The sequence below is a fragment of the Panicum virgatum genome, chromosome 1N, assembly GCF_016808335.1.
Source record: "Panicum virgatum strain AP13 chromosome 1N, P.virgatum_v5, whole genome shotgun sequence".
In the NCBI taxonomy this organism is placed as follows: Eukaryota; Viridiplantae; Streptophyta; class Magnoliopsida; order Poales; family Poaceae; genus Panicum; species Panicum virgatum.
This window is the reverse complement of record NC_053145.1, coordinates 34,110,709-34,182,797: the sequence shown is the minus strand read 5'-3', so window position 1 is coordinate 34,182,797 and position 72,089 is coordinate 34,110,709. Positions and strand designations below refer to the sequence as shown.

Sequence of the window (72,089 nt, the reverse complement as noted above, 5' to 3'; positions counted from 1 at the left end):
CTGAGCAGTGTGGTTATAGTAAGGGTGAGCTCATATCGTACTCAGCAAGTATATTGGAAAATAAATGACATGCAAGGCTAAATCAAGGATAAAGGCTGGCTGAATAAAGCGGTAAGCATTTTAATAACAATTGAACATTAAGAACCTATTTACTAGCATGTATGAAACCATCCCACATTTATGAAAAAGATATTGATAACAGAAATAAATAAGCCTTGGAACGATTAAGCATCTGAATTAAACAATGATTTCAATTAAGTAGACATGTGAGGGTCCGAGCCGCTCTTGACCGTAAGCACGGCTGATATACTAGTTTTCAAAAAGGCGAGCCAGGGTCATGTGTGGGCCAACGAAGGGGTGACCAGAAAGATTAAAAAAGCAAAGAGGAAGCCGACGGGAAAGAAACGAGAAGGGGAAAAAGAGAGAGAGAGAAAAGAAAAAATAGAAAAGAAAAGAAATTTAGAATCAAAATTTTCAGATAGAAACTCAAGGACACTTTGGGGGAATTAGAAGTTCAAATAAAATACATGAATCTCATGAAAAGATTTTAGAACTTTCCATTACATGGATTTAGCTCTAGAGAAAATGAGAACAATTACCAGAAAAATCTGGAAAATTCTCGGAATAGTCAGAAGATGGATAAATACATTCGAAAAGAAGTTCACATCCCAAAATTGAAATTTTGGGGTGTGACAGAACTACTCCCCTTAAACAAAATCTCGTCCCGAGATTCGCAAAGTCTAAGGGTAAGCAGAAAGAATAGAGCAAAGGTATCCTGATCCGAAGGAAACAGGACTATTGTAGAGTGCTTGCTTTTCCTTCCGAACGAGAAGATAGCATTGACGAAATAACAGGGATAAAAGAGGTCACTGCAATGCAGGCTCAAGTCCCGCAACATACCGATGATCAAAACAAGGAGTCAGATCAAACAAAAACACCAACAAACATCACTCTGCAGCACGGCTCTTGACCGTGAAAAAGATATTGATAACTGAAATAAATAAGCCCTGGAACGATTATGTATCTAAATTAAACAATGATTTCAATTAAGTAGACATGTGAGGGTTCGAGCCGCTCTTGACCGTGAGCACGGCTGATATACCAGTTTTCACTCTGCAAAGGTTGCACACTTTACCCACAAGTCGTGTTACCCGTCACGCAGTGCTGATCAGTCACATTCACCACACTTCCTTAGGTATGGCTGCATGGGTACACTACGAGGCCTTTACAAAGACTCCCTAGCAAGTAGTAGCCCGCTAAGGTTTCAGCCACTAGGCGAGTGTACCTCCCCCAAGGCTTGACAAAAACCAAACAAGTACGTACACCCTTGGCAGTCAGCATACCACTCTTGAACCTAGTCCCCCCTCTTGCGTCTTTCGGTAAGCTACTAACAAGTTAGAGAAATCTAATTAAGTAGCCAAGACCAGAGCCATATAGTCCTTGTGGTTGCGCTGTTTTTCCCGGATGGTCGCTCCATGGTTGATTTTAATCAAGTTCACCAATTCATCATATTGTTCCAAAAGGTATACATTAAAGCCTCATGTCTCAAGTGTCAATGTTGTAAACCACCCATAACCATTATTCAGCGGCTAAGCAAACTACCCAAAAGCTTTTATAAAGAAAAACCCGGTTATTCAAGGACATGGATAACAATAAGGATAATAGGTACCCATCAATTTAATGCATGCAAGCGAATAGTAAAGTTATTAGGAGCAAAGTATGATCAAGGAATATACTTCCTTTATACCAGAGAAAAACTGCTCAGAGTCTTCAACTCTTGTTCTTGTATCTCTAGATCTTCAAAGCTCTCATACTGCGTTCCTTCTACTCGTAACAAGCATCGGCACAAACATACAAGAAGCAAATAAGCACAACTAAGAACATAGCACTAAACAAAAGAAAAGCACAGAGAAGCGCACTAAAGGACAATGTTTGAAGCTACGATCGGGAGCGCAAGAAACACTGAAAACTGAGCTACGATTGAAAAGACACAACTATCGAATGATATATATTAAAACATAAAAGAAAACTATAAGCTGGATTTATTTTAATTAAGAAAACACATATAAGTGATATTTTAGAGTTAACTCAGTTCAATTTATATTTGTAAAGACGAGATCAACTTAGTCAAATTTTATTTATCGAGTTTCAGTATAAATTAAACCAGTTAACTATTTAACTAGCAAAATAAAAGACATACATGTGAAATCATCTAAGCGTGAAACTTTATGACCCGTGGTTTGAACTAAACAAATTATTTAAAAGATACATTTATATTGTATTAGTCAATTTAACAGCGATTATGAAAACCGATGTAGAGCTCTAATTAGCTTTTAGTTAGAAAAACTAGTTAAAATAGATATTAATCAAATTAATTCTAAATTTAATTGTAAAACCCGAACTAAAACGGAGCTAAAACCCTGCTAACTAAGAGAGCTTGGGATTTATACATGCTTGTGCCGGGATGCAACGTGGCGGCCGGAAGGCTGCGGCAGCGGTCTGTTCCGTTGTTCTTGCAAGACCCTGCTTGCTCAGGCACCAGGACACGTGGGGCCCTTCTCTTTTCTTTATGTAGCAGCAGGGGATCTTCGGAGAGGCTTGAAGCAGCGGACGGCAGATGTAGGCGGCGTTCTCCATCTTGCATTGACGGCAATCTTTTCTGTGTCCCAGCGACTTCCAGCAGCGGTGCAGCGAGCGCACGCGAGCCAGGCGTGCGGCACCCTGGGGAAGATCGTAGGGAGCCGCAGGTGCGCCGGCGACAGGGGCGAGCAGGGGCACGACCAACGGGCACGCGTCGCGGAACCTGAAGGCGCGGCAGCGATGGGCACTCCCCTGGTGCCTCGCAAGCGGGATTCAAGCAGGGGCCGCAGGGTGCAGCAGCGGCAAGGTCGAGACGCAGAGATTCCTGGCGACCGTGGAAGGAAGCGCTAGGTGGAGGGTGCTGGGGAAACGATGGCCTAGGGCCGGCGGTGCAGGGGTCGTGCTGCGTCTAGAAAAAAAAAATGGCGAGCCAGGGTCATGTGTGGGCCAACGAAGGGGTGACCAGAAAGATTAAAAAAACAAAGAGGAAGCCGACGGGAAAGAAACGAGAAGGGAAAAAAAAGAGAGAGAGAAAAGAAAAAAAAGGAAAGAAAAGAAATTTAGAATCAAAATTTTCAGATAGAAACTCAAGGACACTTTGGGGGAATTAGAAGTTCAAATAAAATACATGAATCTCATGAAAAGATTTTAGAACTTTCCATTACATGGATTTAGCTCTAGAGAAAATGAGAACAATTACCAGAAAAATCTGGAAAATTCTCGGAATAGTCAGAAGATGGATAAATACATTCGAAAAGAAGTTCACATCCCAAAATTGAAATTTTGGGTTGTGACACGTCCATACTTGGAGAATTGGAGGACGTTGGTGTCTTCTTACACCACACCTTCTTAGTCTTCTTTGGTGTTGTAGGTGGTGTGGGTGATGGATCCTCGGGTGTTAGGCTACGGATTTCCCGATCCTCCCATGCTGGTTCAGTCAGGGGATCATGGTCTGGCTCAGCCCATAACCACAGACCTTCGCTATCCTCATGAATCAGGTTCTTTCCCGTGATTGAGAGACTGATTCTCCCTATCCCAACATCAATCCTGGCCTCACCGTCTCTTGCCGCCCAAGTATGAGCGATATCCCTAGATCGCCCTCCATGTCAAGGACTATGAAGTCCGCGAGTATGAATGAATCCTTGACTCGTACCAGAAGGTTCTCGACTATTCCCTCAGGGTATCGTACACCGGACTCGGCTGGGTGCACGCACATCATGGTAGGGAAAAGTGCAGGGTGACTTAATCTCTCAAATGTTGCCTTAGGCATGATGTTGACACTTGCTCCAAGGTCGCATAGGACTTGTTCGAAGTGGCAGTCAAATATCAAATAGATGTGCAAAATGATGCTCTACTCATGAAGCATTTGCATAAGTTTTATAACCAAACAGATGTTCCTTGGGTTCAGCTAATATGGTACAAGTACTATCAGAAAAAAGTGCCACATGCATCAAGGGAAGTTGGGTCCTTCTGGTGGAAGGATATCCTACGCCTACATGGTCTCTATCGTGGCATAGCCAGCTGCATAGTTGGCAATGGCGCTACAGTCTGCTTCTAGGAGGATCACATGGCTAGAGATACTCTAGCTGCCACCTATCCCAGAATAGCATCCTTTTCAAAGTCAACAACTATTTCTGTGCAAGAAGTCATGCAAACTGAGGACTTAGATTCCATCTTCTTCCTGCCACTTTCACAACATGCTATGGAGGAGATTACAACTTGTGATCCAAGACATTCCATATGATGAAAATGAGAAGGACACTTGGCTCACAAGGTGGGGAGGAGATTACGCCTCAAGTAAATTCTATACACACGTCTTAGTGCAACCCAAGCCCACCCGGTCTTTGGTTTAATCTGGAAATCAAGTTGCACTGCAAGGATTAAATTCTTTGCCTGGCTCGTTGCTGTCGATTGCCTCAACACAAAAACAATGCTGACAAGAAGATACATATATGTGCATGATGATGAACTCCGTTTGTTCTGTGATATAGGAGCAGAAGAAACCATATACCACCTTTTCTTCACGTGCCCATTTGTAGTGTATTGCTGGAACATTCTTGGATTCATCTGGGATAATAATCTAAGCCTAGCAGACAGAATCCTCCAAGCAAGACAAGTTCACAACTTACCTTTCTTCATTGAAGCTTTTCTTATTGCTGCCTGGGACATATGGAAATTGAGAAATGACAGAGTTTTCGATAGAAGGGAGCCCAACCATGCTCGATGGCTTAGTAATTTCAGGAATCGGTGTTCTCTTCAATCAGTTAGGTTCAAGGCAGATCTGCAATCAGCATTTTTTTTGGCTAGATGCTTTTAGTTAATTCTTGTTGTAAGTACATGTACTGTACCCTTTTCCTTTCGTCTTTTTAATATAAATATTTTTTTTACCATGGGGATCTCCCCCACAGTCTTTTTCAAAAAAAATATCAAATAGCTGATCATCAGGGTTCCGGGATCTTCTTTTCTCGGTGCAGCTAATTCACCTCTTCTTGGTCGTGTGAGCTCTCTGCATAGCTAGTAAAAGCTGACCCCGTGATGGATTACCCCATTTGGTGGTCACTGCATTAGCACTCTTTAGGGTAGGCTCGGGTTGCCCCGGGATCTTCCCAAATTCAGCAGTAGGAACAACAGTGGCCAACTGAGCGAGTTGAGTTTCAAGCATCTTGTTGAAGCTTAGCTGGTTCTTGATAGAGGTGGAGATGCCATCCATCTTGGCATGAATGGTCTCCAAGGATTGTCGTTGGTGGCAAGCTTCCTTTGGATCGATTCATTGATCTTTACTTGGCCATGGACAATATCCTTCAAGGTAGGTTGGTTAGGATTAAATGAATTTGAATTACCCTTAACTCCTTGGTAGTATGGGCGTGGTTGATTCCACACCTAACTTCTTGTGGATGAAACCCATTATTGTTGTTCAGATATATGGCTTCTTCTTGGGTTTTGGGGCAATCATTCCCTGAATGTCCGGTCTCTCTACAGATCTCTCATGTCATGCGAGCATCCAAGGCTTGAAGTGTCTGTGTTGGAGCATTATCTTGGGAATAATCCTCAATTTTCTTGAGGAGATCAATCTTTGCAGTGAGCATGTCCATTTCCATTACGGTCTACATGCCCCGCTGACGTGGTTGGAGTCGTTCATTGCTCCACCCTTGGTTGGACACCATCTTCTCGATCAAAGCAGTAGCTCTTTCAGTGGTTATCGAGAATAAAACTCCAGCGCAGCAGCACCTACATGATCATAGGCTATCGGAGTCACCCCATTTGTAGAAGTTCTAAAGAATGAGTCAATTGTCCATCTTGTGATGCGAACACCGCTGGGATGTACTCCTAAAGCCGCTCCCATGCTTTAGGAATGATCTCATTGGATGCCTGTTGGAAGCTCAAAATCCTTCCATGAAGAGCATTTGCCTTGCCCATCGAGAAGAATTTGGCGAGGAATGCCTTGGTGCAGTTATCCGAGGTGTTCACTATACTCTTGTTAGCATAAAACCATTGCTTCGCTCTTCCCACAAGACAGAATGGAAACAATCAAAGCCATATCGTGTCCTGCGAGACTCCCTTGATAACAAAGGTACTGCAAAGCTCCAGGAATTGCTGGAGATGAGCGCTGACATCCTCATTGGCCTTGCCACAGAAAGGCTAGCCTGCACCATCGTAATGAGACATATCTGGATCTCGGAATTCTCTCCTCTAGTGCCGACATCGGGCCCAACATAAACATTGGCAGCAGATGGAGTAGAAAAATCACTGAGTGTCTTCTAGGTCATAGTGTTGGAAGTTGATGGTGTAATAGTGACTGGTTCGACTGTCGAGAGTAAAATCTGAGGAGGTATGACACAAGGCCGAACTCTTCTCAAAAGTGACTCCGGATTCTGAGTGAAATTTTGTGGCAGATCGAAACCGGCCATGCACTACCCTGTTTTCACATTGAAGATAAAACTGTGGCGGAACCACCCAAAAGACTAGGCCCGGATGCCCTGATCTTCGTTGCTAGGCAACTCTGATCCAAGTCGGCACGCACTAGTAGTTCCTCGAGTGAAGCCTCGATAAAAGCCACGCTATTCTAGGATCGCGCAGACAACACTCACACGAAGGTGAGCCCAGAGATTACAACACAGAACATCTCATACATCTCAGAGTTTTGTAGCGGAAGATAAATTTATTACAAACCAGGTTTAGAATAGTAAAGTACTACAGAGTTCAACTACTCAAATTATTCAAGTGTCATTGTCTCAGCAGAAGCAGTAAAAGATATCTAACGAAAAGAAGTGACGTATCGATAAAGCCCGTACGAAACACGTCACTCATTGCCTCAGCGGAAGCAGTAAAAGACATCTAACAAAATGAAGTGACGTATCTAACCAGCTAAAGGGCCATCCCACTCAACAGACCAGCCCGGAGGCAGAGTACACGGCCAAGTCAGACTCGCAATCATATCTTCGAAGTTAATACCTGAAAATAGTGCCACAAGCAAGGCTGAGTATACTAATACTTAGCAAGACTTACCCGTCACCGGATATACCATAGTCCGATAACTAGACATGCAAGACTTTTTGGTTTGTGGGGTTGGTTTTGTCAAAAATACCACTAAGAGTTGATCCTTATTTCAGATTTTAACTTAGCCATTTTCTAGTTGGATTAACCATTCTAAGTTTGCATCTATCTCTACTCGAACATGGTAGAGTAACCATTTAATCATACAGTAGTATTATCAACATCATGTTCTACTTGTTACTCTATGTGACTGAAAACATTAAGCAATCTCATGCCGTGAGAGGTGGACGATTCGGAATCGAATTTCAACCTGGCCAGGGAAACTAACACACACGCATGGGGATCGACTTCGCTTCCGCCCACGCTACTTTTCCCCTTTCTTCTCTAGTCCATGGACACGGGGTACCCTCCCCGACTACAGAGTCCGACCACTCTGCACCCGTATGTCCGGACAAAAATAAAACCTACTTCTACTAAGAGGGTTTACCAACATTCCACGGGCTGGTCCGATCAGGTACTTAAGCTTACCGATTACCATATTTCTCGGCATGTGGTTAGTACTTTCAAACGCTTAACGAAATGAGCCACACACCGCAACCTTAACCATTTTTGACTACACCAGCGGGGTATCACAACTACACAACCCCGCCCGTTGTCCTTATATTTGAGCTAAAGGTAAAGTCAGTCAATTCCTATATGCTCGCGAAAGGCAGGAAACCATTCGACTTCTACCGTTCCTAGTTAGCGGGGCATCTAGTCGATAAAAAGATTCGGATGTCAAGCATAGGTTCCTAGGGATTATTCATCTAAGGTTTTTCGATCAACGCCTAGAAAACATAAATGCGTAAATAAAATTATTACAACATATACGAATAGTTAGATGAATATAAACACGGAAAAATAATGAGTTATGCACCGGGGCTTGCCTTCTTGGGCACTGTCACACTGAGAGTCCTCTGGGGCTTGGCACATGTCTTGGTTCACATTAGCACAATTAAGATTAACCTCCGAGGTAACACGAGAGTCCGCGGGAACCAGCTCGTAATCTCCGTCGGCGAGATTAACCGCGTCTATATGCAATGCAAGATTTTCATGGTTACAATAGGATAAAAAATTTCTTTCCTTCACGATAAAGTTGTAGTCCAACAAAATTAACTTAAGGATGATCTTTGTGAGTTTATTTACTGGGTAGTCATTTAAGGAGTAGTAATTGCAACTAAGTATTTTCATGAATGAGTGTGTGGGTGTTTTCCATTTCTAGCATCAAAACATAGCATTTTTTCACAAATTCATAACAAAAAATCTACTAATCAACTAGTGATGAAAAGTTAAGGTAAAACAGCTCATACAATCTAGCATCTACTGTATAAATTTCAACATCCAACCATAAAGCATTTAATCATGAAAAATCATGCAAACAGATCACTATAAAGACTTCACAAATTTGCACAGAATGATAGGCATGGTTTCTGGTGCTACAAAATTTACAGAAGCATCTAGACATCATCTACTCAGTACTATAAATTTTCCAGATTTTATATAATTATGCGTCAGGAGTTCTAAAATTAACAAAATCATCAAGCTATCATCAAAGATAAATTCCACAGAGAGTTTTACAAGGATTGTAGACCTCAAAATTTTACCAGAACCTAGATATGGTCTAAACATGTTCCAGAAAACTTATCCAGTATTAGTGCTACCAGATAGATTAATTATACATTTAACTTCACATGAGCTTGCATATTAATTCAAGACTCAAGATGATCAGTACTGCAGGTGAAATTTCTACCATAGGAAGCATATACTCTAACTAAGAACATGTCCAAAACTCATGATCAGATATGGTTTAGTTTACCCAGAACAAAAATAACAAATCTAGCCATGATATACAAAGCATGATTTATAACTGAAACTATACTCAATAAATAGAGTCCAAACTTTGTAGTCATGATTCCAGAACTAAAACAAGGCTCCAGAAATAAATCTAGATTTTTCTAAGTACATTAACTATATATGGTGAATTAAGTTGATTAAACAAGCATTAAACATGGTATATAGCAAACTAGCTCTAACATCTCTTAAACTTATGGATCAGCAATATTTCAGTTACATATGGATCTAGGAAAAATTGCAGAGCTAAATCATGTCCATGTTTTCCAGCATTAAATCATGAAGTTCAGTAGCAGATTTGAGAATCTTGGTAGTTTAAGCAAGTTAATAGATTCAACCAGGTTTCATCTTTTTACCATAAGCCTAATATTCTACTAGAATTAACATATCCAAAAATCAAGGGTCATTCAGTGAGCAGAACTTCCAAAACAAACATTTGGTGTTTTTGCTATTCTTTTTCATAGATTAAAATGGGTATAGTTTCTGAAGATTTGGATGTAACAAAACTTGTAGATCTCAGTGTAATTATTCCAGAACATTTGAGTTTGCATTTTTATGATTTTTCTGTGATATGAAGTTCACTGCCAAACTCAGAGAAACTTGCATCCAAGCCCTTAAGTGAAAAAGAAAAATTACAACTGGGTCCTTTGCCGGCCTTCTCCGCAGTCGCGTCTTGCCGGTGGTGTTCTGCTAGGCAGGGCTTACCGGGGCTGCGACTGGGAGGCACGCTGGGTAGACGAGATCAAGAGCTACCTACAAATGCCGGTGTTCGGGGCTGGGGTGGCCGGAATCAAGGTTGTCGGCGTTAATGGCGGCGGTGGCGTTCGGGTCGCCGGCGGTGTGGAGGAATGAGAGCTCGGGGGTAGTCGAACGTCGAGCACACGAGCACCGCGAGAGCTTGAGGAAGCTTCTGAGGTAGGTCTCGTGCTCGATCTTCGCCGGAATCGACCGGTCCATGGTGAGCCTCAAGCTCGCTGGCGGAGGCGCGATTGGGCGGTGGCGATTGGGTGGGTTCTATTGGGATTTGGGGCGCGCGTGAGCTTCACTGGAGTTGGGCGAGGCTGCTGATGGGGTCGGATGAGGCAATGTGGGTCGGGGATGGCCTGTCCGCGCGAGCTCAAGCTCGCCGGCGATGGTGGGTGGCGGAGGAAGGGGAAAAAGAGAGGGGTCGCGCGACGGCGGAGCTCTGGTCCTATTTATAGGAGGGAGGGCATCGAGGCAAAGGCAAACGGTGCCTGGGGGAGGTCAGACTGGGCCAGGAGCGCTCGGCAGCGAGGTGGCGGTCGGGCGGCGTGTCGCCTTGCCAAGCGGCCTGGGGCGCGTAGCGTGCGGGGGAATGGCCAGCTAGAGTGCCAAGCGGCCAGTTTGGGGGCCCCTGGGGGTCCAGATGGACGTGGACGACGTCCACCGTACGCCGGCGGCGGACGGCGTCGCCGCGGCAGAGGACAGGGGAGGGGAGATGGAGATAGGGACCTATTTGCAATTTCTAAAATCTCAGGGACCTCTCGGTAAACTAAAATTTTGTCTCTTTTTCATGGCTCAAATGAAAAAGTGTTGAATACCAAACTTGTGTAACTTTACAAGATCTACAACTTTTGTTTTAGGTAAATTTTCATTTGAAGTCCACATTTTGAACTATTTTAAATTTTTAAACTTGCACAAAAGGACTTTGATTTTTATTTGATTTTTGGTTAGGATTTGGCTGAAACTTCAATTCAGCACATGTCATTTAAGGTACCATTTATTACCCAAACTTATTTTTGTGCATATTTTTTAATAGGATTTGAGTATGTTTTTAACCCTTTTACTCTCACATTCCATTTTCCAAAGGTATAGTTTGACTTTTATTTGACCTTTTATTTTTGAATTTAATTTCCAAAACCCCTTCTACAATTTTTTTGAGTTAAATGAACTGGATTTTAGTACACAGACACTAGAGGTGTCACAAAAACAAAGCCAAGTTAGCCTATTTAAACCATGAATACCAGTCAAGAATTTATTCACAACTTCATGTATTCAATTAACCTATGCATTCCCTGGCAACGGCATAAAAAAAAAGTTTGTTGACGTTTAGCAGCATCACTGCTAGGTTGGCTTCCTAGGCAGCAATGCCCGCAAATGCTAATGGGGGTATTTCATAAGTTACAAATGAATCTGCAAGCGCATGGAATACCACTGCAGCATTTTATCCGAGAGTAAACTAGAGTTGTCATTTATATTTCCGCAGGAAAAGGCTATGGTTAATAAATAGGTAAGTTGATGAATAATTTTTGCTTGGATATTCAATTGCATAAACAGGAGTAAGATAAATAATGGTTAAAAAGTAGTGTGACACACCAGTTTCATACTCAAACTCAAGATATTCCAAAGGCAGGGAGAAAGGAAGATGTTAGCAATCCGGACTTTATGTACTTCTAGTTAATTATACATCTCATATTATACATTACATCATACACATAATTATACACGACATGCAGGCTACCTCTACAAAACCGTGGGAAAGAGTGACATCTATCAACACTTGATTAACCCAGACACCATGTCTACATTAATAAGTGATACTCTAGTATCACGCGCGGAGCCCCCACACTCCAGATGGACAGACATCATACTAGATCAAACATTCGAGTACTGGAACATCATACTAGATCAAACATTCGAATACTGGAACGGGTACCAGTTTACTAAAGCTAATTGTTTAATCATACAAAGCATAAAGTGTGAATATAAACTAATAATAAAGTACATATTTGACAATGCAGGATATAAATCACGCAAATATAAATAACTATAAGATAACTCTATTACAGCTATCTGAGAATAACAGAGAAATGTAAGAGCGAGACTCATACCGAAAGTACTGAGAAACCTCGGGCCCGAAGTCTAGCTAATTAAGTCTAAAGTCCACTAGTCTATGGACTAAACAAGAGAAGAATGAAAGCTTGAGCACTTGTTGAAGCTTGAAGTGCGTCTCCAAATGAACCCCTGAGGGAGCCTTGGGTGCTCTCGCCCGATATCTACAACTCAATCACCAGGAACCGACCTTGGAAGCCAATGGGAGAGTGCCACGTCGAAGGAAGAATGTCAGTTGTGCCAACCTTAGCTCGGCCGAACGGGCCAGTCGGCCGACCAGGCCTGGGACTTAACCGCCACTAGCTTTGGCTAGGCTGGTAAATGGGCCCTGGTGACATGTTTGGGTGAACCGGCTTTGTCCTAAGTCGATTACACCTGCATGTGGTCCCTTTGATCCGTGTGAGCCAGATTCTCGCGCTCTAATTGGTCGACGTGCTTTCCCTTGGATCATGGAGTGCTTGTAACCTGCATTTATGCTCAATTTCCAACACTGCATATTTTTCCAAGGCATATTGGGTTTTGACATTATTTTGAATGTGTAACAAATGCAAACTCTCTTGATTTTCTAATCAAATTGACGTTTGAAAATGGTCTTTAGTAAGCATCAACAATCACTTGTTTTCCAAACTAGAAAATTTAAACCGGAGTAATAGGACAGCACGAATTTAAACTTTTATTCCTTGAATTGTATAAAATGGTACTTAGAGCTTTCACTCCAATAATTTTGCGCAAGCGTTTCTTACAACTTGGCCTCATGGGCTACGGGAGTAGTTGATTAGATAGAACCCGTGGCAAAGCTGTTATTTTGCTTGCATTCATTTGCTACTTTGGTGTGTCACTCCAAGTCGATGAGCGGCGCCCAGCCCATGAGCAGAGTAACTGGCAGAGTCACTGAAACACGCCGAGTTGATATTCAAAATCCCTTATCCGAAGGTAAGGTGTGTCAATAGCGCACGGCTTGCCCCGTTAACATTTCTACTGTTGGCAGCAATGACGAAAAAAATTGTGTGCAGGACTGTAAAGTTTCCTACGTGCAGCCCTGTCTCGATGTGTGCCACGTGGATGCAAGAAGCATCAGATGCGCTGCTCGCTGCCGCTCCACTCGGCTCCTCCGTCGTCTGGCAGTCACAGTTCGGCTCGTAAATGTACAGAACCAAGGCGCGGCTAGGAACGCTCGGCTCACAGGACGCTCGGCTCTTGCAAACTTGACATTGAAACCTGAGTGCATCCTACGAGCTGCCGCCGCTTAAGTCGCGGCCGTCACCGGCCGTCGCTACCACTTGCCGCTGCCGCCGGCCGCTATGAGTTGTCGCCGGCGGCCACCGCTACGACTTGCTGCTGACATCGGCTGCTGGCTGCTGCTACGAATTGCTGCCCGCAGTGGCGGATGTACACCCCGGGCCACCGTGCCATGGCCCGGGGTTCGGCCCAAAAAATTGCTGAAGAAGCCCAAAAAATTGCTGAAGAAGAATAAATATACTACTTCGCGATGACACTTGTTGTATGTTTTCTATCTTTCCATTATGTTCTCGGGTATCTTTTGAACTTCCATTATGTTCTCGTGTATCTTTTGAACTATGAGTTTGTCGACATCTGGTTTTTGTCACAACTATATTTAAAACTCGGCCCGGAGTTCAACTCAATCCTAGTTCCGCCACTGGCTGCCGCTGCTCCCGGCCGCCGGCCACCGTGGACGGTTGCAGTCCCGTTACCTGCTGGCCCCCCTGTTCCAGCTACAGAGTGGCAGCTCAACGGATCGGAGTTACCTCGTCGAGAGCGATGAGATCGGAGTTGCGCTGCCGGCTGCTCGCCCTAACAGATGCCTGCATGAGATGACGAGAGTATAGCATGCAAGGGGTCAGCTGGAGCCGCACGTCCCTATCTATATCATAGTTGTGTACGTACGAGCCGAGCTGTGATTACCAGACGGCCGGAGCCGAGCGGAGCATCGGAGCGATGCGCGAGCGAGCAGCGCATCCGATGCTTCTAGCATCCACGTGGCACACATCGAGGCAGGGCTGCACGGAGGAAACTTTACAGCCTCCTGCACACAATTTTTTTTCCGCAACGACGCCGTTCCCTTTTCACCGTTGGCCCTGTCCGCGCGGCCGAAGGGTTTTACCGTTGGAAGACCCCTGCACCATTTGGAAAGCAGCCGTCGATCTCAGCCCTTCTGCAGCACACTCCGTGGGATCTGTTACCATCCGTTCAAATTCCATCCATTATTATTTAAAATAATACATCCGTTAGGTCTCAGATCAATATAAAAAGATTGATTCAACCTCTTCCTTATCCACTTACTCATGCGTTCCTTCTTCTCCGCCGCCGTTGAGCCATCCCAGATCTCGTTTGCACCCTTCGAGCTCTCGCCTTCATCCTTTCCTCGTGCCCTCGACCTCCTTTCCAAGCTCTGTGGCCTTGCTAAGATTTCCCGAATGGCTAGCGGTTCCCCCTCGTCGCTGGCGCCGAGCAGATAGGCGATGGGAGTTGCCTCCTTCTTTGGGAGAAATAATATCTTCCATCCGATTAGGAAAAAGGCAAGAAAAGGATAAGAAAATGAGGAAGGAAAGGAATAGAAAAGGAAAACAAAATAAAAGAAAAAAAAGAAATGCTATGGAGGGAAGGTTCTATTGCGAAGCACTGCAGCCCTGCAGGCTTTTCGGTCATCACGGGATGGATGCTGCGTGGGAAGAAATTGAAATCACAGCGGACGTCCAATAGTAGATTTTCCATCGTACGTTCAGGTGCAACATTGAAAATCAATACTTGCAACACTTAAAATATCTATAAAAATAGCTATCGATCCAATTCGTTGATGAAAAATTTTCACTCAACATGACACCATGTTTCATGCAACATTCATAGATAAAATTCGCAAAATTCATATTTTTCTTGCAACTTTCAAAGTATGATAAAAAATAACAGCTCATTAACCGTATCTCTAAGAGATGAAAGAAAAATAAACTCCTACGATAATAAATAGATATTTCTATTTTTTCTTTCTTTTTTGAGCGAATTTTTTTTTCTTTAGCAGAGGGAAAGACGTGAAGGGAATATGTGGAATCAGTACAATAGGGGTGGGCTGCACTACTACAAAAACGTTGATTTGTCCCGGTTGGGAAACCGCTGTTGTCCCGGTTTCCCAACCGGGAACGCCTGTCCGGGACAAAAGGGGGTGCCCTTTTGTCCCGGGTGTGGCAACCGGGACAAAAGATCCTCTTTTGTCCCGGTTGGTAACACCAACCGGGACAAAAGGTGCAGCCAGCGCCCACGTGGCTGGCGCACCCTTTTGTCCCGGTTGGTGTTACCAACCGGGACAAAAGGTCTTTTTTTTTCATGTTTTTCTTTTCTCAATTCTTTTTCTATTTCAATTATACTTTTGCATTTCAATTAAACTTATGTATTGGAATTCAGTGTGTATGATCTCCACTAATATATACATATATATAGTTACTTATATAATATTTGTCCTAGATAGTTTTCATATATAAATTAATTCACTTATATATATATGTATACACATATCTATACATGTGAATTCCTTTACATATGAAAATGTCTAGGACCAATATTATATAAATATATATATATATACGCATATATATTATTGGAGTGCTTATATATATAATATATACATACTCCATCATATTTGCATAGGTATATTCGTTCTTAATTACATAGTAGAATTCGCCTTTTGGAAATTTAATACATACATACTCATAAATAGAAATTTAATACATAGACACACATATATATTTACATAGTTATATTCGTTCTTAATTACATATATACGCGTATATTGTCATATTTGCTGTGATTGTCAATATTAGATATTCCATCATAGTAGAATTCGCCTTTTGGATCGAGGACTTGCTCAACAATAAATCCGGAGAATTGTTCTTGAATCGCCATAATCTTTTCCTCTGGTATGAGTTTATCGCGCATCTCCCCGACCTATGGAAAAAGGGGATAATTAATTTCGACTAATTAAAATACGAGTTCAAATATTAACAAGTTTTTTTACTTACTTCCTCCTCCCAATCTGTCCAGCCCTTTGGAGGACCTACCAGACCATGGATGTTCTCGCATACATAGTATGCGCACAATACAGTGCCTGGTTTCTGCCTCATACACTTTAAGAGAGAAGAAATTATCAGGTATTTACATGAATATATAATAAAACTAATGAATCGTGCAACGAATCATCCAAGCGCGTACCGGAAAATCTGTCTTGATCTTCAATTCCTTGTCAAATTTGCCTGGATGATTTTTAGCGAATTCTTTCCAAACCCTGTGCATGATTAGAACAATTATAGTCAAGTAACAAAGTGATTCAAATTATCGGTCATGGACGGAGTAGTGGTAGAATTACTTTTTCATCATGTTAAGAAGATTTTCGTATTGTTCTGGAGGTCTCCTCAATGAGTCCATAACCACGAGTAGGCTCTTCTCGGGAATTATGACAATTAGGACAAAGTGTTCACTGCAAGATTATACGGAGGCAGTTCTTGGTAGTTAAGGTTTAAACAATTCGATTATAGAATAGAAAGAGTTAGACGGAAGGAATCACTCACGCAAAGTTGTAAGGAAACAATATCATTTGCTTGTTGTGTTGAACGCTTATGTACTTGAACAAGTTTTGGAATATGTCATCGGGATTGTCACGTAGAAGCCTCCAATTACAAGTAATTGGGTCGATGAAGCCGAGGTGAGAGTATCCCTTTCTTCTGCAAGTATGTATCTCCATTCTACATGATACCGAATAAATCAAGAGATCAGTATGTTGAGATCATACAAAACAATACGTAAGGAGAGTAAAATACTTACAGAACCCACAAGCCGACCATAGAGATGTCGAGGGCCTCCTGATGGAATAGTTGGTAAATTTCTTCCCAGTTTATCCATATAATGGCCTCCCCCCGTAAGAAATCGTCATCTTTAATCTTTGCGCCCTGCATGAAGATGCAATCGGCCATCGCACGCATGTAGTGCTGGTGCAGCTTATACATTTGCGTTGGAAGCACAGACACTACTTCGGGGGGTACAAGAGTTTTGCCGATCTCAAACGTCCATTTGACGACCACATCGGCCTTTGGAATATCTTCTCCCCCTGCAATCTGAGCGGCCGTCAGGTTTGATTCTTTCAGAAATGTAACAAAGTCTTGTTCTTGCGTCGTCTGTCCCACTACGAGAGGCTCTATTGATTGTTTCTTTTGGGCTCCGAGCTGTGGAACGTCGGACGACGACAACTTTGATTGTCTCTTCTTTTTCTCAGTAGTTTTGATAATTGTGCGTTCGTAGTCTGAAGGGGGTCTCTCGGAATGAATTTTCTCTTATTTGCTTCGCACATTCCCTTAAAAAATTTCAAATCTATCGGATTTATGACTTTCTCGGGCTCCGGCTTCGGCTTCGGCTTGAAGTGCTCTTTAACTCTTTCTTGAGTTATCCGATCGCATTCTTCAAGGCTCATGTCCCAGGGTTTAATAGGAGCCTCCTTGGTTTTCTTCTTATTTTCCTTCTTCTTTGGAGGCTCCCTAGCCGGTGCAGCTACCTTCTTTGCCGGCGGCCATTTCTGCTTCTTTGCCGGCGGCGGAGGGGGTGACCATGGAGGCGACGGTGACGCTTGAGTGTTCATCGGCGCATGAGATGATGGTGATGGAGAATGTGCCGGTGAACCTTGCCGAGACAGTGCTGCCCTTGGGGAGTTTTGCGGAGATGCTGGTCTTGGAGAGGCATGCTGAGATGCCGGTCTTGGTGTTTGATCATCCGACTTTAGGACAATGTAGCGCTTATCCCATAGGATGTAGCCATGAATGACTTCTGCTAGTGTCCTCTCCCCATCGCCTCCAGGAATATCAAGCTCGAGCGTCTCCCAACCCTGGCACACCTGCTCCACGCCAACTCTTGTGTATCTAGGCGGAATTTGCTGCCCGTGGTACACGTCGCCTGGTTCGGTTGGCATGGCGGTACCGTACGCAACAGTGAACATTAAGTTCTTAACGGCAGTCTGCAGGTCACAAGGTGTCTGGTGGGTGATCTCATCCACTGGAAATCGCTGCGGGGCCGACGCTTCAACTGCGGCCTGGATCCCCGTGGGCTCGACGGCGGCGACGTCTGTGGAAGCGCAGCTGCTTTTCCGCTGAGACAGGTGATCGGCTGCGACACTAGGCTCTGGAGGCAACGTTTGCGCTTGCTGTTGCTGGCTCATTGCTACAGCCACTTGGCGTTGAACCTCTTCCTCCAGTCTTTGATCGTGTGACATGAGCCGTTCCTCTAGCCTTCGCAAGTGCTCCTGCTCATCATTCTTTCTTCTTTGCCGGCTTCTATATGAATCAATGTAATCCCTGAACCCATACTTCCACGGAACCACGCCTTTGCCTCTTGTGCGGCCCGGATGCTCTGGATTCCCAAGGGCGTAAGTCAGCTCGTCCCTCTCTCTATCCGGCTGGAATGTTCCCTCGGCCGCTGCTTGTATGGCCTCCTGTAGTCTCTGGGCTGCTCGCTGGATGGTTGACCCATAGATGCAGTCACCAGTCAATGGGTCCAAGCTTCCCCCGTGACCATAAAACCAGGTCCTTGACCTTTCAGGCCAGTTCATGGTCGCAGGTTGGATGCCTCTGTCAAGCAGATCCTGCTCCATCTTCTCCTATTTGGGTACTGCAAGCTTGTAGCCTCCTTGGGCTAGAGTGTGATGGTACACTTTCTTCGAGGCGTTGTCTTTGGCCTTCTGCACCTTCTGAAGCCCAAGCTCTGAAGACTTGTATTCCACAAATGCATCCCAGTGACCCCTGAGCTTTTCGAGCTCGCCGGTAAATACGGGTGTGGTCCCGGTCTTGATATATTTCTTCGTCAAAATTTTCTTGAATGATCGCAGCTGTTCGGCCATCTTACTCAGGGTCCAGCGCTTGCATATCTCTTCGGATTCAGCTAGAACCGTGAAGTTTTTCTTAAGCTCCCGCCAGCACCATTCTTTTTCTCTTTCGGGTACCGCATCCCGTTCCTCGCTTGGATTGGAAGCTTTCCAGAGCCTGAAGCTGATCGGGATGTTGTCCCTGACAATACATCCGGATTGTCTTATGAATTTTTTGGCGGCAGCTTCTGGAGCGATCGGTTCGCCATCTGGACCAACTTCCGTTATAATGAACCGCCCTTCCAGTTTTTTTGTTGGGCCTCGCTTCGTCTTTTTCTGCTGCGACGATGATCCAGACGGCTATAAAAAACATTCATAGTATTCATATAGATTCAGATGAAAATATGATTGTCACTACAAATGATTATAGTTGTGATATGTACATTAGCACTTTGTTCAGCAACAGCGTCATCCTGAATAGATGGTGCCTCAATTCCATCACCGGACATATTCAAATATATGTCGGTATTGCTGCCATCATCAGCTTGTTCAGCGACATCTCCTTGACCTTCGCCAATCATATTCAACAAGAACTGTTCGTCTTCCGCGTCTGTGTGTCGCGGGTCCATCGTAACTAAAATATGAATACAAATAAAACCCTTAAAAAATTATCTAAATAATCCACATATTTGCGAGCATTTGACTAAGTACCGATCGATGGACGAGGTCGAGTAATATTCTCTAAGTAATTCAAGAAATGAACTTGAAATATTCTATCGATAATTTCACTAAGTACCGATCGATGGATGAGGTCGAGAAATATTTCACTAAGTAATTCAAGAAATATACATGAAATATTTAAAAGAAATTTAAACTCACTTTACACATACATACATACATTCATACATTTAAAAATTTGTAAATATACCTTAATTTACACAACAAATTATGATTTCACTCTTAACAACAAATTATGATTTCACTCTAAATAACATGAACTCTAAATTATGATTTCAAATTATGAGCATGTCCCAAAGTTACATGAGTGTAGCTTCCTAGCTACTGAAAATGAGCCATAATTGGTCGACGATGTCGATCTCAGTGCTGCAAACACTCGACACACTCTGAAAACTAAAAATTAAAGAACATTGGGGAACTATACAGAGGCAGGAGCTTCCCAACGTAGCGAGAGGTTCTGGGGTTCAATGGAATGGAGAAGGTGTTGAGGGGACTCTCGTAGTAGGACGATCTTTTAGGAGATGAAACCTCGGTGTATGATTCCATCTATTTTTAGGTACAGGCAGCTTTAGTAGTTTATGTACCAGGCTGCATTACTTTTACCTTTTAGGTAACAAATGTATTGTTGAATGATTGATCGCTCTTATACTAGTTTACCATGCTTCTTAGTACACAATTCTCGTAATTTTCTAGACCTTCATTGATCCTGTACAATGCTAAATTAACCATATAATTTGCTACTTTCTTTGAATTGTGCCGATTTCATCAGGTTCTTTTGTTGTGGTTGATTTTATGGACTTAGGTCTAAGTAGCACGAAACTAAAAGTTTTTTTATTAGTAAATGTTATAGAAAATTTATGGATCCATGTTACTTACTTGCCAAGAGTTTTCTTTCTAGTAAATCGAAGTCAGCAATTTACGTCAATTAAGTTGGACCCTGAATGTTATTATAGTAAATTCATAGATTCATGTCAATTACTTATCAATAATTTTTCTCTCATGCAGATCATAATTAGAAAGTTATGTTAGTCATTGTTGTGGTACTGTAAGTTTGATGACCAAGCATCAATGCACCTACATTTGAGAGCAGCAGACAAGCATGGTGATTCTGTTAGTGCTCTGTGTTGGAGGGGACGAGATCGAGCTCTACCTTTGGGTACGCGGCGTGAGGTCGGGGCTCTGGGCGGCGGCGACGTCGATGGCGGCGGTGCTCGGCTCGCGCGGTGGGGGGAGCACGACGGCGGCGGCGGTGGCTCTGGGCGGCAGCGTGAGGTCGGGGCTCTGGGCGGCGGCGACGTCGATGGCAGCGGTGCTCGGCTCGCGCGGTGGGGGGGAGCAGGACGGCGGCGGCGGTGGCTCTGGGCGGCGGCGTGAGGTCGGGGCTCTGGGCGGCGGCGACGTCGATGGCGGAGGTGCTCGGCTCGCGCGGTGGGGGGAGCAGGACGGCGGCGGCACCAGGCGCAGATGAGAAACCAAGTGTTAGGGGAAGGGCGAAGGAGGAAGGAAATATATGGGGGGGCCTTTTGTCCCGGGTGAAGCCATGACCCGGGACAAAAGGTCCTTTTGTCCCGGGTGGTGGCTTCACCCGGGACAAAAGGGGTTTTTGGGCGGGCCGGGAAAATTCCCAGCCCACGGCCCACCTTTAGTCCCGGGTGGATCTACCACCCGGGACAAAAGGGGCCCGTTTTCCCTCGTTCCCGCCTAATGTTATGTTTGTTTTTGTTTCTTTTTACTTCTCTTTTAAAATTGGCTTTCATTTGTTAATTCAGTTAATAAAATTATGATTCCAAAAATTATGGAACAAAATTTCTTATCTCTATATAAACTTGATACACGCAACAAAAATAATTAATTTTCATTCAAGTGATTGGGTCAATGAAATATCTAACTTTTTTGAAATCATATTTGTTATTTTGACCATGCAAAAATATATTAGGTGAATTTTTTTTTCAAACTGTTGCTTTTCGACAGAAAGTGGATTCTATCACGATATTAACGTTTAAAAAGTGAATTTTAGATAAAATTAAGCAATTTCATGATATTAATGAGTAGTGTGTGAGTTTGAGAGATAGTGTGTGTTAGTGAGATTGTGTGTGTTAGTGAGAGAGTATAGTGTGTTAATGTGAATGTAATTTCATGAAATAAATAAAATTAGTTGAGTAATCCATTATTGAATGAAAATTATAATTGAGTCTAGTAATTAAGTGAAAAATATATAAAATAATATATATAACACATAAAGTATAATTGTACAGTACATATATAATAAAAGTATTCGAATTGCGATTATGTTTTTATACAATAATATAAAATGATTCAAGTATATGAAGGATTAGCGGTAACAGACTTTCTCTTCACAAATGTCCCTTGATTATGATCACGGCGCAAGTATGGAGCATCATCATTGGCTAGCAGGATGCATGGATCAGCATTTACTTCGAAAGGTGGAATGACAACAAAATTATTATATTCTTCTGAAAAGTCTGTCTTGTCCTCCACTCCAACGATATTTCTCTTTCCTGATAGAACTATGTGTCGCTTAGGCTCATCCTTTTGCTTGTTTATCCCCTTCTTTGGCTTGCTGGACATGTCCTTAATGTAGAAAACCTGAGCGACATCCTGGGCTAGGACAAATGGCTCGTCTCTATACCCAAGATTGTTGAGATCAACTATTGTCATCCCATACTCATCTTTTGTTACCCCTCCTCCAGATAGCTTAACCCATTGGCAACGAAATAGAGGCACCTTGAAATTGGGACCGTAATCCAGCTCCCATATCTCTTCAATGTAGCCGTAATATGTGTCTTTTTTTTCATTATTGTCCGTGGCATCCATACGAACACCGCTGTTTTGGTTGGTACTCTTTTTATCTTGGGCTATCGTATAAAATGTGTTTCCATTTATCTCGTACCCTTGGTATGTTAAGATATTCCAAGATGGTCCCCTAGCCAATAAGAACAGTTGTTCACTTATATCCATGTTATGCATTAGATGCTTCCGCAACCAGCTGCAGAAAGTGTTCATGTGCTCACGTGTAATCCATGCCTCAGACTTTTCCGGGAAATTGGAGAGCAGAATTTTCTTGTGTTCCTCGATATATGGGTCAACCAAGGATAATTGTTGAAGAACCGTATAATGTGCTTTCTTGAATGAGAAATCATCTGTGCAGACATAAGATTTCTTTCCTAATGTACCCTTTCCAGTTAGTCTCCCCTCATATCGCGATTCAGGGACTCCAATCGGTTTAAGGTCATCAATAAAGTCAACACAAAAGTCAATGACCTCCTCTGTTCCGTAGGCACTGGCGATGCTTCCTTCTGGACGAGCTCTATTACGAACACATTTCTTGAGTACCCCCATGAACCTTTCGAATGGGAACATGTTGTGTAGAAATACTGGTCCGAGAATATCAATCTCTTTGACAAGGTGCACTAGAAGATGTGTCATGATGTTGAAGAAAGATGGTGGAAATATCAGCTCAAAGCCAACAAGACATTGCACCACATCGTTTTGCAGCTTTATCAAATTCTCCGGGTCAATTATCTTCTGAGAAACTGCGTTGAGGAAGGCACATATCTTCACGATGGTTAACCGGACGTTATCAGGCAGAATCCCCCACAGCACAACCGGAAGAAGTTCGGTCATAAGCACATGGCAGTCATGGGACTTGAGATTTGTAAATTTCTTCTCTGCTAAATTTAAGATTCCTTTTATATTGGATGAGTATCCAGATGGAACCTTTATACTGCTCAAGCAGTCAAACATGGTTTCTTTCTCTTCCTTGCTAAGAGTATAGCTGGCAGGACTTAAGTATTGTCGTCCATTATCTCGCTGTTGTGGATGTAAGGCATCTCGTTCTTCCATACGTTACAATTCTTGATGTGCTTCTACTGTATCTTTTGTCTTTCCGTACACTCCCAAGAATGCTATCAGGTTGACGCAAAAATTCTTCGTGAGGTGCATCACATCAATTGCATGACGAACATCTAAGACTTCCCAATATGGTAGCTCCCAAAATATAGATTTCTTCTTCCACATGTGCGCCATTCCGTTTTCGTTCGGAACAGGTTGGCTACCAGATCCCTTTCCAAAAACAACTTCTAGATCTTTTACCATGTTGAAGACGTCTTTACCACTACGGTGCATCGGTTTTGTTCGGTGGTCCGCTTGGCCTTTGAAATGCTTGCCCTTCTTTCGTACCGCATGCCTGATGGGAAGAAACCGACGATGACCCATGTATACAACCTTCTTACGGTGAGTCAACCATATATTATCGGTATCATCTAAACAGTGTGTGCATGTTTTGTATCCCTTGTTCGAATGTCCTGACAAGTTACTAAGAGCAGGCCAGTCATTGATCGTTACGAACAGCAATGCTCGTAGGTTGAAGTTTTCCTGTTTGTATTCATCCCACATCCGTACACCTTCATCGCCCCAGAGCAATAAGAGTTCTTCGACCAATGGTCTTAGGTACACATCAATGTCATTTTCGGGCTGCTTTGGACCCGGGATAAGCACTGGCATCATGATGAACTTTCGTTTCATGCAGAGCCATGGTGGAAGATTGTACAGACAAAGAGTCACAGGCCAAGTGCTATGACCACTGCTCATCTCACCAAAAGGATTCATGCCATCCGTACTCAAACCGAACCTTATGTTTCTCGCATCCAAATCAAATTTAGGGTACGTTCTATCTATTTTTCTCCACTGCGACCCATCAGCGGGGTGTCTCAACATCGAGTCTTTCTTGCGTTCCTCTTTGTGCCATCGCATCAACTTAGCATTATCTTTATTTCTAAACAGAAGCTTCAAACGTGGTATTATAGGCAAATACCACATGAACTTCGCAGGAACTCTCTTCCGGGGAGGCTCCCCCTCGACATCTCCAGGATCATCTTTTCTAATCTTGTAACGCAATGCACTGCATACGGGACATGCATCCAAATTCTCGTACTCGCCTCGGTAGAGGATGCAGTCGTTGGGGCATGCATGTATCTTTTGCACTTCCAGTCCCAAAGGGCAAACAAGTTGTTTGGCTTCATACGTTGTGGCAGGCAATTCATTGTCCTTAGGAAGTATTTTTTTAACAAGTTTGAGTAATTCACCAAATCCCTTGTCGGATACACCATTTGTCGCCTTCCATTGTAGCAACTCCAAGGTGGTGCCAAGTTTCTTAAATCCATTTTGACAATCTGGGTACAACAACTTATGGTGGTCCTCTAACAACTTCTGGAACTTCAACCTCTCCGTTTCACTCTCACAGTCTGCCTGCACATTGTGCAATGCCTACCCCAGATCGTCGCTGGGATCATTTTCTGCTACATCTACTTTGGGCTCTTCCATGGGAATATCGTCATCGAATGCACCGATTCCAGCATTCCCGGGAAAGTGGTCGTCAAAATCTTCTTCTTCATTGTCTTCCATGGTAACCCCCTGTTCTCCGTGCTTCGTCCAACAAACATACTTCTTCATGAAACCATTTGCGAAAATGTGGCTGTGTAGGATTCTTGAAGATGAGTAATCCTTGTTATTGTTGCAATGAACACACGGGCAGCACATAAAACCATTCTGCTTGTTTGCCTCAGCCACAGACAAAAAATAATGCAGGCCATCAATGAATTCTTTCGAACGTCGGTCAGCATTGTACATCCATTGCCGGTCCATCTGCATTTTAAATAAATCGATTTGAATTCTTTACACGTATCGAATAAATAAAATATATCAAACCCTCCAGCTGCTGAAGCCATATTTTACTGAAAAATACCTTTATTTTCAACAAAATTATAAATTCTTACCATTACAATGCAAAAATTATTTACTATTACAATAACAATGATCAAATTAATAACTCTTGCAAATAACAATGAAATCATATAAAAAAGACGAAATGTATCATTAATCCTCAGGAAATCTCTAATTAATTGAAAGAAATCTCTATAACTTCTAATTACTTTGACACCCTTCAGTTCCAGGAGTACACTCTTTTCAATATCCAGAAACCCTCTAGAAGAAAAATAAACCTTTATTTCTGAAAATGTATATGTCAGTAACCTCAACCCTGCGGTGATGACACTGCCTTTCGGGGGGACACGGTGCGGTACAAAGATGTCACCAATCGGCTAGTCGCAGCACCAACATTTACGATTAATAGGCACAGCACTTGGCACAGGCAGCATGCTCGTTGATATGCTCTCAGTACAACAACGAGCATGCTGACTGCGTCAAATGCTGTCTTCTTATCAATCGGAAGTGCTGGTGATGCGACCAACCGATTTGCGACGTCCTTATAGCGCATCGTGTATCCCTGAAAGGTAGTGCCATCACCGTTGGATGGAGATTAACGACGTATACTTGTTTCGAAATAAAGATTTTTTTAGCTTCTAGATGGTTTCAATGTGAGCCTGATTAAATACATCACTAGAGTGTCAAAATAATCCATTCATAATACAAAAAATTCTATAATATACTCATTTCATTAATTCATTCATGAATAAAAAAATCAACTATCCACAATATGGTCATATATACAAGTGCATCACATGAAGTATCTACACTCATTCTAAAAATTTCTACTAGCCATATACTCATCTAAATCTAAAAGAAAATTACACCTACATATGCAATCTAGCTAGCTAAATGTCCAAGAAATGAGCTAGCTACACATTTTCTCTATTTCTAAAGTATGAAATGAGCTATACAAGCCAAGGAAGAAGAGAAAAACAAGACCCAAACCTTTAGAGCAGATGGATGGACGGGGAATCAAAGATCTTCACAAATGTGGGGAAGAAATGAGCAAGAACTCCTCTATCCCGAGCCAAAAACAGCAAGAAAACAAGTGAGCTGAATGGCTTGGGCGGAGAGAGAGGGAAGGGGATAAGGGGCCCAAGACTTTTTGTCCCGGTTGGAGGCACCAACCGGGACAAAAGGCTCCCATTTTGTCCCGGTTGGTGTCTCCAACCGGGACAAAAGGCCCCCGTCCCCCCGCTGGCCCGGCTAGCCGTTGGACCCGGGACAAAAGCCACCTATTGTTCCGGGCCCAAAAGCTACCGGGACAAATGGCCAGGAACAAAGACCTGTTTTGTAGTAGTGCTGGTGGAGCGTCCGAGGGTACGGACGGCCGGGGGCCGGGGCCAAGCATTTCCGAATTGAAATCGAATAATATCTATTGCTGTGGGCTGAGATGGCATGTTGGCCCACCTGAAATCCTTCGAGTGATCGATCGAAACCTGAGAGATAGTCTTCCGCAAGTTCGATGCCTGTAGCAGGAATAACGCCAATTCTATATATCTTCCAAAAATTTTCTCTCTCTCCAATGTTTCAGTATTTGAGATTCGTGCAACCAATCACAACTGTTGAGTTCACACCCAAACCTAACTTCCTCTTCCTCTCTCCTCACCCTTCCCTTCACTCTCCGTCCCGACACCGCCGCCCGCCGCTTGCGTGCCACCGCGGCGCTTGTGCCCGCCTCCGCCGGCGCGCCGCCGCCCGTGCATGTGCCGCGATGGCATGCGCCCGCCTCTGCCGGCGCGCCGCCGCCCGCGCATGCACCGCCACGGCATGCGCCAGCGCGCCCGTGTCTGCGCGCCATGAGCTCGCGCCATAGATGCCCACCGCCGACGACCCGTGCCGCCGAGCGCCATAGATGCCCACCGCTGTCACGCCGCTGTCGGCCACCGCATCGACACCCAGGCCGCCGAGCGCCACCCGCCCCTGGACGTCAGGCTTCCGTCGGCCACCTACACTGCCCCTAGCCTCTGCCGTCCGGTGGAAGCCCGTTCAACATTTGCAATGTGCTTCTTCAACATTTTCAATGGATTGAGTCAACACTGTGGTTACACTATTTCAACATTCTGTATCAAAAATGTTGAATGCATTTTTTTTTTGAAATGTTGAATCAATTTGTATGAAATGCTGAATTTAATTGGGCCATAATGGGCTTTAAAGATGCTATGCTTAACTGCCTTCCGGTAGCTATATAGGAAGCCCCGATGAATAATGGCTCTTCAGGTGATCGATAGAAAAATATCACCTGAGCAACATATAGCCTTCCGGAAGCTCGATGCCTCTAGGATGAATAATGGCTCGATGTTTTGCGTAGCACTTATCTATTGCAACCATCAAACTCGTAGAAAATGTACATACCATTGGGCTCTAACAAGTTGAAGTATGAGGCAACCCTTTCATGGCGATCAGATGACGACTCCTGGCAGGACACACGGCATTCATGGTAATATGTGACATGATAGATACTAGAATATATCAGCAACATGACATGGATACTATCTGTCAATCTGATTTTCCTAATGTCCACCTGTAACATGGTTTTCCTAGGTAACATTACATACTACTTCTAACTCTCTTCTCCCAACTCTTCTATTATTAATCGCGCCTCACCAAGCAACTCCTGCAACTCCATCGTCTGTTGCATGAGCAAATGGTCCTCAACTATATTTATGAGCAGCCTCAGGCACCTCATGTAGTCCTCCTTGATGACTTTTGTCACTAACCTCCGTGTACCAGGCTGCAAGAACAAATGTTGTAAAATCAAATCATTTCATTATGAAACTCGTGCTGGTAGACCGCTCAAATAAGCATGAATGGTCTAATTAATACCTTTCTGTAAAGTGAAATACACTTATTCACAGCGTCCTCAATTGATCTATTATCTTGATCCTGAAATAGAATAAACTTTGGTCAAGTAAGTCCTGAAGAATTTTGTTACGTTCCATGGAACATGACAGTACCTTTCGGACATGACTATTTTGTCTCATTAATGACATTTATTCTTTCAACCATAGTTAAATCAAACAAACATATGTATCTAGTCAAACATATGTACTGTGCCAGACATATCCAAACTTATTTTCAAAATAGATTCATAGTGCGGTACATCTGTTAGAAGATTGTATATGCCCTCTACAGGCTGCTGTGCTGGACTGGCCCCTACGGGCCCAAGGGTGACTGGCCGCACCAGCCTTGTTGGCTGTGCGCCGCCCAAGGAGATTAGGTCTCATTGCTAGATTAGGCAAGGCATCCCTTGATTGGCTCTGTTTCTATAAGTTCTAGGATCCTTGCCTATATATGTGCACCTCCATTAATCAATCTACAATTCTTGGCCATATCCTCTTTCAATATCAAACACATGAGATTTTTTGCTGGGCTCGAACTGAGCGATAGCTCGGTGGTTGGGCAGGGGTTGGACCTGCCAGCCGATCAGGGCTTGAATCTTGGTTTTCGCATAAAAAAAACACCCTCGCCTGCCCATGTCCAAAGCACAGTAGGGCCCAACCCTAGTCGCTGGTCCCCCATGTGCGTGAATCGCCCATTCTCCCGAGTTACGGGCACTGTGTATGGATTGGGCGGGGTTCGTGGTTTTTCTCGACTTGTGTGAGAATGATCTTCTTTCTTTTGTGAAAATACCGTGGAGGCGGTCTTTCGCCCCACAGGTCGAGCTTTTTTTTTAGATTTTTGCTAGGCAATATAAATGATCAAGATGTGTCTCATAAGTTTGGCATCAATTTTGAAGGATCCATGCTCCAAATGTTTCCAGTGGAAACCATATGTCAAGGGCATCGGCGTCTAGGGTAGCAGGGCCACGACTACGGAGTTCGTAGCCGGAGCCGATAGAGGTGCCGGGAGTTTGCCCCGGCCGCCCAATGTTGAAGGAGGCGAGATTAGGAGAAAGAGGGAGATTAGGAGATTGATAATTCTTTTCTTAACCCATAAGGATCTGAATACAAGAGTTTATATAGGTACTTGACCTCCTAAACTTATGGAAATAAACAACCAAATATTCTCCTTCCTAACTTCTAGCAACTTGACTCGGAATTCTCGGCGACGTCGCGCATGTGTGGGCCACGACATTGGTGCTGCCCGCCTTGTACTCCACCGTGAAGTTGAAGCAGAGGAGCTTGCCGACCCAATAGTGATGAGAGATGGTCGCCAAGCGTTGATCCAGTAGGAACTTGAGGCTGTAGTGGTCTGTCTTGGCGACGAAGCGACGTCCCAACAGGTATGGTCTCCAATGGCGGATGGCAAGAACTAGGCCGACTAGTTCCTGCACGTACGTTGCCAGGGAGCAGTGTCGAGGCGCCATCGGCCTGCTGAAGAAGACGATCAGGTGTTGGTCCAACAAGAGGACAGTGCCGAAGCCGTAGGTGGACGCGGCGCACTCCACGACAAAAGGCTTGGCGAAGTCCAGTAGGGCGACGATGGGCAACGTCGTGATGGCGGCCTTGAGCGCGATGAAGGCACCTTAAGCCTCCTCTCTCCATGTGAACCCTTCCTTGCGAAGGAAGGCGTTGAGGGGCGCAGCAATTGTCCCGTACTCCTTGACGAACTTGCGGTAATACCCTGTGAGGCCGAGAAACCCGCATACCGCGCGTACAAATCTCGTTTGCGGCCAATCTGCCACGGCCTGCACCTTGGCTGGGTCCATCGTCACGCCCCGTGCAGAGATCGTATGGCCCAGGTAGGCAACGGAGGAGACGTCGAACTCACATTTGAACTGTTGACGAAGAGGCGGTGTTGCCGAAGAACGTCGAGGATGGGTCGCACATGCCGGAGGTGGGAGGCCCAAGAGTCGCCGAAGATCAGGATGTTATCGAAGAAGACGAGGACGCAGTGATGCAGGAACGGCCGGAGGATGTCGTTCATGATTGCCTGGAACGTGGTCAGGGCGTTGCATAGCCCGAACGGCATGACCAGGAACTCGTAGAGCCCATCATGCGTCTGAAACGCCGTCTTGGCAATGTTAGTGGCGAACATCCGGACCTAGTGGTACCCCGAGCAGAGGTACATCTTGGTGAAGAAGCGGGCAGCGAACAACTCGTCCAGGAGCTCATCCACCACTGGGATGGGGTAGGCGTCCATAATGGTGATGGCGTTCAAGGCGCGGTAGTTGACACAGAAACGTCACAAACCATCGGGCTTCTTGAGGAGGATGACCGCCGATGTGCTTTGCCAAATGATGCCTTGGGCTAGCATGGTGGCGCATTAGCGTTCGAGCTCGTCTTTGTGGGAGGCCGGGTAGCAGTACGGTCGGACAGCCACACGCGCCGATCCCGGGATAAGGTTCATGCGGTGATCCCGAGACCGTCGAGAAGGCATGCCGGTCGACTCGGCGAAGATGTCGTCGAACACCTGGAGAAGGGCTCGGAGCCTCTCGGCCAACTGAGCGCAGGCGTAGTGCGCGAACCTTGGGCCCTGCAAGTCCTTGCCATCAGACCTTGTGGTTCTTGCGTCAGAAAGACATGGTTAGGGCATCGAAATCCCAAAGGATCGGGCCAAGAGAGGCCAGCCAATGTGTGCCCAAGATGACGTCGTAGCCAGCCAGTGGTAGCGCGTAGCTATCAGCCGTGAACTCCTCCTCACCAATGGTGAACGCCGCTGCGTGATAGATGCCCGAGCATGGAACGCGTTCGCCATTGGCCACGGTGACCTTCAGCGTGCCTCATGGCTGTAGTTGGAGCGATGTGCGGCCCGCTACCTTGTCGGTGATGAAGTTGTGCGTTGACCCGGAGTCGAGGAGCACGAGTGTGGCGTCACCGAGACGGAGGTCAAGCTGCATGGTCTCGCTTGTGCGGATGCTGGCGATGGCGTGCAGCGAGATCTGCTATGCCTCGTCAGCAGGCTTCTCGGGTTCGGCGGCGTCATCTTCGTCCTCCGCTAGGTTGACAAGGAAGAGCCGTTAGCACACGCGGTTGTGACCCCGCGCAATCCGCTCGTTCCAGTTGAAGCAGAGACCCAGGCGGCGCTGTTCCTCCATCTCGATCTAGGATAGGCGCTTCACTAGGCGGCCTTTGACGGTCACCTACACCGGCGTACACGTGGTCGGCGGTTGGCACCGGGAGCGCCAGACTCTGGGGCGCTGGCAGGATGCCCCGCTGACTAGGGCACGTCAAGGTAGGTGCGGCCGCAGCCAGAGTCGCACACTGATCGTGCAACTCCAACTTGCGAGCCAGGTTCATGGCGACGGCGAGAGATTGTGGATTGTGGATCTCGATGTCAAGGCTGAGAAGCGATTGCAGTCACGCCATGAAGATCTACACTTTCTGGATCTCAGTAAGCGTTCCCGCACAGGACAGGAGAGACTCGAACTGGTCCTGATACTCGATGACGGACCTCGTTCGCTTGCACGCCATGAGCTCGCCGAGGGGATTGGAGTGCAAAGGAGGACTGAAACGCAGGTGCAGAAGTTCGAGGAAGCAGCACCATGGCGGGGTGCCCTCGTCACGCTAGACTTGGATGTACCACAGTTGGGCCGCCGCTTCAAGGTTGTAGGAAGCCACCGAAACCTTCTCCTCCTAGACGATGCGCTGTTGATGGAAATAAGATTTGCAGCGGTTAATGAACGCTAACAGATCTGATTTACCATCGTATTTGGGTAAGTCCATCCTCTAGAAACGCGGCGGCCGGTCGTTGTGGTGCTCGCCGCCGAAACTGGCCTCGGGCGGCAGAAGATGAAGAGTCGGTGCAATGCTCTTCCTGGAGCGAGTCGACCTTGGCCTAAAGGTTCTCCACAGTCGCCGTCAACTCGTGATGAGGGCCGCGAGATCGGCCGTCGTCGGTTCGGTCATCGGGGAGGATATGGATGGGCTTGGAGATGGCGGCGCAGTGGTCGTGGGAGCGGGGGCGTGGCTGGCTGGAGGTGGAAGAGGAGCGCCTGGAAGCTGATACTAGGTTGTCAAGGGCACCGGCGTCTAGGGTAGCAGGGCCGCGACTACGGAGTTCGTAGCCGAAGCCGATAGGGGCGCCGGGAGTTTGCCCTGGCCGCCCAATGTTGATGGAGGCGAGATTAAGAGAAAGAGGGAGATTAAGAGATTGATAATTCTTTTCTTATCCCATAAGGATCGAGTACAAGAGTTTGTATAGGTAGTTGACCTCCTAAACTTATGGAAATAAACAACCAATATTCTTCTTCCTAACTTCTAGCCACTTGACACGGAATTCTCGGCGAAGTTGCGTGCGCGGCGCTGGTACTGCCGCCCCCACATGACACCTTAGCAAGAGTGCCGACGACTACTAAAGAGACCATGGTATATTAGCAAGAAATTAACTTGCATATAACAAATATAACTTGTTAGAGTATATTAGGCAACTCCGGATATGGTTGGTTTAGGATTGATTGTACTCCCGAGATATCCTTCCTTATCTCTAGGAGAGGTTAATTGCCCTCCAAGCCATATACTCCTATATATTCGACCAAGAGGCTCAATGCAATACATCGACCACATTATACGCATCCTACTGTCCAACATGGTATCAGTGGGTCACGATCTTGGGACCTAACTAGCCTTCCGCCGCCGCCGCCGCGACGCCCCCGGGGAGATCGATCTACGCCGGGGGCAGCGCCCTCGTAGGATGCGCGGCGATCCGCCGCGCCTGTCGTGGTCCAGCAGCGCAGACGGACCTTCCTCTCGTGGTGAGGCGGCGTGGCTGCCTCGGCGTCACCTCCCCTCATCGTCTACCCCAGGTGCATCTAGCACCGCCCTGCCCCTCCCTCCTCCTACGCCGCTAATATCGTTGCGTGTGACTGCATGGCTGCGGAGGAAGCCTGAGGGGGCACTAGGTTGCTGCACCACAGGAGACGTTGGGATCACATCAGGCTGCCGCGCCATCAGTCCATGCCGACAACCTTCTTCGGGATCCGCCGCCGGAACATGCTGCAGCGGGGCCTCCTTGCTCTGCCCCGGCCTCCACGCTCCACCGCATCGTGGCCCGCCCAGCGTCGCTGGCGGGTCGCGCCGCCGTTGGCCGAGATTGTATCCATGGTCAGTCTGCTGCGGCTGTGTTCCTTTTTTCCCGATCAGAGATCGGGTGCGTCGCCCTGCCATTCTTCGATGTTTCATCGTCAACACTCCCGAGGATGAGGTTGTCGCTGCGCCTTCCCAGTCTGCAGTGCCGACGCTCGTGGTCAAGCCATCATCACCGGTGTCGCCGCCACTTCAGGCGATGGCGCCATCCGCTGCCGGTCCTCGTCAAACTAGCACTCGATCCCAGTCCGCACCTACTGCCGTTTTCGCGCGGACACCGCCACCGATCTTGCTGAAGAAAGACGCCCGTGCGTTTTTCAGCTGTCTCGTCTACCATCGCCATCCGCCGCTCACCGTCCTGTTGCTGTCATCGGCAAGAAGCTGCTGATTTTGTGTACTCACATGCCTTCGTTGACGCTTCGGATCCGTGCCCTCCTCCATGACTTCGACTATGTCCACCTCGACCTCGGCTACTTCGGCACTAAGAGTTATCATCTTCATGAGCTACTCCGTCGAAGCATTCGCACCAACGTTCCGACTGCGGGGGGATATTTCCATTGTTCTCCAGTCTATCCGTTCATGTTGCTACCGCTAAGACTGTGTGGGGGATGTTAGAGTATATTAGGCAACTCCGGATATGGTTGGTTTAGAATTGATTGTAATCCCGAGATAACCTTCCTTATCTCTAGGAGAGGCTACTTGCCCTCCAAGCCATGTACTCCTATATATTCGCCCTAGAGGCTTAATGCAATACATCGACCACATTATATGCATCCATAACTCAGTATTTGCCAATGCACAAATGAATTCTAGAAATAGAAAATTACCCCTTGCCCTAGCACATGTTTTGCTGCAATATCAACAAGTCCAACAACTTGGAGTGCTTGCAACTGCATGCATAACACAGTATTATCAATTAAAAATCAATATGTACAAACAGAGAAAGGTGAAAACATTTAGCACAAACAAAGCAAAATAATACTTATTTGAACTCCCATTTTTCTTTTCTCTATTTTTCAGGGGTAACATATTAGTGCATGGTACATAAATATTGAGGCTCCCCTGATTTCACGTCCCCACACAATTAGTTTGCAACAGAAAGGCATCCACAAGTCAACTTCTCCCAATTTCTCCTCACCCTGCCCCTGCCTAATTTGAGATGCCATGTGCAAACCATTAACTCTGCAGCTCTGATACTGGATCCAGTTAAGGAAACTCTGGTCCTAGGAGTCCACTATGTTCAGCGTTATTTATTTATATCTGCTTTAAATCGAGGTATAATCAAATTATCCATAATATAATTCTAATAAGTTCTTACCCACTTTGTTAACATGTAATCTCCTCAACTTTTTTCAATCTAGTGTATCATATGCCACTGGAAACAATGGGATTCAAGCCTTGGATAACTTTTATGGAACATAGGATGGACTACCACTACTAACAAACTCTTGACAATTTTAACCAGGTAATCCAACTTCTTTGTACCAAATGTCGAAAACCTGCATTGGGCATGGAAAGAGGCTATCTATTTTTTTTTTTTTTGATGGCAAGAGGCTATCTATTTGGTTGTACCCAAAACGGCTGCCCAAGCTGACTAAGTACAATTAAAGAAGGAGCAGGAATATGGGAATGGTTTTTTTTTAAAAAAAAGGTGTTGAAGATGCATAATAATAAAACAGAATAAAGAAAAATAGACCCCATACTCGTTAGCATGAGTAGAAACATACGAGAATAGCTGTTGCTGCAATCTTATCTCTATCTGTAGCCGAACTGCTGTCAAATTTGTTCTGGTCTTTTCTTGAAGAATTTAGAATTCCTTCTGTAATCCTACAATACAAAGTATTCAAGGCCCGTCAGTTATCAGAAATCCAACTTGAGCATTTAAAGCATGCCAATTTGGTTTTATAGATACATGATAAGAAAAGGCCGCAGTCTACAACATATAAAAGCTAAGTAGCTAACCGTCAGTGAAATAGATCATGGTTGAAGATGTAAAATGGAATATGAAACGGAAAAATATTAAGAAACTTGAATTAAAAATTCACTGGAAACAGTTTAGATTGTCAGCCTTCATCATGTGTGTACAAATAATATAAATTACGATCATATTTTAACTATATATAATCAAAGGTGTCGTCTGAATAGAATAAGAGATATCACTTGTCACTACATGCACCCATTTAGTTTCATAGCACAACTGGCTCACTATGACGTTCATACTGGAGACAAGTAACCAAGAAGACCAATTGAATGTCTCTACAGCTTATCAGGTGTGTTTCGAGTAGAATCTTATCGAAACAAAGGTAGGACAGTTTCTAGGATATAGTGTTGAACTAAGAGTAGTCAATGGGCTCAATATAACTAAGTAACTAACATATCAAAATACAATAACTTTGCAAACGAAATTATCAAGATTCAAGAATCGAAAACCAATAACTCAAAAAAAATGAAAGAAGGAAATTTGAAGAGGAATGAGGAACCTGATCGAATCATTGCTGTGCTGTTTTGCCCTAGCCAAGTAATGTGTACCTACATCACTGTCTATGTTCTTCAGATCACTAGCAAATTTGTGCAATGTTAACCTTGCCAAGTATACCAAACTAACGGCTACCTGCAATGAAAACAAGAAAGCAACTGCTGATCAATGTAAAAATACTTCAAATGTTAAGCAGAGTTTCTAAAATCTAGTTCAGGACTTATCCCCTGCTAACTGGCACATATAAGATTTTGGTCCAGGAACCTCCAAGAAACATGGTTCTTGATGTTTCTGCCATGTGGGGGCGGCACTACACACGCCGGGCCTGCCGCAAGAACGCAGCCGCCGCCGCCGCCACGCCGTAGGCGCGACCCAGTTATCCGGCCTTATCAGGCCTTAATTTCAGGGATTGCTTTCCAATTCAGTTAGAAGAGACACTATTTATTGGACGTAATTAGGGAGTGACGGGATTAAGCAATACCAAAACATTTCCCTACTCTCTTCTTCCTCTCAATCTCATTCCCTTCACAATTGGGCGATCCGGGAAACTCCCCGGCGCCATTAGCGATCTCGACTACGAGGTGCGTAGTCGGGGTCCTGCTACCCTAGGGCAAAACGCCCTTGACAACCTGGTATCAGCATCCTGGTGTTACTCCACCACCGCGCCCTCTTTCCCGCCCGCCGCCGCCGCCGCTTCACCATCATCTTCGCCGACTACATCAACAATGGCTGAGCCCACCACCGCCAACCTAGCCACCCTCCGCAAGACCCTCACATCGACAGTGGAGGCCCTACAAGTCAAGGTCGACATGATCCAACAAGGGCTCCCGGCATCTGCTTCCTCCGGACCGACCATGTCTTCCTTTGGTGAGCACCACAACGACCGGCCGCCTCGGTTCCAGAAGATGGATTTCCCGAAGTACAATGGAAAAACGGATCCGCTAGCATTCATCAATCGCTGCCAAGTTGCCACGGCATCCGCATCCGCCTCCATTCCACTGCACTCCCACCAGCGTGGGATCCTTTTGGCGCCGCAGCGTCTGGCGCCGCAGCGTCTGGCGCTGCCCGCACCACCTCCACTGCCTGCACCGACCCTGGCCGCGGTCACCGTCAAGGGCCGCAAAGTGCGGCACCTGTCGCATGCAGAGATGGAGGAAAGGCGCCTCCTGGGACTCTGCTTCAACTGCAACGAGAAGTTCGCCCGCGGCCACAATAAGGTCTGTCAGCGCCTCTTCCTTATTGACCTGCTGATGGACGACGACACCGATGCTGAGACTGAGGACCCTACAGACAAAGAGCCTCAGATCTCGTTGCATGCGATCGCAAGCATCCGTACCAGTGAAAACATGCAGGTTAACCTTCAGCTCGGCGGCGTCCAACTACTCACCCTCCTCGACTCGGGGTCCACACATAATTTCATCGCCGAGGAGGCAGCCCGCGGCGCCAGGCTCTAGCTGGAACACATGGCAACATGAAGGTGGCGATCGCCAATGGCGAACGCGTGCCCTGTTCGGGCGTTTTCCATCGCGCGACGTTCTCCATCGACGGCAAGGTGTTCCACGGGGACTTCTTCACGCTACCTCTGGCGGAGTATGACATCATCCTTGGAACACAGTGGCTCGCAACGTTGGGCCCCTTCTTATGGGACTTCGGCGCCCTCACCATGTCGTTTTGGCGTCCGGATCATCCGTCTGCTGGCGCGGCATGGCCGGCCCTATTGCACCATCCATCCGAGCGTGCGCGGGCGACAATCTCCTGGATGCCCTCCTTGCCGAGTTTGCTAAGGTCTTCGTCGAGCCGCAGAGTCTTCCTCCAGCCCGCACCTGCGACCAACGCATCACAAGGAAGAGTTGGAGTGCCAGTGCGCCTCCATGCTTCAACAGGGGCTCATCCGCCATAGCTCATCGGCCTTCTTGTCGGTGCTCCTGGTGCGGAAACCCGACGGATCATGGCGTTTTTGCATCGACTACAGAGCTCTCAACGGCCTCACCGTCAAGGATGCTTTCCCCATTCCAATGGTGGACGAGTTGATCGACGAGCTCCGCGGCGCCAGGTTCTTCGCCAAACTCGACCTCCAATTGGGCTACTACTAGGTGCGGATGTTGCCAAGACGGCGTTTCGAACCCATGACGGCCTATATGAGTTCCTCGTCATGCCGTTCGGCCTCTGCAACGCCCCAGCCACTCATGAACAAGGTACTCATGAACGAGGTACTGCGTCCCTTTCTCCGTCGCTTCGTCCTCGTCTTCTTCGACGACATCCTCATCTACAACTCCTGGGTCAAGCAACTACGACACCTGCGCATCGTCCTCACCACTCCAGGAGCACAACCTCTACGTCAAGCGATCCAAATGTGCTTTCGGCGTCGACTCCATCCAGTACCTAGGGCACATCATCTCCACCTACGGCGTGGCCATGGATCTGGCCAAGGTGCAGGCGGTGCGGGATTAGCCCTAGCCCCGATCGACATGGGCCGTTCGCCACTTCCTCGGCATGGCTGGCTACTACCGCAAGTTTGTACGCGACTTTGGCTCCATCGCGACGCCGCTCACTGCCCTGCTTCGCAAGGAAGGGTTCCTTTGGATGAGGAGGCCACGGCGGCTTTCCAGGCCCTCAAAGCTCGCTGCGACATCGGCACCGGTGTTGCGCCTCCCCGACTTCGATCAGGAATTCATGGTCGAACACGACGCATCGACCTACGGGTTCGGCGCAGTGCTGCTGCAAGACAAGCACCGGTTGGCGTTCTTCAGCAGGCCGATCTCGCGCCACCGCTCCCTCGCCACCGACGAATGCGAGCTGATCGGCCTCGTCCACACGATCCGGCACTGGCAACCATATCTCTAGGGTCGTCGCTTTGTGGTGCGTACTGATCATTATAGTTTGAAGTTTCTTTTGGACCAGCGGCTCCCTACGATCCCGCAGCATCACTAGGTCGGGAAGCTTCTAGGGTTCGACTTCACCATTGAATACAAGCCGGGCGCCGTGAACGTCGTTGCCAACACTGTCCAGGAGCGACATTGAGGAGGTTTCCATCTGTGCCGTCTCCGGACCACGGTTCGACTTCATCGAGTGGCTTCGCCAGGCGCAGGACACTAAACCGGCACTGGTCGCCATCACATGATTGCCTACGGCTCTCGCCTCTATGTCGTGCGACATCGTCGCCCCTTCTGGCGGAGCATGTGGCGCCCATCCACGACAGACATGAAGGTGAGCAGCGCACCCTGCATTGACTACGGCGGGACTTCCACTCGCCCAACCTCCGCCGCATGGTCCAGGATTATGTCTGGGCTTACTCCAACATGCCAGCGCTACAAATCGGAGCATCTTCACTGTGAGGGCCTCCTAGTTCCACTTCCAGTACCGTCGGCGGTCTGGGCTAACCTCAAGCTGAACTTCGTCGAGGCCTTGCCGCGCGTCGGGGGCAAGTCCGTGATCCTGACAGTGGTCGATCGCTTCAGCAAGTACTGCCACTTCATCCCGCTTGCCCACCCGTACAGAGCAGAATCGATGGCGCAAGCCTTCTTCACCTACATTGTACCACTACATGGCGTTCCTCGGTCCTTGGTCTCAAACCGCGAACCCACCTTCCCCTCGGCGTTCTGGCGCAAGCTCATGCGACTCACTGGGACCAAGCTCCACATGACCACGACTGTAGAGGAGAGAATATTTAGTGTATTCCTCTAAACTCTAGAAGGGTGGGCAATATAGTAGTTATATATGGGCCTCTAGATGGGCCAAATACAAGGGCCATATGGGCCACTCACATATACCCCCCGCAGTCTGAACTATCGGCGCAGCGATGTTCAAGACTAAAGAACAAATAAAGCATTGGTGAAGATGTCGGCAAACTGGGAGGTGGTCGGGACATGGAGGACCCGAACATCGCTGATGGCGACTCTGTCGCGAACGAAGTGCAAGTCGATCTCCACATACTTCGTCCGCAGATGCTGAACGGGGTTGGTGGAGAGGTACACGGCGCTGACGTTGTCGCAGACGAGCGTGCTCTTGGCGAGCGGGCTGTGGAGCTCCGCCAAGAGCTGTCGAAGCCAGGACGCCTCCGCCACACTGTTAGCGACAGCACGGTACTCCGCCTCGGCACTGGAGAGGGAGACAACCGGCTGCCACTTGGACGACTAGGAGACAAGGTTGCCGCCCACGAAGACGGTATAGCCGGAAGTGGAGAGGCGAGTATCCGGACCTGCAGCTCAGTCAGCGTCGGTGTAGACAACCAGCTCAGCAGACGGAGACCGGTGAAGAACCAGGCCGAAGTCAACAGTGCCACGGACGTAGCGGAGTAGACGCTTCAGCGCAGCAAGGTGTGACTCACGGGGATCATGCATATGAAGGCAAACCTGCTGAACGGCATATCTGAGGTCCGACCTGGTGAAAGTGAGGTACTGCAAGGCTCCAGCAAGACTTCGGTAGGCAGTAGGATCAGCCACGGGATCAACCAGATCAGCAGAGGGCTCGGGGCCGGGGCTGCGCGTGGCGCGACAGAGGGCTCCGGGCCCGCGCGTGGCGCGACAGAAGGCACCGGGGCCACGCGAGGCGCAGCAGAGATCACCGGAGGCAGTGCCGGTGTACCAGGAAGACCTGCAGGAAAAGGACAGACAGACAGAGGTGGCGGAACCATCAGGTCAGGCAAAAACAGGGACTCCAGCTCGGGGTTAGGAGAAGGTGTAGAGGAGGTGGAGTAGGAGAAATCCGACTCGTCAAACACGTGTCGAGAGATCAGGACCCGGCGAGAGGAGAGGTCAAAGCATCGGTACCCCTTGTGGTCAGGGGAGTAACCAAGAAACACACGAGTCGAGCGGGGTGACGACTTGTGAGAAGCAGTGGCGGAGATGTTAGGATAACATGCACACCCAAAGACACGAAGGTGGTCGTAGCTGGGAGGGGTACCGAAAAGATCGTGGTGAGTGGGAGCAGGAGAAGCTGTGGACAGAAGGCGGTTGAGCAAGTAGGTGGCAGTGTAGAGACTCTCAGCCCAGAAGCGGGGAGGCAGAGAGGCCTGGATCAAAAGGGTGCGCACGACGTCGTTCGTCGTGCGAATCATCTGCTCAGCCTTGCCGTTCTGAGGAGAGGTATACGGACAAGACATGCGCAGCTAAACACCCCGAGGGAGGAAGAAAGAACGGGAGATGGAGTTGTCGAACGCACGCCCGTTGTCACACTGGACGGCATTAATGGTGAGGAAAAGAAGTAGTGGACAACTAGGCAAAGAAGTAGAGGAGGGTGGGAAATGTCTCAGACTTGGCGCACAAAGGAAAAGTCCAAGAGAGTAATGAGAGAAATCATCAACCACCACCAGATAATATTTATAACAAAAAATGTTGTGTACAGGAGAAGTCCACAGGTCACAATGAACAAGATCAAAAGCATGTGTCGCATGTGAAGAAGAAGAAAAAAGAAGTCTAACATGACGACCAAGCTAGCACGCATGACAAAGGTGCTCAGAAGGAGCACTAGTACAAGAAACATAAGTACTACGACTAAGCTGAGCCAAAACGTCGCGGCCGAAATGACCAAGCCGGCGGTGCCAGGTGGTCGAATACGGTGTCGTGGCAAGGGCAACAGACGAAGAGGAAGTCGAAGGCGAAGCAGCAGAAGCAGGAAAACGAAGGGTGTCAAGGGGCCCCGAAATGTCACATCAGAGGAGCGGACGCCGGGAAGTCGAATCCTTCACAGTAAGACCATAGGAGTCAAATTCGATGGAACAAGAATTGTCAGAAGTAAACTGGCGAATGGAAAGAAGATTATGAATCATCTGAGAAGAAACAAGAACATTAGGAAGGCGGAAAGAACCAGAAGCAGAACCCACAGCGGTGTCAGGAAGACAGGACCCATCGCCAACCATGATGGAAGAAGGACAAGAGGGAAGTGGGGGTCGGACAGAAGAGAGGATACCAGTATCTGTGGTGGTGTGGAAGAAGGCACCCGAGTCGACGATCCACTCAGTACTGACCGGCGGTGTCAGCCCCCCATGGTGCTGAAGGACTGCGCCAGCGCGGCCTGGTCCCACCCCCCAGGCCAGGTGGGTGGCTGGCTGGGCTGAGTGGGTGGAGTCCAGGACGGCGCAAACAGGGGAGCAGCACCGGTGAACATAGCCGCCGGCAGCTGAGGGCGAGGCCCCCACCCAACCCTGGAACGGCCACATCGAGATGCGCCCTGATCATGGGTTGCTGAAAGATGGCTAGGGCGTACCTCCAGAGACGGGCAGGAGCGGAGAGCTGGGCCCCTACTAGAGCCACCACCAGTACCAGCAGAACCAGAGGCAAGGCCACCAGTACCACCACCACCACGTCCCACCCCCTCCCCCCCCCCCCCCCCCCCCCGCCCGTGCCGACGAATGTCCAGCACGGCCCCCCCCCAACCCCCGGTCTGCCCGGTGGGAGGAGCACCAAGGAGGGAGGTGGCCGGCGAGGCGGAGGAAGCCGGTGGAGCAGCCACGAGCGCGGTGGAGGAGGACGAGGACGAGCCAGTCGCGGGACCCCTGGTGATCTCCTCGAGGACGAGGTCGTCCTGAACCTGCAGGAAGGAGGGGAAGGGCCTCTTGCGGGTGATCCATGTCCGCAGGTGGTCGTATGTGGAGCTGAGACCCCGCAGGACATTGAGCACCAAGACCCGGTCGGGCACCGGGCACCTGAGGTCGTGAAGAGCATCGGCCATGCCCTTTATCCTCCTGCAGAACTCCCCAACGGAGAGGTCCCCCTGCTCGAAGGTGCGGAAGGTGGCATCGAGCTGGAAAGCGCGGCACTCGGCGTTGCCAAGGAACTGCCCCTCGAGCGCCAGCCAGGCCTGTCGCGCGGTGCCGCCGTGAGTCCTGACGATGTCCTGCAAATCTAGGGAGATGGTCCCAAAGATCCAGGACATGGCGACGCTGTCGAGGCGCAGCCACACCACATCCCGCGCCTCGACCGGCGTGTCGAGGAGGACGTGGTCGTCGAGGGCGTAGCGGCGGAGGGCGAGGACCTATTTATAATAAAAAATGTTGTGTACAGGAGAAGTCCACAGGTCACAATGAACAAGATTAAAAGCACGTGTCGCTTGTGAAGAAGAAGAAAAAGTCTAACATGACGACCAAGCTGGTACGCATGACAAAGGTGCTCAGCAGTAGCCCTAGTACAAGAAACATCAGTACTACGACTAAGCCGAGCCAAAACGTCGCGGCCGAAGTGACCAAACCGGCGGTGCCAGGTGGTGGAAAACGGTGTCGTGGCAAGGGCAACAGACGAAGAGGAAGTCGAAGGCGAAGCAGCGGAAGCAGGGAAGCCGAATCCTTCACAGTAAGACCAGAGGAGTCAAATTCGTTGGAACAAGAATTGTCAGCAGTAAACTGGCGAATGGAAAGAAGATTATGAATCATCTGAGAAGAAACAAGAACATTAGAAAGGCGGAAAGAACCAGAAGCATGAACCCACAGCGGTGACAGGAAGACATGACCCATCGCCAACCATGATGGAAGGACAAGAGGGAAGTGGGGGTCGGACCAGGGTTTTATTTCCCAACCGGTTTCCGGTAACCGCCGGGCTCCGGTTCCGGTTTACCGGACCGGTTTAACCGGTTACCGGTCGGAACCGGTTGAATTCAAATCCAAATTCAAATAAATTCAAAAACTCCCATGCAACCGGTTCCGACCGGTTTACCGGCCGGTTTTACCGGTTTACTGGTCGGTTTGACCGGTTTGAAATTCAAAAGCTTCCGTGCAACCGGTTTACCGGCCGGTTTGACCGGTTTACCGGCCGGTTTGACCGGTTTGATCGGTGGGCCTTCATGGGCCGGCCTATTTTTTTTCTTTTTCTTTTTTGATTTAACTTTAAATTCCCACAAACTATACTGAATGAATGAATTTTTGAGAAAATTTGACACCATTAGATTCACCACACCTTGAAGTATTTTTAGGAATTTTTTGGAAATTTTTCATTTTTTAAATTCAAATTTAAAATTTGAATTTTGGCCGGTTGGGTACCGGTCGAAACCGGAACCGGACCGGACCGGTTTGACCGGTAACCGGTCAAACCGGACCGGTTCCCACCGGTTAGGTTAACCATGGGTCGGACAGAAGAGAGGATACCGGCATCTGTGGTGGTGTGGAAGGAGGCACCCGAGTCGGCGATCCACTCAGTACTGCCTGGCGGCGTCAGCCCCATGGTGCTGAAGGACTGCGGCAGCGCGGCCTGGTCCCACCCCCCAGGCTAGGTGGGTGGCTGGCTGGGCTGAGTGGGTGGAGTCCAGGATGGCGCAAACAAACAGGGGAGGAGCGCCGGTGAACATGGCCGCCGGCTGCTGAGGGCGAGGGCCCCCCAACTCTGGAACGGCCACATCGAGATGCGCCCTAACCGTGGGTTGCTGAAGGATGGTCAGTACGTACCTCCAGAGACGTGCAGGGGCGGAGAGCTGGGCCCCTACTAGAGCCACCACCGGTACCAGCAGCACCAGAGGCAGGGCCACCGGTACCACCACCACCACGCCCCCCCCCCGGCCGTGCCGACGGACGTCCAGCACGGCCCCCCAACCCCCGGTCTGCCCGGTGGGAGGAGCACCAAGGAGGTAGGTGGCCGGCGAGGCGGAGGAAGCCGGTGAAGCAGCCACGAGCGCTGTGGAGGAGGACGAGGACGAGCCGGTCGCGGGACCCCTGGTGATCTCCTCGAGGACGAGGTCGTCCCGGACCTACAGGGAGGGGAAGGGCCTCTGGCGGGTGTTCCATGTCCGCAGGTGGTCATAGGTGGAGCTGAGACCCCGCAAGACATGGAGCACCAAGACCCGGTCGGGCCCCGGGCACCTGAGGTCGTGAAGAGCATCGGCCATGCCCTTCATCCTCCTGCAGAACTCCCCAACGGAGAGGTCCCCCTGCTCGAAGGTGCGGAAGGTGGCGTCAAGCTGGAAAGCGCGGTACTCGGCGTTGCCGAGGAACTGCCCCTCGAGCGCCAGCCAGGCCTGTCGCGCGGTGCCGCCGTGAGTCCTGACGATGTCCTGCAGATCTAGGGAGATGGTCCCAAACATCCAGGACATGGCGACGCTGTTGAGGCGCAGCCACACCACGTCCCGCGCCTCGATCGGCTTGTCGAGGAGGACGTGGTCGTCGAGGGCGTAGCGGCGGAGGGCGAGGAGGACCTAGTCCCGCCATCGCCCGTAGTAGGAGGACGCAGGGTCGAGGAGGACGGAGACTAGGGCCTTGATGTTTTGGACGCCGGCGGCCTGAAGGTGGAGCTGGGAGACCATGGGATTGGTCGGGTCAAGCCGGGGTCCAGAACCCGAGGGCGGAGCCTGGTGAGAGGAGGCGGCGGCGTGCTCGACGAAGGGGACGGCGGGCTGCTGGCCGGTGAAGAGGATGTAGTGCTCCGCCTCAGCGACCCGGCGAGCGAGAGCATCGACCGCGGAGCGCTCGCGCTCCCAAGCGAGGGCAGCCCCACGGACCCGCTCCTGAGCCGCCGCAGCCTCGGACTTGGCTGCGAGAAGAGCCGCGGCGAGAGCAGCATTGGCCGCAGTAGCACCGTCGACAATCTGCTTCCCACAGAAGGCAGCGGCAGCGACCGGCGCATCCGCAGGGGACATACCGAGCGCAGGGCAGGGAGGAGGGGCGGTATTGGCCGCGGCTGCCACAGGGCGGCAGCGTCAGGGGGACGAGCGCGGCCAAGGCGGCGGCGGCGGCGCTAGGCCACGCGGCCGGCGGGGCACGAGCAGGGGAGGCGGCGGGCGGCTGCAGCACTCGCTGCGATGGCTGCAGATCCGGGAGGACGGGGCCACGCGCCCACGGCGCCTGCGGCCGGAGCAGAGGAAGAAAGGGGAGGGAAGGTGGAGAGGGGAGGAGGGGGCGGCGCCAGTGACCGGCCGGCCATGGAGCCTGCGGCCATGGAGCCGGCGGTGGCTGCGGCGTCTGGAGGGTGGAAGGGAGAGGGAGAGAAGGCTAAGCTGATACCATGTAGAGGAGAGAATATTCAGTGTATTTCTCCAAACCCTAGAAGGGTGGGCAATATAGTAGCTATACATGGGCCTCTAGATGGGCCAAATACAAGGGTCATATGGGCCACTCACATATACACCAACAATGACATTTACCCACAATTTGATGGTCAGACGAAAGCGGCGAATCGCGTCATTGTGATGTACCTGCGCTGTTTCACTAGGGACCGTCCCCGACAATGGCTCCGGTGGCTACCATGGGCTGAGTACGTCTACAACACAGCCTACCAGACCACGCTCAAGGCTACGCCGTTCAGGATCGTCTACGGCCAGGATCCTCCGACCATCTGTTAATACGAGCCCGGCGAAACTCGGGTGGCAGCAGTGGCCAAGAACAAGGCGGATCCGGATGAGTTCCTGGCGGACGTCCGCTACCACTTGGAACAAGCATAGGCAGTCAGAAGATCCACTACGACAAGGGCCACCACAACATCTCCTACGCCATCGACGACTGGGTCTGGCTACGATTGCGACACCATACTCAGGCGTCCCTGCCCACGTCCAGGGCAGGGAAGCTCAAGCCGCGCTACTATGGGCCGTACCGCGTCGCCGAACTCATCAACAAGGTCGTTGTCCGCCTCACCCTACCTCCGCACGCCCGTCTTCATGATGTGTTCCATGTCGGCCTCCTCAAGAAGTTCGTTGGCACACCACCAGACGTGCTGCCGCCTCTCCCAACCATTCATCATGGCGCAGCAGTTCCTGAACCAGAATGCGCGGTGCGCGCACGGCTCGCCCGGGGCGTTCGACAAGTACTCATCCAGTGGAAGGGCGAACCAGCATCATCGGCTACATGGGAGGACATCGACAGCTTCTCCGAGCACCATCCCACCTTCCAGCTCGAGGACAGGCTGCTGGTCGAGGGGGAGAGATGTCATGTGGGGCCGGCACTACACACGCCGGACCTGCCGAGAGAACGTAACCGCCGTTGTGCCGTAGGCGCGACCCAGTTATCCGGCCTTATTAGGCCTTAATTTCAGGGATTACTTTCCAATTCAGTTAGAAGAGACACTATTTATTGGATGTAATCAGGGTGTGACGGGATTAAGCAATATCAAAACATTTCCCTACTCTCTTTTTCCTCTCAATCTCATCCCCTTCACAATTGGGCGATCCGGGTAACTCCACGGCGCCATTAGCGATCGCGACTACGAGCTGCGTAGTCAGGGTCCTGCTACCCTAGGGCACAACATCCTTGACAGTTTCTCTATAAGGCGCAGCCTGAAGACTGAAGACGGAATCAACATTGAGGAAGGAGTGTAGGCACAGGTTGAAGGAGCCAAGATGGCAAGGTGTCTTAGGGGTAAAGCGTTACGTTGCAGATCTTGCAGTGGAGGTTTTGTTAGATCATCAATTTATTCATATTTTTTTTAGTAACTATTATAATTTACTAGTGCAAATACCTTGTTTCCATTTTTAGTAAAATTCCCTTTATAAGTGGCTCCTGTTGGGTTTCATCTAGTCCACCCCTAGCTTGTTCGGTACTAAAAGCCGTTGCGGTTGTGCTTGATCTTTTTTACTGCATCATAAAGAAATTCTGAATATGTTACCAAGGAGAGTCGTTAAGCGTCTAGTGTTTGGCGACAACAAATCAATGCATGCCTCTGATGCCAGTGAGCATTTGACAAGGAAACACTAACAAGCATAGATGGACAAGAGTCGTCACTGATCTAGAGTTACTCCCATATCCATATACAGACTATGCAGGAACAAAATTATTAGAGAATTGCTGCACGTGAATGGTACAAAAATCACTGAAGCTGGGCCCACACAGTCATCTTCATAGATTGCCACGAATGAAGATGCCTCAGGGAACTTACAATGATCCATGCCAGCCAACCTATAAGTCACCTCAAGCATTGCCACAAAGGATTTTAGGTGATGTGATGGAGGGTGAGAAAAGTTTCTTTTATAAGCACAATTAAGGTCTATGAAACTAGGGACACACTATGTACCACATCTCATTTCAATTGAGATTCCTTCTTCCACCGATCAATAAATTAAGGGCTTGTAGAGTTACTTAAAGACCACTGCAGGAAAGAAAACTCTTCCGACCTAGGAACAACTAGGCAGCTTTTATTTAGGAAGAAATAGCCACCTAAATTTGGCTCAATGAGGACTTGAACTTGGGTGTTCTGTGTACATGCATGCCCTACAACAACTGAGCTAGGCTCAGTTCCTAAAGACAACTATGGAAACAGACCATTGCAAGAATTGTGATAAGTGATTAAGTTGTCTCAAGATTGTGTGGACTAACAGATGGCACCACTATACATGTCCTAACATAGAAAAACTCAAAATACAAAGTGATCAAGATGGAGCAATAAGGTTGTAAGGGAGCTTACTACAGTACTTTCATTTGGTAATTCAAGAATATAGCTTACAAAAATATTTCAACTAAGATAAGCTCAAGAATTAAAGTAGAGGCAAAGAACAAACCAGAAAATGACCTTCAGGCAGAACCTTCTTCCTGGCTGCAAGGCATCTAGAAAAACAACCACTGAAAAGATTAAGCAACAAAATTAAAATGATGGAAATGGACATACAGACAGCTGTCTGTCGAGTATCACCTTTCAAATAGCTCTTCTGATTCCTTCAACTTCTCCAAGGCTTCAAGAGTTAAACTTAGGAGTTCAGCTGCATGTGCAGTATGCAATGAATCCCATCCCTGTCATGCATTCAACAATGAACTTTTTTTTTCGTAAACACGGAGGAGAGCTGCGTGTCATTACATTAAGAATGTAAAAAAGGGGAAAGTCATTGTGTCCAGAAGCAAAGATAGTGGAAAAGTCAGAAAAATTAGCCTAAAGAACATAGATGAACTCAAGCACCAATTTAAGGCATTCACCATGTTCCAGAATAACATCATACTACATATTGATGCCACAAGAAGGAATGTTGAACAAACAATGCAAACATATTGCCATGCCTTTGAAAGCTCCAGAGTATGTAATATCTTCCTTTGCCAGATTTCAGCTTCACCAAGTCGTTTTGATTTTATTAATTCCTGTCAAACCACAAACATAGTTTGATTTAGAACAAAATTAGTCCAGCTGGTATCCACTAACATGCTATGACCCCAAAACATATAGAGCAACAATCTTCAAGTGAAACAGATCATATCATATCGATTTGGAGAAAACAAATGTTATTAACATATCACTATTTGATTAATGCTCGATGCATATTGGATTTTCCATAACATGACTACAAACTGAATAAGAATGGTTTGTGCCAACTATATTTATACATATCTATACTATAATTTATACTATACAGGATGAAAAAATTGAAAACCTTTCTCACCAAGATTAGGCCCACCTCTCTCCTCACAAAGAACCCACTTGTCAGGGCTAGCCGGCTAGGGGTACCAAAGTTTGGAGAAGGCCTCAAAACCACACTTAGAAAATGAATTTGCCCAAAACACTAAACTTTTTTTTACCTATACTCACGCCTCAGGCCCACCGCAACCCCTCGGCCCACCCCAAGCCTCCCCTCTCCACCCCCTTAATCTTAGGGCTAATTGATGCTAGCCATTTTGGAAAGAAATTAAATAAGACGAGGGAATTACCTATCATTTTGGAAACAAATTAAAGGAGCGAGGGACTTGCCTATCATTTTGAAAACAAATTAAAGGAGGTGAGAGAATTGCCTATAATTTTGGAAAGAAATTAAAGGAGAGGAGGGAATTGATGGCACTTTCTATGTACATTTTTACATGGTGCACTTTCCGTGATCATTTTTTAAAGGTCCTATGGCACACTTTCAATGTACATCATTTTTAAAGGTACTAGGGTACACTTTCCATGTATATCATTTAGGAATCGCCATTGCTGCTTAGATCGCCATATTCCCTGTGGGTGCCCCCCTCCACCGGCCTACCCATCAACGTCTCCATTTCCATTTCCATCACCATTGTCATTGCTGCTATGGCGGTCTATGCTTTGTCATCACCATCGCTGCTTGCACGCGGTGTTGCCGGCGCTCGTGGACAGTGGACTGGTGTGGGTTAGAGCGCATCAAGGTTCATTTTTTGTCTCTCGTTTACTTCTGATTTTACATGTAGATTTTACATGTAATGTAAAATCAGAGATACAGCCTACTGAAAGAAGCCTAGCTACAGAATCCCATCTTGTGCAATTATTTGATCTCCTTATGAAGTAGATCCTTTGGGTACTCTGAATTTGGATGAATATAGGTTTGAATTTGATACCTCTTGTGCAAGAATAGTACCTTTGATCGATCTAAGAATATAGGTCTTACTTTCGCTAAAATAGATTTCCTACTTTGCCTTTGGATACCTTTTGTGCAAGAATAGTATCTTTGATCGGCTTTTTACTTTGATGCCCTAAATTTGGATGAAATAGGTCTTAGATTTCACCAAAGTAGTGTGACAGATTGTAGCATTTTAAAACATTATTCATATAAGATGTTATAATGAAATATTGGTTTTGGTTGATGAAAGAGCAATCTCAGAATTTGTGACACTGCATTAGTGTCCAATAATTTATACATCCCTGGAGCATGGTTGCTTGTATGGTTTTTTTTTCCAGCAATCGGCTGCAAGCTAAGTGTAGGACTAATACTACTAATTAAGCTGGTTGACACAACGAACATGACGACCAAGTTGACACGCATGACAAAGAGAGTTACTAGCACTTTTATTCCAAGAGATGACTGACGACTGTGCTAGTTTAGACAAAACTTTATGACCATGATATCCAAGACGCTGATGCCAAAGTGAAGTAGAGTTGGCAACACGGAAGGTAAATGCCGGGACCTGCAGAGAATAGAGAGGTCTGGAGCTATTGCACCTGATGATCTCTCTCCGAGAGGGAAGATTCTTTACATAACAGCCAAGGGGGGCAAACTCCACAGAACAGTTATTGTCAAAAGTAAACTGGCGAACAGATATAAGATTCTTATTACAGCTCGGAGAGATGAGAACATTATTAAGATGAAGCTAATGTGGGACGGTAACGTTGCCTATAGAAGTGACAGCAATAGAATGTCTGTTTCCAACAACCATGGATAGGATGATGTGAAGAGTGAGAATACCGGCATGGAATGTCATGGTGGTAGTGGCCTTGGAGTCTAAGTACCACTCATTTTGTTGCGGTGGCTGAAGCATCATGGTCTTGAAGTTGGCCTGCAAGTCACAATCCATGCCTGAAAGACCTGCTGCTGGAGTACACAATCCATGCCTGAAAGACCTCTGCTGGAGTACAGAGCCGTACCGGCCGGGTGGGGGAACGACACACTGTCCCTATGAGCCTGCCAGGAAGGCATGGAGAAGCTGAGCCAGCGCAACGGGCCATGGTGCGGTCGAGGGAGCCCTCAGTCCAGGCCACATCTAGATGGACTCGGACCAAAGATTGTAGTAGCTAGGCCAGCAGATGGAACAGGCCTAGCCCAACCCGGCGGAGTGCTGCTAGATGCCAGGCACGCTGATCCTAGAGCCAGCCGAAGCAGAAGGCTGCTACTGGCGTGCCTTCTAGTGTTGTTGGGCGGATGCGTCGGGGCTGGCATGGGGACCGTCTTGGAGCTGTCGGAAGTTGAGGAAGTGACGAGGGCAGTGGCGGGCGCCGATTTCACCACAGTGAGTTCTTCGAGAAACAAGTTGTTCCGCACCTATAGGAAGGTGGGGAAGGATCAACCGTGTCGAAAATGAAGACCAATGGCAATGAAGCGCTCATTCAGACCGCGGATGACATTGAGGACGAGGTACAGTCAGAGACAAGCTCACCAAGGTCATGGAGGGAGTCAGTCATGACCTTGAGGCGACGACAGTAGTTGTGACAGAGAGGGAACTAGGACTCGATGGAGTCAGGTGGTCCAAGCAGAGGCCGCGCTCTGTGATGGCATCCACGAGGTCGGCAGAGATGGTGCCAATGAGCCACATCCTCCCAACTCAGTACATACACAGCCAATCAATGGTGTCGTGCGAGGACGTCGAAGAGGACACGACTTTATAGGGAATACTTCCCAACATTAAGAAGGAAGGACTCACACCAAGTCATCAACGAGCATAAAAGCTCGATGATATGTTGAGGATGAGCGGTACAAGGGCGCGGATATTCTGCACAACAATAGCTTCCGCATGCAGATTGATGAGGGCGGCGGCGTCATGGTGAAGCAGGTTGGTACGGACATTGTTGTCACTGGCTTCGGAAGCGATGTCAGAGATGTCGCCGTCCGTTTGATGAGGATCAGACGCTGCACACTCATGGCGCGGTCAAGGGGCCGCGTCGCGTTTTGTCGCGCAAGTGAAGGCAGCATCGCGAGTGGCCTTGGCCACGCACCTTCATTCCTCCGAGGTTGTGCAATCGTCGTCAGCGTGATTGGAGTCGGGAGCAGTGGCGGCATCAGGGTTAGTGACGCTGGTTTGGACACCGGGAGCGGCCACATCGGAGGGAGCAATAGTAGCGGGTTCGGTGGAAGGCGGTGGGAGTTCGCCGGCCATAGTGCAGCATGTCGGGAGCACGCACAGGGAGCAGTGCTGTGGGCAAGGCGCCCTAGGGTGCGGAAGAAAAAAAAACTAAACTAGTGATACCATGAAAGCAAGTAATAATGTGTGGAATAGTAGATTGGATTGACTGAGACATAGAGTATGTCTAACATTTACCACTGAGTGGAATAATGCTAGGGGCTCAGACCCTTCCATACATTCACACAAATATGTCCAACATTTAACAAACACGTCATGTCCATTGACATTCATGAATGCATAACAAACAAACAACAAACAACAACATAGCCTTTTTTCCCAAGCAAGTTGGGGTAGGCTAGAGACGAAACCCGAAAGAAATAAGTTCAAGGTTCAGGCACATTGATAGCTAGTCTCCAAGCGCTTCTATCCAAAGCTATCTCTTTAGAGATATTCCAATCCTTAAGGTCTCTCTTAACCGACTCATCCCACGTCAGTTTAGGTCTACCTCTTCCCTTCTTTACATTATCGACCCGATCAAGAACCCCATTACGCACCGGCGCCTCAGGAGGCCTTCGTTGGACATGTCCAAACCATCTCAGTCGATGCTGGGTAAGTTTCTCCTCAATTGGTGCCACTCCAACCCTATCCCGAATAACTTCGTTCCGGACTCTATCCCTCCTTGTGTGCCCGCAAAACCACCGCAACATCCGCATCTCTGCTACACTCAGTTGCTGGACATGTCGCCTTTTTTTAGGCCAACATTCAACACCGTATAGCATCGCCGGACGAATTGCTGTCCTATAGAATTTACCTTTTAGCTTTTGTGGCACCCTCTTATCACAAAGGATGCCAGAAGCTTGCCGCCATTTCAACCAGCCAGCTGAAATTCTATGCCTAACATCTTCATCAATGTCGCCATCCTTTTGTAGCACAGATCCTAAATACCGAAAAGTATCCTTCTAGACCACCACTTGTCCATCTAGACTAACGTCTCCCCCCTAATGCCTAGTCGCGCTGAAATCGCACATCATGTACTCGGTCTTGGTCCTACTAAGTCTGAACCCTTTCGACTCTAACGTGCGTCTCCACAGCTCTAACTTCCTATTAACCCCTGCCCTACTCTCGTCAACTAGCACCACATCATCAGCAAAGAGCATACACCAAGGGATCTCACCTTGTATATCCCTTGTGACCTCATCCATCACTAAAGCAAATAAATAAGGGCTCAATGCTGACCCCTGGTGTAGGCCTATGTTAATAGGAAAGTCAGTGGTGTTGCCATCACATGTCCGGACAAACGTCGTCGCATCCTTGTACATATCCTTAATAAGGGTAATGTACTTAGTTGGGACTTTGTGCTTCTTCAAGGCCCACCACATGACATTTCTCGGTACTTTGTCATATGCCTTCTCAAGGCCAATGAAGGCCATGTGCAGGTCCTTCTTCTGTTCCCTATATCTCTCCATCAATTGTCGTATTAAGAAAATCGCCTCCATGGTTGACCTTCCAGGCATAAATCCAAATTGGTTTTGGGTCACACTTGTCACTCTTCTTAGGCAATGCTCGATAACCCTCTCCCAAAGCTTCATCGTATGGCTCATCATCTTAATCTCACGGTAGTTAGTACAACTTTGAACATCACCCTTGTTTTTGAAGATAGGTACTAATATACTTCTCCATTCTTCCGGCATCTTGTTTGACCGAAAAATGAGATTAAAAAGCTTAGTTAACCATACTATTGCTCTATCTCCTAGGCATCTCCACACACATTCATGAATGCATAAATTTCCAAGAAAAAATAAATAATAACTTCCACATAATAGGAGCTTACTGTAGAGAGATATGTCATTCTTTGTATGCATGTTGGTGACTCGCCAAGCTCAGCTTCCTAAGACAATGCCATAACTTAATGAAATACTAGCATGCAGATTCCACAGGTTCAAACCTACAAATTGTAATGTTAAACATACCTCCAGTATCCTTATAGACTCTTCGGTAAGGGATTCTGCGTCCCTTCTTTTTCCTTGGAGACTTAGCACCTAAGAGCATAAAAGAAGTTAAATATGGGACCAAACTCAAACTCAAATTCAAAGATAGAAGGGACCAATTTGTTTGGAAACCATATCAAATTAGGCAGTAGAGGATCACGATTACAAGATCCAATTATAGGGTTGCTTCACAACTCTCCTCTATGTTGGTGAATACATGTGTTAGGCCCATTTAGAGGCCCATGTACAGCTACTATATTACCCACCCTTCTAGTGTTTGGATGAATACAATGAACACATTCCCTCATATGGTATCAGCTTTAGCCACTTCCCTCTCTCCAATCTCCTGCCGCCGCCGCCGCCACCCCTCTCCTCCTTCCCTCCACTCTCCGGCGGGTCCTCTGCTCCAGGCGCGCCGCGCGCGTGGCCCGCCGTTCCCCGGCCGCACGCATCCGCCGCCGCCGCGTTTGCCGCCGTTGCGGACGGCCCTCCTCCCCTCGGTGCTTCTCCTCCTCCTCCGGCCCTCGACGCCCCGCCCCAGCCGCCGCCGGCCACAGGCGCGCCGGCTCCGCCCGTCCTGGGCACGGACGCCGCCACCGCCACCGCCTCCATGGGCGCTGGGGGCGCTGCCGCCGCCGCCTTCATGGGCGCGGGCGCGGGGGGCGCGGCAGCCGCAGCCGCCACCATGGGCGCTGGTGCGGGGGGCGCGGCCGCCACTGCCTTTTGGGGGACGGCACCCCTCGTCGCCGGAGCTGCTCCAGCCAACGCTGCTCTCGCCGCGGCCCTCCTCGCTGCCAAGTCCGAGGCTGCGGCGGCCCAGGAGCGGGTCCGTGCGTCTGCCCTCGCTTAGGAGCGCAAGCGCTCCGCGGCCGACGCTCTCGCTCGCCAGGTCGCCGAGGCGGAGCACTACATCCTTGTCTCCTCCGGCCAGCAGCTCGTCGTCCCCTTCACCGAGCACGCCGCCTCTTCTTCCCACCAGGCTCCGCCCTCTGGTTCTGGACCCCGGCTCGACCCGACCGATCCCATGGTCGCCCAGCTTCACGTTGTGTTTGACGTGTAGGATTTTCCCTACTCCATCTCCTCTACATCTTCCCCTGACCTCGAGTTGGAGTCCATATTTTCGCCTGACCCGGTGGTTCAGCCACCTTTGTCTGTCTGTCCTCCCGCAGGTTTTCCTGGTACACCGACACCGCTTCCGGTGATCTCTGCTGCGCCACGCGCGGCCCCAGTGCCTTCTGTCGCGCCACGCGCGGCCCCGGTGCCTCCTGCGCGCTACGCTCAGCCGGTGCAGGTGTACCGGCGTCGTTCGGTGCCGGCACCGGCACCGAATCCACGGCCTCCGGCTCCGGCCCCGGAGGCTCCAGCGTGCTATGCGCACAGTACACCGGAGCCGTCGCCACCGCCGCCTCCACCGACTCGCTCTCGTGTCGAGCCTGCAATTATAGTTGGCCAAATGGGCCAAGCCCGATGGGCCAGCACGGGCACAATCCGAAAAAGCACGACACTAGCATAGCACGGGCACGACACCATAGTGCTAGTGCCGGCACGAGGCACCGTCTATATAGTGCCTGGGCCGCAGGTCAGGCCCGCAGCACTAGCACGGGCACGACACGACTAATGGGCCGGCACGATGCCGGCCCGATAACACCAACAGAGATGGCCCAATTTGCAAACCTAGGTATAAAATCAACATCATTTTTCCTTCCCACAGGCCACAGCCCCCATCATCATCCTCCAGCCGCCGCCGCCCCCTCTCGTAACTCTCGTTCCGTCCCTCCCTCAACCTCCCGACGCCTCTATCCTCTTCTCCGCGCCACTCTCTCACCCTCTTGCACCGCGCCGCCGGCCAGCCGCCGCGCCTCCCTCTCGCACCACGCCGCCAGCCCGCTGCCGCCGCCGCTCCCGCGCAGGTCGCTGCCGCCGCCGGCCTGGCGTGCTGGCTTGCCCAACGGCACGGCATGGCACGCCGGCGCCCTCGCCGGGCCGGGATGTCGGCACGGCGGCACAGCACGGCGGAGCCGCCGTGCCCCGGCGTGCCCGTGCCGGCCGTGCTCGGGCCGTGCCCGTGCCGTGCGGCCCGGTTGGCCACCTATACCTGCAGTGGACCATCAGTCCATCATCCATCGAGACACTGGTCATATTCATCCCATAGTGACTCGGCGGGTGGCTGGGGTTCTTCGGCCCGCGACTCTCTACGCCACCGAGGGAGCGCCGCGGATCTCTCCGGTACCCTCATCTGTCCGCGACGCCCTGGCGGATCCCCACTGGTGTCGCGCGATGAAAGAGGAGTACGAGGCTCTTGCCAACCAGACGTGGGACCTCGTGTCGCGTCCGTCTGGTTGCAATGTGGTCACTGACAAGTGGATCTGGACGCATAAGCGTCGAGCTGATGGTACACTGTATTGCTACAAGGCTCGCTGGGTTCTCCGAGGTTTCACCCAGCGGCCTGGTGTGGACTATGATGACACCTTCAGTCCAGTGGTGAAGCCTGCTACTATGCACACGGTCCTCTCGCTCGCTCTCTCTCGCTCATGGCATGTGCACCAGCTAGATGTGAAGAATGCATTTCTCCATGGCACTTTATCAGAGACAGTCTACTGTAGTCAGCCAGCGGGATTTGTGGATTCCAGTCGCCCGGATATGGTCTGCCGGCTCAACAAGTCTCTCTATGGTCTAAAGCAGACTACTCAGACTTGGTATTCTCGGTTTGCCACATTTTTGCTGACATTGGGGTTCACAGAGACCAAGTCTAACACTTCTCTGTTCATCTACCGTCGTGGGGATGAGACTGCATACCTGCTGCTCTATATTGATGATATTGTTCTCACAGCCTCCAGTCAGCAGTTGCTTCAGCGCATCATCTCGTCTCTGTAGCAGGAGTTTGCTATGAAGGATCTTGGTCAGCTACATCACTTCTTGGGTGTTACTGTTGAGCCTCGCCCTTCTGGCCTTCTCCTTCACCAACGGCAGTATGCACTTGACATTCTGGAGCGAACTGGGATGACTGATTGCAAACCATATTCCACTTTTGTCGACACTCAGGCGAAGCTGTCTGCTGATATGGGTGATCCCGTGGCTGATCCTACTGCCTACCAGAGTCTTGCTGGTGACTTGCAGTACCTCACTTTCACCAGGCCAGACCTCACATATGCCGTCCAGCAGGTCTGCCTTCATATGCATGATCCCCGGGAATCACATCTTGCTGCGCTGAAGCGTCTCCTCCGCTACGTCCATAGCACTGTTGACTACGGCCTGGTTCTTCACCGATCTCCCTCTGCTGAGCTTATTGTCTACACCGACGCTGATTGGGCTGGCTGTCCGGACACTCGCCGCTCCACTTCCGGCTATGCCGTCTTCCTAGGTGGCAACCTTGTCTCCTGGTCGTCCAAGCGGCAGCCGGTTGTCTCCCGCTCCAGTGCCGAGGCGGAGTACCGTGCTGTCGCTAACGGCGTGGCAGAGGCGTCCTGGCTACGATAGCTCTTGGCTGAGCTTCATAGCCCGCTCGCCAAGAGAACACTCGTCTACTGCAACAACGTCAGCGCCGTGTATCTCTCCACCAACCCCGTTCAGCATCAGCGGACGAAGCATGTGGAGATCGACTTGCACTTCGTTCGCGACTGGGTTGCTATCGGCGATGTTCGGGTCCTCCATGTCCCGACCACCTCCTAGTTTGCCGACATCTTCACCAAGGGCCACCCCTCCTCGACTTTCTCGGAGTTTCGCTCCAGCCTCAACGTAGCAGGTGGCTAGTTGCGGCTGCGGGGGGTGTTGTCCCTGTGTGCGCTTTCTTTGTTGTCCAGTCTTAAACTCCGCTGCGCCGGTAGTTCAGACTGCAGGGAGGAGGGTGTTAGTGAATACATGTGTTAGGCCCATCTAGAGGCCTATGTACAACTACTATATTACCCACACTTCTAGGGTTTGGATGAATACAATGAACACATTCCCTAATACTCTATAAATAGATACCCTTTGTACCCTTTGCAATTCAAGTAAGAAGGGAAATCCCTCTTATCTCCTGAATCTCACTCCCTCTCTCTCAGCTACTGTTCACTGTTCACGTGAGAAGTCAAAATGTATCTTCGAAAAAAAGAGACCGGATGGTGGCAACTTAAAATCAAGTGGATCAAGAAAAACAATATAACCATAGTAATGACAAATTCATAAAACATTATCAGCAAAAAATCATAATTGTTAGTATAGAGGATAATTTCATCCTACAATAGATATTTTATAGCCTAAAATATAGAAGTAACTCAAAAGAAAAGATATCAACAAACTACAAGTAATAGTGAACAGAAATTATTAAAATTGCTGCCACAGTGCCACTGCTGCATGCGCAAAGAACTGTTGCTTCTGTATCCAGCTGGGTTCTCACACTTGATAGATGAGACAAAATGATTTCAGGAGAAAGATTACAGACAAGATAACAGAATCTAAAGTGCAGAACAATAACTTAAACAGCAAAACAGCAGCAGTAATACCCTTGTTGGATACTACTGAGTTGGGGAAGGATATTTATCACAAAAGAAGGATTAATCTCAAGAAAATAATGAGAACACACAACTTAGGCGCAAAACAGTAGTACCTTGGCGAGAAGGTACATTGTACTTGCATACTCTGGGTGACCGACCCCCATAACACGTCCTTCTATCTAAAGATTGGCAATTAGAAAGAATAAATTATATACTTAAAAAGGTCAATGAAGACCATATTGGCATTTCTGTTATTTTGCAATCATTATTTCATTAAACAGGGGTACAAGTGGTAGGCAGCATGGTGACAAGTAGGGTCGATACAGTGATAGATGACAAGCATATATTCATATAGTTCTGACAGAATATATTTAATCTACTTGTATATGATGATTTGATAACTCCGCCAAGGCCGGTCTCAAGCCCGGGTAAAGGAGAAGGGTTGTGTTAAGGCTTGGCGAGCCAATATAAAAACCTTGCCACTCTTATGGAGATGAAACCCAAGAGAAAACAGTTGGGGCGTAACCCTCTTAGCGGCGCGCCATATCGGAAGGCTTTGTTGATGTATATGATGATTTGATAATGAACAATTATGTGCGGTCAAGTATCGTTTGTCCGGACATGTGATGGCAACACCACTGACTTTCCTATTAACATAGGCCTACACCAGGGGTCAGCATTGAGCCCTTATTTATTTGCTTTAGTGATGGATGAGGTCACAAGGGATATACAAGGTGAGATCCCTTGGTGTATACTCTTTGCTGATGATGCGGTGCTAGTTGACGAGAGTATGGCAGGGGTTAATAGGAAGTTAGAGCTGTGAAGACGCACGTTAGTGTCGAAAGGTTTCAGACTTAGTAAAACCAAGACCGAGTACATGATGTGCGATTTCAACGCGACTAGGCATGAGGGGAGAGACGTTAGTCTAGATGGGCAAGTGGTGGTCCAGAAGGATACTTTTCGGTTCAAAAAGTACTTTAGAGTTCAAGTGCAGCGGAAAATAGATGATAGTTCTAAATGACGATACAAATTATCATGATGAAGCCCGTACATGACATCAATCAACATCATAATCATTGGCAAGGATCGTATCCCATTCCACCGACCAACCAGGAGGTAGACAGCATGACCAAGTCAAACTGGCAACCATGGCCTCAAATGTCTCACCTAAAATCAAAGTAGAGCCACAAGTAAGGCTGATTATACTAATACTCAGAAAGACTTACCCAACTAGTGGTATATACTTAGCCAACTCCTAGACATGCAAGGTTTTTTGGCTTGAGGGGTTTGTTTTGCCGAAAAGTAGCAAAGAGTAACTCCTTAATTTCATATTTTAGTTTTCAAGATTCTAGTTCAATTAACCATTCTAAGTTAGCATCTATCTCTAAGCAAACATGGTGGAAAACAATTATCTTTCATCATTCAATAATATTGATCATCATCCTTGTTTCATTTCTTACTCTATGTGGTAAAAGGATTAAGCAATCTCAATAGACGCGAGAAACAAACAATTCGAATCAAATTTCTTAACCTTGCAAGGAAGATCTAAACACACGCATGGGAACCGAGTCACCCACGCAACTTTTCCCTTCAATTCCCGCTTCACGGAACAGGCCCACCGTCCTTGGGTACAGAGCCCCACGGAACACTGTACAATGGGGGCTGAGTCTACACTACACTCACCATTAGCTAGATGTAAACGAGTTCAAGATGGTGGGGAGTATGTTCCAGTCTCGGTTCAATCCAGTACTTAAACTTACCGATTACCATATTCTCCGCATGTGATTAGTATGTTCAAAAACATAACCACCACTACCACACACTGCGGCCTTAACATTCACTAAACAGACAGGGCCTCAACAAGTACCATAGCCCCACCCGTGGACCTTATAGTTGCGGCACGTAGTAGACATTCAACTCCTATAAGCTCGCGAGTGACAGGAAATCACTCGACTTCTACCAAAACTATTAGCATAGCCATCTACCGACCTGCACATGCTAGTGTTCATATCATCGGAATCTAGAATCATGCAACTATGGTTTCAATCAACTCCTATAAACATAAATGCACAAGTAGATAGAAATAATAAGTTGCATAATTTTGAAAGTAATAGGTTATGCTCCGGGGCTTGCCTTCTATTGGCGCTCCTTAGCCTATAGGAAAATACTCTGCAAACATACAGAGACCGATTGTAGCTTTCACTAGTGAGTATACCTGGGATATCGAATCCAAGGAACGATAAGCTTTGACTAGACTTAGAACTAGTTCAACCGGACCCACTAGGGGAAGAGAGGTAAGTGGGTAGAGAGTCTAACGTCGGTTGGCCAACTCATTACCGAGAAGACTTGCAACTAAACTATCTTGATCAGCTTTGGCAACCTCAGAGGACTCAGACTGGGGTAAGAAGGAATGCCCAATGACAGTTGGCAACTACTGCTATGAAAACACTCAAACGTGGTGGACTACGAGGGACGGACAGGGCTGTCACCACCTGCCACCTACCACTACGGTACCGTGGGGTGGAACACAACCCGAGGTAACTAACCAAGCCTAGGCACCACGCCAATAACTATCGAGTTACGTACTCTTGCCTCCCGGCAAGATAGAGAACACTCTCAAATAAGTATAATTTGCTACTTACACAGACTAGGGATCCCGCAGATCAATGATAGAAAGTAAACCAGTAACTAAAGTAAAAGGAAACACTAGCGAGATACCGACAAGAGACGAGGAACTTCACTCCAAAGATACTTCATTCCTCCGAGGTGGCTTACAAAAGTGGAGTAAGGCTGAGAGAACTCGGTACCGCTCCTTTAGCTTGGCTTTCGCCAAAGCTCCCACCTCACACTTTCTCTATTCTACTAAAGATGGACTACATCTTGCTTGAGCTCTTCTTCTCTCCAAAATGGTGTGTCTTGAATGAGGGGTGGAGGCTCCCTTTTATAGGTCTTCCAAGATGGTTCTTTCTGGGGTGCTCACACTTTAAGGAAGTAGGTCGGCGACGTAGTTTCCACGCGAAAGATGGGCATGTGGTGTGAAAAAGTCAGGCCGGCCGGCCGCCGTGGGATTCTTGCCATTTGGAACCGCCTTTTGTGTGGATGTCCCTGATCACCTGATGAAGTCAGTGTAAAAGGATTGGCTCAAGATAAGGTAGTTAGGGGCCGACCGGCCTCCCCTAGGCCGGTCGGCCTGGGATTGCCGCCAATTGTCCACCGCCTTCTCGTGGACGCTCCTGATTGCTTCTAGAGGTCAGTGTAAAAAGATCTGGTGCAAACACATTTTTGTAGACCGGGAGGCCCGGAAAATGCCGGGCGACTTGGCCCTAGCTCTTCTTAGCCCTCCGTTGCACCGACACGATGATAAATGAGTGCATGTCCTCAAGGAAGTCGGTTTTGGGCTTGGAATTGAGTGTAGCACTGAATGTGGGCCTGTCTTCCCTTTGCGCTTTGGGACTCAAGCCTTCCAGTCTTAACATGTGAATTTTAGGTGAATTCCTATTGGGTTGGCTTGGAATTATCCTCACGATCACTCCGGTAAAGTTTCATGCTGAAATTCCACAGTTGATATGCCGGTCGGGCGGGCCTAGGTCGGCCGGCCTGGGATTTTCCCGTTTTGGCTAAATTTTGGATATGTTGTTCCTGCATTCAAATATGCACCAAAACTTGTGGAACTCATCAGATTTAGTAAATTTGGCATGGTTATGGCCTATCCTTCATGAAATGAGGCAAAATGTTGGCAGCGAAAACCATCAAAATTGGCCGCCAACGCACCCCCACAACCAGACTATGCTCGTCCCGAGCAAACAAGTTGAGATAAATCCGAAGGATCAAGCAAAGCTTGGTTTTATGAACTCAAAGATAGAAGTATTTCTTTCCTTCTTGATTGATCATTGCTTGGAGAGTTTTTATTTTGGGAAAAACTTAAAAACCCTTAGTCTCACAACTCCTCAGTGGTTCAAATTCCTACTACAACCAAAATGCTTTACATGAGCAAACTTATACATATGCCACCTTTATAGTTGTGTTGAGTTTTGTCAAAACTTGCGCCCTTATGGAATAGTGACATTTCAATACCGATGATTTCTTCCTTTCCATTTGTTCTCGATTGCTAGCCTTCCCAAGTCTGGATATGCTAAGTTCTGATTTGGATTCTAGCATCTATGTTTGCCAGCCATTACTCCATCAATCAAAACCCACATCACTTTGTTCACGTATCCTTGATATTATCGTACCCATAGATATGGCCTTTCAAAATAAATACTCCAGTCATGTCCCATAAATCTCCCCAACATCCTTCAGAGAAAGGAGGCATGGAGCTATCGAGCAAAAAAAAAAAAAGAATGGCCTGCCTGCAGGCAAGGACCAAGAAAAAAGAGATAAAGAGCTCCACAGTTTCAAGTCGCCAAACTCATAGTGGGGATTCATGAGAGATAAGGAGTAGCATTCAAGGCCATATTCTTTCAAAAGCACAATATGTGGTTTGTTCCCCACATTCAATTGTATTTGTGTTGTATCAATTTTCTCCCCCATCCTTGATTATCCACCTTCCAATGATAGGAATATGAAGCGTCACAACTTTCACTAGGACCAATTTTTGACTTAACAAAATACACAACATAGGTGAGTTTACATATCCCCCTACCCGAGCTCCACATAGGCCTATAGATTGTAGGGAGAGGATAGCCAATTGCCTTAGAGAGGAATTTAATACCACATGAGCGAACTAAGAGTGTCATCTGAGGAACATATGAGCTAAGGAGTTTATTTCAAAAAAAATAAATCATCAAAACTCCAAGTATGGTTGATTAAGGGGGAGTTCATACCTTTATTCGAGTTGTTCCACTTTTCAACCGCCGAAGGCAAGCATCATAGCCACCTCAAACCCCATAGGCATGATAAATGTTTTAGAATAAATTTTATGCTACCCATTTAGTTTGAGAATTTGTGCATCAAAGTCTACCTTAGTTCTTGCTCGGCCCGGTATTCTTATCCTACCCTTTGCTCGGGACGAGCAAAGATCTAAGCGGGGGGGGGGGGGGGGGGGGGTTGACGGCCATTATACGACAATTATGGCTGCCAACCATTGCAAATAAGGAACTTGAAGTATTTAGGATATAAAGTTTATTTAAACTAATGAGTTCCACAAGTTTTGGTGGTTTGAGATGTTCTGCAAGACTATGCTGAAAATATGCAAGAAACAACACTTAATGGAGCATATGCAACAGTGGTGAAACATGACACCATTACAAATATTCTAAAATGCCAAATTGGATAGCACCATGTTGAAGAGCTCATCTAGATGATCGAAATGGACACTTGGATCACCCAATTTAGAGTTCGAACGGAAAGGTTATGCCTCCGGGAAAATCACCGACGTGGCTGTTGGCATTTCTTAACGTCGCCACCAGGAGGGGTTAGTTCCCGGCAATGGCGTCAGAAATGTGTGTTGACTTTCCTTAGCTTAATCACTAGGAACAGGGGTGTTAAGCCCATCCCTAGCAACTGCACCAAGGAATGCCACTCTCGTGGTATAGTCTATAGGATTACAGATGGGATCCACAAGCACACGGATATACCATTGTAGCAATTCACCTGGAGAGTAAGGGTATCATTATTTATATTTTCCCAAAGGATGGTAGTGGCAAATGTATTGTACTTAACATTAATCATGACATTGTTCCTCAAGTAATAGGCAGAACTCTAGTAGGGGTAAGTCGTGATAAAGAAGATAAATCAGGGTAATGTGACATAAGCACACAACCAACACCCAAGGAAGAAAAGAAAGAAAGAACGAAAGAACAAAAGAACGAACTAAACTATCCTATGTTAAGTTAGCTGGAGATTAGGCTAGGTTAGGGGGTCCTAGTGTATCAATTCAAAGCAAAGGCTATGTTAGAACATGGTTAGGGCAACAGGTGCCAGGAAATTGGGATAGCGGGGAGAAGGTCCCGCATTGGAGAACGTCCAGCCCCGTTACCTCTTTGCATGAACTCCTACACCGACCCTGAACATCGGGAAATACGCTAAACGCAACACATCCGTTACGCCGGACGGACAGGGTTGTCACCTCCTGCCATCTACCCCAGTCACACCATGGAGCACGGTCATATCCGAAGCATACCCGAGCACCACGCCCCTATATGAGGTCACTACTCTAGCGTCCCCGGGTCTCGCACTCTTTGGATGGACAAGTAAAACACTAGAGCAAGCCCGAAAGCACAACAAACCGATATCCATACTCAGATCATCTGGCCTAACCATACTCGTCACACAACTTATGATAAACAGAAGCATGGATTGATAAACTATCGAAATAGTAAAGCAACCATGATCAAGCTCTATATTATGAATAGAGTACTGACAGATAGAATACAAAGCCATACCGAGAGTCGAGGATCGCTCAATGACTCTGAGGGTGACTTGCTTCGCTAAAGGAAAACTAGCCTAGATCCACTACCTAAGCAAGAGAGCAAGGGAGAGTGGGTGTGTGAAATGGTGAGCGTGTTTGTGTGTGTGTGTGTGTGTTGATAGGGTGGTGAAGAGGCCCTATTTATACTGCTAGAGGTCGGTTCCTTCCAAATGCAAGTATGGAAGGTAATTAGGTGCTTTGCCCATGACTCCTCCTCGAAGTGCACGTGGACGGGAACCAGGCCAGGTTCGGCCGACCTATGGGGTCGGCCAACCCCACCTGGTGCCCCCTCGTCCTTATCCTTTGCTGGCAGGGTGATAGGTGGGCCCTCAACCTTATCCTTTCGTGCATCTTCTGTGGTGCCCCCGATTGCTCTGCCAAGTGGGCCCTCCTTGTAAGGGTGTGACACTGGACACGATCTTCTACGTAGCTGCGTGGCGTTTTCATCGTGTTTTTGTCATATTCCACTCTTGCTCATCCGAAATTATGTAAACTCCAAAATAGTTGTGGAACTAGGTTAGTGATATAAATATGTGAATAAGGCGTATAGTTTTCCGTTATTATTGAGTCTAGTTGACAGTCAGAATTAGCACTTAACGACCGTCAACAGCGGTCCTGCTTGGCCGGTCGGCTTGACATAGGCCAGCCGGCCTGGCACCTCCCCAAATCACTTGCCACTTATCAATATAGCGTTGAGTCTCTGGACCCCTAAACACTTGGGAAGCAAGCCAAAAGCGAAACTAAGACCAAAAGGCCTCTAATGGGCTCCCGAAGTGGCCACTCAATGTTGGGTTGATCATCCAAGGAAGACCTGCACGTACATGCAAAGAAACACAAAGAGGATCAATGCCAACCATTAGATGGAAGTCAACACAAGTGGAGGGATAGATGAGCTTGTCACATGGATCAAAGGGCCCACCTTCCACATGAATAACACCCAACTGACTTGAAACCACCTTGGAGGAGTCACTACATGTCGTCCATCACACAATGGTGGTTGATCTGATGCCTGAGGAAAGCATCCCAGGCCGGCAGGCCTCATTAGGCCGCCCGGCCTTTGCCCACACGTTTCAAGCCAATACCCACATCACCGACATCATGAACGAATTTGGAGCATCCACGAGAAGGCAGTGGCCAACGGCCACAATCCCAGGCCAGCCAGCCAAGGGAAGGCCGGCCAACCTATCAATCTCGTATTTCTGAGCCATCCCTCTGCAAACTGACTCTAGGGGGCAATCCAAGCCGTCCATAAAAGGATCAGGGCCAGATGGCGAAAATCATTGGCCGGTCAGCCGGCCCCACTTTGCAGTGCCACGTGTTCAATTTTGCGTGGAAGGTACCTCAACCGTCCTACTTGCGTCCAAGCCAAGCAACCGCCCAAGAAACGACCAGCAAGAGCTATAAATACCTGCCCTCTCCTTCACTTCAAGCCATGGAGAATTGGAGCAAGTCCAAGGTGAAGCGCGCTGTTCACAAATCTTTAGAAAATAGGGAGAGGCGAGGTGAGAGTCCAGAGAGGAGCGGAGTGTCGGCCCCTCTCCAACTTTGTACCACCGAGGAATGAAGCTTTGATTCGAATAATTCCCTCTTCTTTCGTCGGTATTACTTTCTCTCTTTACTTTATTAGTACTTGAATACTTGGTCTATCTAGTTTTGGGATCCCTTGTCTGCATGGGTAGCAAGTTCTATCCATTTGGGGTTTCTTAGCCTTAGCACGAGGTATAAGTCAGTAACTTGATAGTGTAGGCACGATGCCTAGGCTTGGTTAGTTACCTTGGGTTGTGTTCCACCCCACAGAACCGCAGTAGTAGGCGGCAGGTGGTGACAACCCTGTCCATCCTTTGTAGTCCACCAAGTTCGGGTGCTTCCATAGCAGTAGTTGCCGACTAACGTTTGGACTCCCTTCTCACTCTAGTCTGAGTCCTTCTCTGAGGCCGCCGAAGTAACTAGAGTATAAGTCAAGTATTCTTGACAGGAGTAGTTAGTAGGACGATATTAGAACACCTCGACCTATCTTACCTGGATCTCTTCACTCCCGTCATATCCCCTGGATAAACAAGATTCACTACTTAGAACACTTCTCATTTCTGGTGGATTCGATACCCTGGAATACTCCAAGGTGAAAGCTACATCGGTATCTGTATGTTTGCGGATTTATTCTGTTAGGCTAAGGACCACCAACAGTAAAGTGGTAGCATAACTAGCATGCGATGCCCAATAAGTTTCCAAAATCAGAGATGGATGTGAACCTAGTAACTCGTAGTCTTCTCGGGCCTTCTGGTCATCTGGCACATCCTCTTGGATCTCCTGGGCATCGAGGTAGTCCTCCTGGCCTTCGGGTCGTCCGAGACGTCGGTCATCTCCTTCTTGTAGGGACCTATTTGTAATTTCATATAAACACAAGAGGAAAGTGCAAAAATGCACAAATCTATTTAAATAAGATCCAAATCACAACAATTCCTACTATAATGGGTAGATCATGATTTTAGAAGATTTATGAAACTGGTTCATAGTTTTCGGAGGTCTAGTTAATTTATTATAAATTTTCTACAGCTAAATCATTTTTTGAAATTGATAAGTGGTTATCGGATAAAGAAATCATAGTAGTGACTTGTGGCAGCCTCTGGGTGTGCCACGTGTCATGATGATGTTGGCCTGACATCATCATGACATCACCATGGAGTTAGTCCTCGGATGACATCAGCAACGGGCCCTGCTAACATCAGCATTGACTTGGGTCAATGGTCGAGGGTCAATGGTTAAGGGGGTCAACTGTCAAAGGTCAAGGGATGAATATAGGGTCCGCTGGTTAGAGGTCGGGGTCTGCGGTTCAATGGGTCCACGTGTTAGTTGCATGGCGAGGCTGACAGATGGGACCCACGGGTTAGGATGGTCAAGCAAACAAGAAAAAGGTTGACTGTGCTCCAGGGTTAGTTGGGCCGAAGGCGGTGGTTCGGTCCAAGTCGGCTTTGTGAGTCAGCAGCCCGGTGCAGTGCTTGGGTTAGACTTGCAATCAAGCCGCTTGACGCTTCGGGTTAAACAACCATCTTCTCGTAACGGCTCGGCATAGCCATCTCTTCTTTTCCTTTCTCTCTTTTTCTTCCGTTCTCTCTTCTCCCTCCCTATGTTGCACTCCCTCCTTCTCACTCCATAATCTTGTTCCAGGTTGTCAGCGCTCCTGTTGTCTCTGGCAAGCAGTCCCACAGGATGGCACCTTTTCTTCCCTTCTCTCTGCTGAAGCTGGCTCACACGTCAGCTTCTCCATCTGTTGTACGTGGGTCCCACGGGATATCACTCTTTCCCTCTCCTTCCCTTCGTCCTTTCCCCTCTGACAAGGTTGGCCCGGGTTTTGGTCCAAAGTGGGATCTGGTGCGGCGACCAGATCCGGTGCAGAGCCAAGTGCGTAAGTAGGCAGTGTGTGTGCATTAGGGTACTGCTGCCCACCAAGTGCTCAACCAAATGCCCGAAGGGGCTCGGTTTGCCTCGCGGCGCAGCCTTTGGGCTGCGACGGGCTCGAACATTCTTGTGCAATTGTCCAGGTCATGGTCACCATGACAGTGAGCTCGACATGGCGAGGCACAACCTTGCTCGATGTAGGGCTCGCGCACGGGTTCAGGTGGCATGCGGGGTCAAGGATAGGGGTGACAAGTTCGGCTCGACTTTACCGAGGCATAGCCTTGAGCTTGACCACCAGGGCATGGATTCGTGCTCGGGCACCTAGAAAGCTAGGGCCGCGACACGGCTAGCAGTATGGAACAAGGGTGAGACAAGATAGGGCATGGCTCCGGCGTGCATTCGCGCACGGAGAATGGACGTTACCAGTCCCGAATGGTGACAGTAGGTCAGTATGGTGTGTGCACAGGTCACGGCCTCACGGCCGGCAAGGAGGGTGAAAGAGCGAGTGCTCCGAGTTGAGTTCGGCCAAAGGCCGTAAGGCGTGAGCGCGACGCGAATGCGACATCGGGTTCGCGCCAGGATGGCAAAGTGAGTCAACGGCGATGGCTTGTGATGAGGACATCCTCCACTATTAACCGCTGGCAAAGACGCAACAAAGGGGCCAAGTGGCCCAGTTGTAGTCGGGCGGCGACCATGTGAGCCTCTGAATAATCCCACCTTGCTTAGCTTTGGAGGAGGAAGACACCTTAAAAGGGAGAGCCACCCTTCCCCTATTGGACTAGTATTTTAGGGACATTGGGCCTTTCCCTGAGTGAGTGTGCCTAAGAACTGTTGGAGTTCAGGCAACCATAATTTGTTGGGCTTTGGTCTACCCCACCTGGGCCGAATTCATCATTTGGTATCAAAGCTAGGCCCTTTTTTAAGAGGATGGGAATGATGAGGACATTCTCCACTTTCAACTACTGGCAAATACGCAACAAAAGGACCAAGTGTCCAGTTGTAGTCGGGCGGCGACCGTGTGAGCCTCTGAATAATCCACCAAGTGTCCCAGTTGTAGTCGGGCGTCGACCGTCTGAGCCTCTGAATAATCCCACCTTGCTTAGCTTGGTAGGAGGAAGCCACCTTAAAAGAGAGAGCCACACTTCCCCTATTGGGCTAGTCTATTAGGGAGATTGGGCCTTTTCCCGAGTGGGTGTGCCTAAAAACTATTGGGGCTCGGGCAAACTTAATTTATTGGGCCTCGGCCAACCCCACCTGGGCCGGATTCATCAGCTTGGCTTGGTTCTAGCACGATGGTCACCGAGGCAAGGGCAAGATAGAGCGGTGTGTGTCCTCGTGCCCTTGGCTTGGCCAAGGCCATGATACGACCGTGGTGGACGCGTGGCGCTCGTGGCGTACTGGTGTTCCAGAGCCGCTGTAGTGACATGGTGGAGGTGCGGCATTTTTGGTGTTACAACTCAGCCTCTTAGCCTTTCCAGTGGCTGGACGCACGCTAGGTGCTCGGCTAAAGGCCATAGTGGCACATGTGCATGCCTAGCCGTGATGTTTTGCGGCGTGCATGGTGTCTGTGGTGTGGCACAGAGTGCGGGTGCTGTGGCAACATGTGCGTCCACGGGCTCTCGGCTTCGGCCGCGGCCGTGGCACGTCCGCAGTGCTCGCGAACTTCGATGACCCGGTTCATGGCGGCGCTGGGATGCAGGCGTGGAGCGAGGTCAACAGCGAGGTCTCTACCCAAACACGAGTAGGGATGTCCTAGGGTTGCTCCTACGGAGGGCATATCGACAGCCAAAGCACGTCGGCAGCACAGAGGTCGAGGCTGGATTGGGACGGCGATGTGCTCACCGTTCGGGCTCGAAGTGGACGGGGGTGAAGCCGTGGCAAGGTGGGGCAGATGTGTCGAGGCCGTGCCATGCCGAGTGGCTTTGTCATTGAAGTCGATTGGGCGCTGGCGCGAGGAAGGCGTTCTCCTCTTCCTTGTCTTTGGCTATAGGTACGACGGCGGTGGCGGCGACTTCCTCGGCGGCGGCTCCTTGGGTGCGGCGTTTCGTCGAGTAGGTTGCGGGCATCCACGAACGTGGCTCTGGATCAGCATCGACGGTGGCGGTGCTGTTCCCGTCCTCCTCCTTGGCCTCCCTGATGTCGGCTCTGGGTCTTCCCTTTTCTTTGTCTTACTCATCTCCACCCTTGTTTTTCCTTCTCTCTTGTTCCACCTGCTCCTCTGGTTCGTGGTGGTGGCGCTGCGAAGGCACAGTGGCTACACCGGCACGCACCCAGGCAGCCATCGGCGTGCGGCCAGGCACTGCGCAGGCGGCGGCGGTAGCAGCCATGCAGCAGCCAGGTGGTGGCCACACGAAGGTGGCATGTGGGCCTGCGAACAGCGTAGGTGGCAGTGGTGCTGTGAAGGGCGTCCGCCCCCTTCTTCCTTTTCTTCTTCTCTGCTTCCCTTCCTCCTTGGCTCCTGCTCCCTTATTCCTCCTCTGGTTCTTCTTCCTTGGCCCTCCTCCTTCTTCAAGGGCGCAACGACAGCCACACGGGGCAGGCCCCGGTGGCGACGGCTGTAGGTAAGGGCGGCGTGCAAGGTGGCAACCTGGTGGTGTGCCCTGGCGGCTATGGTGCTGCGTGGCGGCGGTTGAGCGGTGGTGCGCGGGTCACGCAGGAGAGGGGCAGGTGGCGCGCGGCTACGCGGGACCTGGTCACGGCGCACAGGAGGATGGAGGCGCTGGCGGCTGCTGCTAGGGATAGGGAGGCGCTGGCTGCAAGTTGAGGAAGGGGAAGGCGCACACAGGGGAGAGAGGGAGGTGCATAGGGGCTGGTGAAGGTTAAGGTTAGGGTTGTAGGCGCCGGGTTGGGCTTTGTTGGGCTGAATCGGGCTGAAGCTGGATGGGGTAGGTTTTGGGCTGGGTTAGTAGGCCGAAATGGCCTTAGGTTTTGGGGTTAGGGCTAGGTTAGTTATAGGGTTTGTTAGAATTGAATTCAAATTTGAATTCCACTCACATTCGAACGCGGAAAATAATTCCAAACCAAATTGAATTAAACAAGAAGATTTAAAATCCAAATGATCTCATGCTAGCAAATCAATAATCCTTAATTCAATTCAAAATTTTAATTACTAGAAATTTTGGGACAGCAGAATTCCTACTTAAATGAGTTTATACAGCATACCACACAAATTTTTTTAAAATTCATGTTTTTCGGCTTTTAACATTCGGGGGAAAACCCGAGATGTTACAGCGCGGCTCGCCGGTGGCAGGGATTCCCTGCCGCGTGGCAGCCGAGCTCTGTTCGCGGGGCAGAACAGGGGAGGGAGAGGGAGGGAGAGAGAGAGAGTAGAGAGAGAGGTCAACTTGGTTTGACTGATTTTTTTCTCAAAAATTTCAATTGAAATTGAAAATTTCTGAATACGAAAGTTGTAGCAAACTTTAAACTTTACATTTTTCATTTCAAGCACAAGTTCGATTGAAGCCTAGTTTAGAAATTAAATTTAAATGTTTGTGAATATGAAATTTGGCCCTATTCAATTCATGATTCAAATTTTTCTTCCATTTTTGTGTGGCAACTTTAAAAACCTTGAACATGAAAGTTGTTCAACATTTAAAACCTTACAACTTTTATTTCAGGCAGAAGTTTATTCGCGCAATGATTTAAAAGTTATTTTCAAGGTATGTTTTCTATAATTTGAATTTATCCGTCATTTCATGTGAACCGCATTTAGAATGGATTTGATTATTCTTGCGAATTCATAGAACATTACCTAGGATTTGTACTGAAGCATTTTATTGGTCATTTCCTGGTGGGT

The 72,089-nt window shown here is 48.3% G+C and overlaps 1 protein-coding gene across 10 annotated transcripts; it reads right to left on the bottom strand.

The window, feature by feature from the left end:
• Positions 1–27,493: 27,493 nt before the first annotated feature.
• On the bottom strand, positions 27,494–58,750 carry LOC120655659. 10 transcript variants are annotated; one of them, XM_039933590.1, is made up of 11 exons: positions 58,602–58,749; positions 53,999–54,067; positions 53,860–53,916; positions 48,447–48,605; positions 48,169–48,266; positions 48,038–48,098; positions 35,640–35,770; positions 34,887–34,986; positions 33,987–34,049; positions 28,019–28,078; positions 27,494–27,926 (listed from the first exon to the last, which is right to left on the bottom strand). In XM_039933590.1, exons 1-11 carry the CDS (start codon positions 58,650–58,652, stop codon positions 27,756–27,758), a joined length of 1,020 nt encoding a protein of 339 aa, XP_039789524.1. In that variant the 5' UTR covers positions 58,653–58,749; the 3' UTR covers positions 27,494–27,755. The 10 variants fall into 10 exon arrangements, with proteins under 10 accessions (XP_039789524.1, XP_039789525.1, XP_039789528.1 ...); XM_039933591.1 differs by having other exon boundaries at positions 48,038–48,095; XM_039933592.1 differs by having other exon boundaries at positions 27,563–27,926; positions 48,038–48,083.
• Positions 58,751–72,089: the final 13,339 nt, after the last annotated feature.

What these genes read in the sequence shown, in the direction of transcription:
- LOC120655659 (XM_039933590.1), bottom strand. Translation starts at nt 58,652, where the DNA reads ATGGGGGTCGGTCACCCAGAGTATGCAAGTACAATGTACCTTCTCGCC. An exon ending in AGTCTATAAGGATACTGGAG is followed by an intron (nt 53,917 to 53,998) that starts GTATGTTTAACA and finishes GCATTGTCTTAG; the next exon opens with GAAGCTGAGCTTGGCGAGTC. An exon ending in TTGCAGCAACAGCTATTCTC is followed by an intron (nt 34,050 to 34,886) that starts GTATGTTTCTAC and finishes TTATGCATGCAG; the next exon opens with TTGCAAGCACTCCAAGTTGT.